We start from the raw sequence: 72,089 nt of genomic DNA on the forward strand, positions 1-72,089 counted from the left end.
TTATTAAAACTTTACTATCAACCCTGTAATATTAATAGGCATAGTGCAACACAGAAGTCGCTTATGAAGTTCAGACCTTGGTCACGTGACGGAGGTACCTATCAATGTTTAATCCTTTTCATTGTTTACTTTTCAATAAAATAACGAATCATTTTTAAAGTAAGACTGGTCACCCTTATGATTCGGAAGATTCTCTTTAAAAGTTTAAAGTTGGTATAATCATGATAAAAACCTGTGATGAGAAAAATATGACTGGAAATATTTGTGTTGAAAACAGATTAATTTACTGTTTCAAAAAGTAGAGAAAGAGTAAAGCTTGTGCGTTTAATGGTTAAATTAAGGTAACCGCAGATCGCTAGTCCATACGCAATGAATCACCAAATTAAAAGTAAAATTACACACGGTTGGGAAATAAATTGTTGGTAACGTTAAAACAATTGAAATATGGAGATAACGAACATTTAAAATTTAAGACTGATTAAATGCTTAGCGTTTTGTACTTAAATCAAATCTAAGATATCAAGATAATTTATTTGAAAGATTCGATTTACTTAAATAAAATATTTTCCCGTAAGTCGTTGTGTTTGTAAATTAGATTTAGAACAACGTTTGATGACTGCGCAATGGTTTACATGCACACGATGGACTGCTTTGACCACAAGCGATCGAAGAAATGATTAATGGTTGCGTAATTGTAAACAAACACAAAACCTGGCTAGACGTTTTGGATTAAGGCTACATGTATCATGATCAAATTTAAAACAAAGATAAACCAACATAATCTCAAATATTCCATATTAATAATTGTCCATTAATTGTCGTGTTTACAAAATAGACTTAATACGCCGATTTTTATTTTGTTTACGACTGTTGGTCAATGGTTCACACTCGGTGGATCGCTTTAGATCTCGGCCGTGCGTGATCAAGGGATGGGTTACGTAACGGTAAACAGAATAGAATCTGGGGTTCAGGTGAATGTAAGAATCACGCAGTTAATGATTGTGAATTATTTGACTCTTAAAAGTTATTATCGCGTTTATATTGTTTGCTTTCATATTTAAACAAAGAAAAGATACTTGTACTTTTTTTCTGTTTCTCTCTCTTTCTCTCTTGGAAGGTTCTTTATTTTAAAACACAATAAAAAGAGAAAGTTGTCACCGAATAATCTGAATAGGAACCAAAGAGCACGTTTAAAACCTAATTTAAAAAAATTAGGATACAGCGTTGAAAGATATATTATTTATTGCAAGTTTATTTCAGTTATACGCATAAAGAGTTCTTCTTCACTAGCCAAATGAAAACGGGTCCTTGTTTACGGGTCTAGCTTTTTTTTCCCCTACTATACACAAGACTCGAACAAAATAATATTATCATGAGACAAAGAAGGTATAAAGGAACAATTTTTTATCGACAGCCATATCGAAATATTTTCTCGTTTTTGAGTTATAAAGCAAAATCTTTCAAGGGCCCTAGATCCCTAATTTAAGGGGCCAGCTCCTTTTTAGTGGTGTCAAATAAAAGGTAATTAAATTGTACACAACTTTTATTCTACATTTCTTAATAAAATATTTCTTATTTAAAAGATACAAAGGAAACCATGTGTCAATTTTTGCTCTTTCATGCGTCCTAAATTTTGACCCCTATCTAGCGACAGTTTGAACGCAGAAATCAAAAAACAAAAACCAACGTTCACAACTTCATTGCTTCTGTTTCTTATATTCAGTAGTATTTACGTTCCAACTTTTGTAGTCTCGGAATATTTGTCTGGAAATTAAAGACCCTAAATTTTCACTTAAAGGGAAATAACTCGAAAGCGGAAGTGGATTTTGGAAAAATATTATATGATTCTGATAGAGTTTTGTAACGTCTATAAACTCTAAAATTTTGATTAAAATCCGTTGAGAAATAAGCAAGATATGAGACATCAAAGTTAACAAGTAGGAAAAAGAAGATAAAAATTTGGGCTGTAGCGGACGTTGATGTTTGGTATGTCGGGTAAAAATGAACATCCAAGTACAAATCTACATATGTTGCTCTATCATCACTGAAAATCTCACGTTCCTGTGTTAAGTGCTTTTCTTGAAAATGCCCGGACAAACTAACCCTCGAAAATCACCAAATCTCGAAAATCTCCGGACCGGAAGTGATGTCATCAAAATAAAAAAATATATGTCTAGATTTTTAAATTCTCTATCAGACCTGAAAGTTTCATGAAAATCGGGCGAGCCGTTTCCGAGAACTCGCGTGCACAAAATCGGTAGGAAAAAAAAACAATAATAAAAATAGTGGAAAAGAAACCTAAGAATAACAGTAAGGTCTTCCGTTGAAGACGGAAGACCTTAATAACTAGACTCTTGTTGCAATGGCAACAAAAAAGTCTTCCGTTCTTCTAAATCTCTAAGAATTTGCCTTTTTTCTGTGTAAAAAACATACATATCATATTTACTGTGAAAGAAAAAAATAACTGGAAAAAAGTCCTTTCAGTACTTAAGGTACTTTGATTTTCATTATCAATCTTGTATAATACATTTGGCACCTATAAGAGATATACGTATATCATTAGCAATTTTAAAAAAAAATTGTTTGCAATCATATCTAAGACAAACAAACAGATGAACGAACACCGTACTATCATAAACTTCACTGTGTGTATGTTTTGGCATAATTGTGTATGGTGTTATAAAAAAATGTAATGAATTAAGTTAGTATCACATTAAACGTAAAGTCACTGAGTTTTGTGAAGTTATAATATCAAGATTTGACAGCATACCTATAAGACAGATTATTCAATTACAGTAATTATTCAGTAATCGATTGATTGATTATACGTATGTTGTTTAACGTCCCTCTCCAGAATTTTTCACTCACATGGAGACGCCACCACTCGCCGGTGGAGACTGCAAATTTTTGTCCTATACTTTGGCACTTATCGCAATTGAGCAGTGGGCAATCTTTTTTATACCAGCACCTTCTGCGACAAGGGACCTCGATTTATACGATCTCATCCAAAGGACCGGTCTCCACGTCCCACAATCGAAGTTCATCATACCGAGATATTTTATTTTTTATTTTATTCTATTTTTTCACAAGTTTGTTGCATCAGATTTACTTAAAGATCATACTTCAAGATCATTTCGAACTCAGGCTACTTAACTGCAGTGCATACAGCGTCGTGATTTTGATTGACAGGTCAACACAGGTGCACTTCGTGTGATACTTTTTAAGCTGAAAAATATACAGGATGTGACCATGACTGACCATGAAATCAGAAAACATTTAATAAAGAATGGGTGTGACCGATATAGAACTAATTTTTGGTCTATGTAAATGAATAGGAGGATCGGGATTAAGAGGGAATCTCCCCCCCCCCCCCCTCTCTCTCTCTCAGACGTAAATTGAACATTTCATAATGACAAATCTACCATTATAGAATATGAAATTCTGTATACATGTAAATGGTAATTATATTCACATGTTCCAGATTTAAATCTAAAACGAATATATAATTCAAATGCCTAGCTGCACGAACGTCTCCAAATATAAATCAAGACGGGGGTGGGGTGGGGATGGGGGGAGGCTTCAAAGGAATTAGATAGTTTTATGTTTTATGAATTATAAGGAAAAGTACGGACGTCAGTTGCATATAGATAATTATATATCATTGCATAAAATTGTGTTCATTCAGGTATACTTATCCCACATATCAACAGACCTGTGCAATTTTTTTTTCATGTTTTTTTTTTCAAAAGAAACATATAGCGTACCATTATTTCACACAGAATCGCGTTTTCACATATTGTTTTTAACTCTGAGTATTTCACAAGAATCCATGCCCAAGAATCGTCTTTTCACATCTTTTATAATTCTTTGGGTATGTAGAGTATACATCATGTGTCATAAATAATTTAACTTTTTATCAAATATACATGTAATAACCAAATCTAATCTATAGATTGATTTTCTTTCTTTTAAGTGGCAGATATCAATTTATTTATAAAGGCTTTAAAACAGTACTGTATTACAATTTTCTATCGCTCAATTCCTTTTTGAGTGTATGTAATATTTTTTTTATATCGAAAATAAAACTCGGAAATCGGGATAATTTCGCATTCAAATCACAGAGAATAATAAATCGTCTGCATTATAGAAGGCTTATAACTATCGTATTCTGAACTTACTATACGAGATAGATAAAACTGCATGCCTGTCCATCACTATAAATGTATATTCAGTGCTTATAATATATTTACTTGAATTAGGTACCTAGCATATATATTAATTTTTTTTTTTTAAGATATATTCATGTGTAAATAAATTAACTGTCAATACAGACTTACACTACACTGGCAACTTTAAACTATACATGCACTGGAAGCGGTAACCAACGTACTCTTACATTTAGAAGAGTGAATATGGAACGTCTAAATATTTTGATATGGAGAGTGTATATGTCTCTGACGTCATCGATACTATTTCCGCCTTTATCTCGAAAGTTCTATTCTCACTTACAAGTCAGAGTTATCTTTCTTTGCCCATTGTTTACACACTAGGTAAATAGGGAAAATGACGGTACCGAAAATCTGCAAAATGTGGAATCTGATTTCAAAACAAATTATATATTTAGTATTTGTAGAATAACCTCTGTTATACATAATAATATCTTGAAAAAATATTAAAAAACAAAAAAGTTGAAAATTGACAAAACACAAGTTCACTTCCGGTTCGGACAGGAAGTACCGGAAACACACGAAAACAACTTCGAAACAAAGAGAATGTCATGATCTAATATTCCTGTAAAATTCACATCTTTACCTCAAACCGTTTCCGAGAAAAATTCCGGACAAAAGTCCATTTAAAAATTGGAAATTCGGCCGTAACTTCGGACCGGAAGTGAATTTTTCAAAAAACGGAATTTTATATAAACTTCATATATCAGCCTACTATCATGTGAAAAATTGTGAAAATCTATCCAACCATCTCTGAATAATCGCGCTCACAAAATTTGGGAGGAATAATAATAATAATAATAATAATAATAAAAAGAAACAATACAATCACTATAAGTCTTCCGTTGTGAACGGAAGACTTAATAATAGGGAAAAAGAAACCGAACGAAAACAATAAGGTCTTCCGTTGGAGACGGAAGACCTTAATAATAATAGGGAAAAAGAAACCGAACGAAAACAATAAGGTCTTCCGTTGGAGACGAAAGACCTTAATAATAAGAAACAGTAGAATCACTATAAGGTCTTCCGTGAAGACGGAAGACCTTAATAAGAAACCGAGTAAAAACAATATGTTCCCAAACTTCGTTTGGGGAACATAATAATAATAAGAAACAGAGTAAAAACAATATGTTCCCAAACTTCGTTTGGGGAACATAATAATTAAGAAATGGTGTCACTTGTTTTTAGTGGTAGTCTGTGATAATGGTAAAAAATTTGTGCAGAAGAATACGTGCAGAAAACAGAATCTTACATCGAATGGTATGAGAAATACGCATATAGCAAAGTGCCCGGAAATAACAATTTTGATTCGATATGAACACAATTCGTTTTATCCGTTCAATTCATAAAACCGTTTAAATACCATGGAGAATACAAATGACATTGCAATAAACGCCCTTGCTATATACGGTGACCGTGGTTTACTGAATTAATGCACAATACACTGTGCATCCATGTACTTCTTAACTAAAAGCCAAGAATTTAGATATGAAAATCATATAGGAATTTAAAGCTTTACATTTATCATTAAAGGCTTCTCCTTATTTTACTACAAATTAATTTGCAAGATTATTTTTACGTTAGATAATAAATTTCATTTGGTTCACATACCTAAACCAAATTGAAGATTTGCAAAATTTCAGTAACAAATCTTTATTGACTATGAAAAAATTTGTACATAACTCGAAAGAAGAATGAAAATAAGAAGAAATAATCAAAAACCAATTTGTTTTAGTGTCATTTCCGAAAAAAAAACTATACGACCCAACGGAAAACAGTTCATCAAATGAACAATGTTAAAATGATTGAACTTTTTTTTTTTTTAGTAAAATGTATACTATATACATGTACAATTGTGAATATATACATGAACCTAGGATAAATTTGTTTTCTTGATATTGCTTTCTCTTTTTTTTTTTTTTTTTTTAAATCTCTATGGTATATGATACGCTTTAGTGTTTTGACACCTTCCAAGTGATCTGAAAAATTAGTTCAATCAATAGCTATAAGATGAAGATTAGCAAGCACTGTTATTAGAAACTTTAGCATCCTTGTTGTATATTTGAAGTTTTATTTTTAGTTCTGATTTGGTCAATATGATTTAAGGTTATAACGTATACACAATTATCATAAGTATTCTGGATTAATAAGAAAAATGAAATTAATTTTTATTGTCTCATTCCCATAAAGAAAAACCAGATTAATATTATTGAATTAAACTCCATTTTTGTTAAATTGAACCAGTTGTTACATTAACAAAGTTTCTCTTGCTAAACAATTTGTTAAGAGAATAGTCATTTGACGTTGTCATGCTTTTTATGTTTGTTGATTTTTTTGTTTTTTGCTTTGATTTGTTTGCTTGATGTTTGACGTGCCTTTGAGAATTTTTCTGTCACATGGAGAAGCCATTACTTGCCGATGGAAAGCTGTAAATGTAGACCTGTTCTCGGCACTTGGGGCCTTTGGGAAGCGAGGGATCTTTTTCGTGGCAGCACCTACTGCGACACGGGACCTTGGTTTATACGGTCTCCTCCGAAGGACAGGTCTTCACTTTCTGTAGTGGGATTCGAACCTGCGACGTAAGGATAAACTCCTAAATCTGCGACTCTAGAACAAACGCTCAAGGAGACGACTTATGCTTTTTTATGAAACTAAATAATAATAAGAATTGATACGCTCAAAAAGTGGGGATAAAAATGCAATTCGGAAACAGATTGTCTGTAGAGATCCAATATATTCTTAACAATTTGATACTGAAACCAACTTAAGTGAAAACTGCTCGACAAAAAGGGTTTAATTGTAAAAATAAAGAGAGAAAAAAACACTCAATTAAAAATAATTTTGAAAAAAAAAAAACATAACATACATCTCTGGTTTTATAGACCCCCTTCCTCCAGTAAATAGGTCATCCTAGAATTGTCATCATTTTAAGAAACTTAAGGTTTTTAACAAATATTTTAATATTTAGTTTTTGTAAAAAAAAATTGCTCTTATTACTGTGCTTCATTATTTGATTTTGTTTACTTCCCTTACGAAAATCTTGCACCTTATAGAGATTTACCATAAACCTGTGAAAAGCATCCTGATCACCAAGTGAACGATTACTTGTTGTCAGTTTCATTAAAAATTTCCAGTAACTTTGATCCGCCAACCGGAAACGCCACCGTACTCACGTTTTTGCTATTTCATTGCTGTTTATAGAAAATAAAAGAAGACTTTTAATTTAATGTACGATACTTACAATGCAAGTGAAATCTAAATATAGTTTACGGACATCATCTTGTATCGTGTGTATTCTTAGAGGAGTAAGTAAGAACTCTGGTGCACCCGTTTCGGAGTTTATTTGCAAAATTTATTAATTTATAAGTATAGATATGTAATTTGTATAACAGATATATACAGTAGATAATTCATGTAGCATGTACAACCGATATAACCAGTTATAAATACATGTAACTGTATAACCAGTATATAAAACAGGTACCAGTATAACCGATTTAAAGGGTCAGAAACTTCCGTATCAAGAATTCAAATTATGCAACTTCTAAACGAAGTACTAGCTGATCGTAGAAATTTCTACTGGAATGATTTAATTCTAGCAACTTCTATATCAGGTAGTTGATTCAATGAAAGCCTTCCATGGCATATAAGCATTTCGTCTGGCGTGAAAAACCTAGCAAAGTGTGAACAAAGATTCATAACTTCGTTAAAACTGCACATATCAGAATAATTCTTGCAACATTAGAAAGAGAAATAATTACGATAAAATAATGTACAACGTAGAAAATCTCTAGATCAAGGATCATAACAATGGTGACTGTAACGGTTATATTATGTATGTTGAGAATACGTATGGAGTACACATAACGGATGAAGTATATATAGTATATATGAATTACATTTATTTTCTTACGAAAATAGTACCAAACTTATATAGTACTTTCCCGCCGACGCCTAGGGGTGTCAGAGGCCGAAAAAGTAGCATTGATTTTTCAGACTATGAACATGTTTTGCCAAACCTGGAATCTCTCTCTCTCATTCTCTCTCTCTCTCTCTCTCTATATATATATATATTATGTGAGAAATTCTATCAATAAAGCAAAAGGGTAAACCCTTATCACACATATACGGGATTAATGTTTTTTTTTTTTTTTGATAATCAAGAGCATCCTAAACGTACATGTACAAAGAATCTCTAAAAGGCGACAAGATATTGACAAACAAGTTTATGAAACAAGAATATGAACAGCTTCGTTTAAAGTAATTATTTCGCAAGTTCTATGGTCGCTACAATGACCTTGTCAGCAAATACAACTATCATTAAGTGAAATGCGGATGGACATTTTTCATACTAATTATTAGACCATTATTTACACACTGAATTGTCCATGGATTTTGCCGGGGTTTTTCCCGATCATGACAAGGAGCACACAATGATTGTGATTGGTCTGCGGGGGATGCTTGCTCATCCATGACACCTGATTGCACATCTGTTATTTTAGAGATCTGTGTTAGCTCAATCCAATTTGTATTGATTGAAAAGATTTAAAGCTTGTATTGTTTTCATCATCTCCATTTTTCATTGTTAAATAATATAAAAACAGTACCGTATGTATATACTCGTGTTTTTAAGTCGGTCCGGCTATAAGACGATTGTATTTTTTGCGGTTATTTTTTAGGGATTTGCCATTTACCCGCTTGTAAGTCGGTATACAACTTTTGCGAGAATAGGTTGACAATTTTATCTCAATGCTCTGATGTTTTACTCTGGTTTCAATCAATATGTTTGAAAGAATGTTGTCGATATTAAATTTTAATTCATTAAAAAATAAGTCACACACACTTAAGATAAAAATAAAACTATTAAAATTTATAAAAACTTGTATTTTATGCAAAATCTTAGAATACATGAATAATATTATATATAACGACAATCGGCTGGATTGTTTATAAAATACTATCTTTCGTCGTCCAGAAAAATACCAATTTTCTCTGACTCGCTTTTAAGTCGGACAAAGAGTTTTGGATTAAAATTTTATCCCCCCCCCCAAAAAAAAACGACAAATAGGTTAGTATATACGGTAAATAATGCTTATGAAAATCACTTAAATCTTCCGTAATATTTCACTCATTTTAGCATCGTAAACAAGATAATAATACTTTTAACACATTAGCAGAGCTGAAGAAGTAAATGAATGGATTTACGGAGTGAACAAAAATCTTAAACACTTTACTTGTATGTTGAAGCATGAAATCTTTATCGAAATTCTTATAAATATATAAAGGATGCGTCATGATTCCATCTGTTTGAGTACTTTGAACGATCGAAAACAACGAGTTGACAGTTCTCAGAACGAGAATTAATAAAACCATTAACACCATCCGTTTTTTCAAATTCTTCGCAGCCAGGGATGATTTTATGGTTTTACAGCGATTGACGACGAAATAGATGTTTACGACGATGACAAAAAGGAGGAGGAGACCATCGTCAGCTATATATAAGAATTGTAAGTTGGGGACATAAAGAGACCATATTACTTTCACAATAAGAACTCCGTACACAATACTAAGAACCAAGCAGATGCCGGATATGATACAAATTTTCCTATTCGTGAGGTAGATACGGCTTTTTAATGGGTGGACAAACAGGGCGTATCTCAATGATAAAAGTACCACTACATTCAAAGACGAAAACATTTTTGTTGCGTATGTTGTAACATGTAGAATACTTTGAAACCTAAAAGATTCACAGATATTTTGAGGATTTTCAAGAAATTCATTGAGAAGAAAATTAACCTGATAAAAGACATCAGCAAGAGCTAGGCTTAAAATACTCAGGTAGAATGGTTTTCTAAGCTTAGCATTTTGCAAAATGACTACAATGGTTGATAAATTACAAAAGATCCCGAAGGCGGAAATAGTCGAGGTTAAGTATTGCACTAAAACGTATTTCTCTGCACTGTTTGAAGCGGTTTCCGTAGAAGCGGAATCCATGGTGTTGGTAGAACCTTCTTGACCAACAGGATCCGCAGATGAGGTCGTAGCGCAAATATTTTGAAGAAGGGAATCTAGTGAGAAATCACCTTTTCTTACTTCAATGTTCAATAAGTGATTGCAATCAAGGAGGTGAGAAGCGTTTTTCAAACATTGATCAAGTGTTTCTGTGAAGTTGAAATCTTTAGGTGTATCTCGGAAAAGTTCTATGAACACGGATTCATTACTTGTATCGCCTTTTGAGAGCAGGGATAAATTGGAGGCAAACACTTCAGTGGCATCATTTGAACTTGTGGTCGCCGTTGTCGATATCTTTGAGGAATCATAAGCTCTCTTGGTTGTTTCTTCAGGATTTGCACAGATTTGTAAGCAGTACACCAGAATGATGAAACACGTACGCAATACTTTATCAGTGCTCTCTGTTAAAAAAAAAGATGAAAAATATTAATTAGAAAAACATATTTCAATGGTTAATCAGACAGCTTTAACTATTATGTTTACATATTTGTTGCCTTAGTTGTGAAGGAAATTCATTTAACTTCTTTTACAGACGATAAAGATAATATATGTCAAGTAGCTTCGCACTCTTGTTTAAACGTAAAATTGTTATGTAATTGAGAGAGAACAATTGAAAAATTTCAAAGTGGGTCACTTTTCAAAGGACGCAAAAGAAATAAATTTAACAAGAGCACCGCTAAGCGGAGCATCCCCTCGCGACAGGAACTTCACTGGTAATGGCAATGTCTCCATACGAGAGAAAAATTCTCAAGAGGGACGTTAATGAAGATACAATCATCTAGTTAGGTTTAAAATAAGGTAAAGAAAATAAAATATGTTGCAGCACTAATTATTTTTTAAACAAAATCATCAGGGGGTTGGGGGGGGGGTGTCATTTTTAAACCGAAGTGCATAGCATCGGGGAGGGGGGAGGGCATAACATGCATACGTAAATGGGTAGTTTCTCTTATTCTTAGCAGAAACATATCACGTATGCTCTAAGTTTCAGTAATCAACCTTCCTAGGTATATCTAAAAGTTGCATGCTATATGCATAAAATCTGAGAATACCCACGGAGACAATATTTTTTCGTAATAAAAATGACAATATACCGGTGTTGAGAGGTCACTGAAACTATAGACCTAAACTTGCAAAATGTCTTTATAGCTTTCAGGAATTACGTGTGCCTCACGAATAAATTCCATATTGTAAACAGACACCTGTGGAAATTTGGTAATGAAACCGCGACGTTCATCAAATTATTTCAATTACTCAGCATCTGAGATGAAACTTAATTCATACAGACTGTCTCAAGATACGCACAATAATATGACAATACGCAAAAATTTAATACAAAGTTGGGTGAACTTACTGAAGCGAGTCTATCGAAGCGACCCGAATTTTCCAAGGTTGATTAAGCGGAAGCGAGTATTGTCAAGTCGTACATAAAATTTCAGGGTTTGAAGGTAGTAAAACCGCAATATTTTGAGAAATATTTCACCGATTAATTTGAAAATGAATAGGGTTCATCCTTTTACAATGCCATATAAGTATGTGGAAGCTGAGAATTGATAATCTAAAGGTTCTCTTTAAATCTTGCCCACAAGCTGTAACGAACACACTAACACACACACATACGCACAGTAGCGATGCTATATCCCCTACGCAACTAGTTGCGCGAGGGGATAACAAGCATACAAATCCCTATATTAAGCATGTACATAAACGAAGGAAGCATGTAAGGTTTTTTCTTCTTTTATTTTGAATATGTTTGCAATATTCTGTAAATTTTCAGTCTCCAAACGAATGTCGGTGATAAAGCGAAATATAATAAAGATTGGCAATTGCAAAGCATTCAGTTAATAATGAAATTTTATTGGAGATGCTCCTTGGCCTTAATGGTCACATGTTTGTTACAAACCAGGATATTGGAGGCGCATTTCTCTTCCATTATCTTTTCCTCTAAAAAGTGTCCCAAGGTGTTTGATTATAATAACCCTTTTGAAAGGCGGTTAATCAGAGAAAACATAGTTGCGCAATGTAAAATCCATTAAAAGCATAATCAAACTATGAACAATTTCTAAAACTAGACAAACTATTCACAAAAAAGTTAATGAAACAGGAATATCAACAGTCTCGTTTTAAGGCAGCAATTAGCAAGTTCTATGGAAGATACAATGACCTTTTCAGCAAACACAATGAATCATTAAGCCGAATGCTGATTGACGTTTTTGATACAAATTGTTAGGTCACACTAAATTGTTTACGGATTTCTCCTTTGCCCGATCATGACAAGGAATACACGGCGGGTTTGACAGGGGTTGCTTACCTCCTCCAAGGCACCTGATCCCATCTCTGATGTTTTAGAGGTCCGTGTTTGCTCTGTTTTCGATTTGTATATTGTTCCTATGGGCTTTTGATCATGATAAATGTTAGTTATCTCCATATTTCTCACTAAGATTTTATGCAGTTTTTTGTGTTTGCATTCTTCTGCCAGTATGTCTTATTTTATATCTAAATTGAACTTATTAAATTAGCTAATATCGACTTCAAATTCAGCCAAAGGATTTGTACTTTATGTGATCTAATTAAGATTGGTGATGAATTGCGTAATGTTTTTGAATGGACACAAAAACAAATTAAAAAGGCTAAGTTAAAATACATCTCAAATTATCTCATATGCAGACCAAATATAGAGAAATTTAAACAACTCTTTTCAACAACAAACTGTTCAATATTGAAAAAATTATGCAAATTTTTGTTGATTGTCAAACAAATCATAGATGAAAATAATTGATTTGAATCTTAAGATGATATTTTGTACTGTTTATTATACATGTATTATATATTACCCATCTATGTGTTATATCTTTTCCTACCTCCTCTCTACAATGTATGTTTGTACATTTATGAGAATAAAATCATTGTCATTGTCATTGCCAGGAATCATTATAAATTAAAGTAAAGACGAATGCATATTTGAAATATTCTGTAATTAGAATTATTCTTTAAATCAGTAATTAGGAAATATTAATCGGATTTCAAGCTTTGCTCTTAATCTCTTGATGCATAAACTTTAAACATTTCATAATGGGTTTTTGATGCTTCTTTCTGAAAAAGAAATGAATTATACATTGTTATTTAAACTAAGAAATGTAATTATGTTTCTTACCCTTAAGTAAAGTCACCATTCTGCTTAAACTCACTAAAATTCTACAGCACAGGTTATTATTTAGAAAACAAATAATAAACTCGGACGACAAAGATAAAATGAATATAATTCTCCTGGACTTAAGAGTTTATAAAGCAAGAAAATGATAGTCATAAAGGAAACCACTATACAAAGGCAAGACTTTAATTTAACGTTGTATGGTTTGTAATTTCTAAACTGGAAGAGAAAGAGATAAATTTCACAGGATATTAAACATGCTATTCCTTGGAACCTTGATCCATGTAAAATGAGTAAGGAAATTAAATGTTCTGTCAAATAACTCGTTTACAAAGGAGACAAATTGATTGTTCATATTTCAAGGAGATAATCTCTCCTTATCTCTGCGACAATTTTTTTCATATCGATTTCCATTCTTTCATGACATTGTTTTTTTTTTTTTTTTTTTTTTTTTTTTTTTTTTTTACATCTTCGACTTACGTTAAGACACTACTGTAAATCACTTTTTATTCGCGAGAAACTGTATTTTCGAGTAATTACTCGAGTCTGCCTATCAACGAAAATTACATTCTCGCGTATATTTATATAAGTAAGTATTACATACAACCAAAAAAAAAAAAACGTACCTGGCGAAATTTTTGTCATGCTTATTAATACTATACAGATATCTTTTGTCATGCTTATTAATACTATACAGATATCTTTTGTCCTGCTTATTAATACTATACAGATATCTTTTGTCCTGCTTATTAATACTATACAGATATCTTTTGTCCTGCTTATTAATACTATACAGATATCTTTTGTCCTGCTTATTAATACTATACAGATATCTCATGAAAACAGGGTGTCTCGAAAATACAGTGATCTGCAGTATCATGTTTAAATTTTGTATTTACTCTCACCCGATGAATTCAATACTTGGATATTCTAAACTTTCGCACGCATTAATCTTAAAGCTATTTATTTAGGTATAATTGGTAATGTTAGTATTATGTACTAGTAAAGACTAAGAACATAAGAGAGAACATTTCTCAAGGCTAAAACTGCTATCATGAAAATTTGGATTTATTCTGGGATTTTTGGTTGAAAAACAGAATACGGGTTGACCTCCAAAAAAGCTTTTGTGTTACGCTTTGTTTTTATTTTAATGATAGGGATATACTTAAAAACCTAAATTACAACGACATATAAATGAATGTCATTTAAGTATGGAACATGGTGACAAAAGGGATATTAACGTTATCAAAAAAAAAAAAAAAAAAAAAAAAAAAAAAAAAAAAGCGGCCAGTATGCAACGAAACTCGCCTGAGTAACATTACATTGATGTGTATTTTTTATGCATGTTATATTCACGTCATGGGTGTGATTAACGATGTTTGTTTTCTTTGTTTTTGAAATATTCTGTTCACATACAATGTAAGCATTTAAATGCCGAATTTTAATTTGTTTGCTTCTTTGTTTTTAACGTCCAGTCGAAATTTTTTCTTTTATGTTGAGCCTCCACAACTTGCTGGTAGAGGGCTGCAATTTGAGATCTGTACTCAGAACTTATGGCTTTGAGCAATGAGGGGTCTTTTTCGTGCCAGCACCTACTGCGACACAGAACCTCAATTTACATGATCTCATTTGAAGGACCGGTCGGTACGTCCCACAGTAGTATTTAAATTAGCGACGTAAGGTACAACTCTTTACTACGCTACTCTAGCACAAACGTTCTTAGCACTGCATAATGCGGGTCAGAGCTACATTACCAACCAGACCCAACCTGACACAAAGCAGTCCCAGAGTAGTCCCGAGGACTGCTTTCTGGGACTGCTAAAGCAGTCCCAGCGGTCCCAGAAAGCAGTCCCAGTGGGCGGGGTTAATTAATTTAATGGACGGAGATTATCAATAAACAATGTAACTATAAAAGACAGTGGAAATGGATGATGCATTTCTTTCTGAGCAGTAACAACAAATATTTACAATTCTTATGTGACAGTCATTTCTGAACTGTCAAACAATCACAGTACGTGTATAGAAACAAATAATAAAATAATATTGAACGAAGAAGACGTTAACATCTACATATAATATGATTGTTTAAACACAGTTATTTTGTATATTAATTTTTCACCAAAATAAATCAATTTCTTTATTTTCTGTGATTGATATTGGTTTCCATATTTATTTATTTTTATAGAATATTAAACTTGAATTATTTTTTTTCTATCAGAATTAGCTTTAAATAGATCTTATAATTATAGAGCAAGGCCGATTTCTATACTATACTCTGAATGCATTTTTCTTACTGGAAAGTACTGGGGCTTTTGAAAAATTCTTTGTAAAATTTTGCCAAGTATTGTATTTCAGTCATGATTATTTTCACTGACTTGCCAATTTGATTATCGTTAGATTCTCTATGTAACAGAAAACAATAACACTCAGTTTTAAGTGTTTTATTAGTATATAAACGTTCGAGTGTACATCTGTAAATCACACAAATGGAACCCTCAGATTATGCTTAAAATTAATTAATCCCGAAAAAAATCTATAAACATTTATTGAAACAAAGATTTTTTGCAGTTCATAAATTGAAAATAGTGTCATTGTTGACCAGCATGTTCAGTGATGTGTAACACTGATACCATTCATTGACTTTCTGCTAATCATGCCCAAAGGCGATTGAAACCTCAAGTGTTGACGCCACACAATTCCCGATATTTTCAAATGTTTATTTTCTAAATAAATGTACTTTTTTAATAACTTGGTTTATAAATTAAAAACTAATTCATAAATAAATCCCCCAATACTTGTTCACATTGTTTATATGACGGCAGAATGGTAGAATAATTCTATTTCATGGTCATTTAATAAACTATTAGGTTTTATTTGAGGGCGGTAAAAAAAAAAAATACATGGAATGCGCTCTTTTAGTATGGTTTTAGCTTTTTCAATTAAAAAAATCCAGTACAATGCGTCCCTCTGAATATCTTACTGTAATAACAAGTTTATTTTTTTAAATAGTACTAACGCAAACTATGAGTACATAATTTGATAGCATTGATTAATTAAATAGACCTAGATAATTTTTTTTTCAAACACCTGTATTAAAGTTTAATTTAAGGGATAAAAATCATCTCCTGACTTCCCTTTTTAACTACTTTCATTATACCCGCACTTTCTATATTGTTGTTACTCATGTCTGTCCGTCCGTCCGTCCGTCCGTCTGTCACACTCTTATTTCTCAAACTCCTCTTACATTTTACACAGCAGCCTAATCATATTTTGGGAGATGGTTAGTGGTGTCCTGTAGATGTGCAGTAAGGTTTCGGAATTTTCATTTTCACCCTGGGGGTCAAAGGGGGGTCGAAAAATGACGTTTTTTATGCAAAAAGCCCCTGGTTCCTTGAACTCCTCCTACATTTTACAAAGAAGCCTAATCATCTTTTAGGAGATGTTTGGTTGTGTCATGTAGATGTGCAGTAAGGTTTCAGAATTTTCATTTTCACCCTGAGGGTCAAATGGGGGTCAAAAAATGACTTTTTTTTTATGCAAAAAGCCCCTGGTTCCCTGAACTCCTCCTACATTTTACACAGTAGCCTAATCATCGTTTGGAAGGTGATTGGTGGTGTCCTGTAGATGTGCAGTAAGGTTTCAGAATTTTCATTTTCACCCTGGGGGTCAAATGGAGGTCAAAAAATGATTCTTTTTTTAATACAAAAAGACCCAGTGGTTCCCAGAACTCCTCCTACATTTTACACAGCAGCCTAATCATCTTTTGAAAGATGATTGGTGGTGTCCTGTAGTTGTGCAATAAGATTTCGTAATTTTCATTCTCGACATTGGGGTCAAATGGGGGTAGAAAAATGATGGCTTTAGATACAACTAGAAATATGTCCATAGGACATGAATGCCCCGACGAAGGTTTATTAGAAATGCAACATGAAAATTGTATTAGTGTATGAAATTTGATGAGAATATCTTGCATAGTTTCTTTAAAATTGAAACTGAAATCTAAAAAGTTGGATATAGATGATAAACTCTCACCAAATTATGTATAAGTGCTCAAGCTTACATAAATATATCTTAACTGGTTTCTTTAAAATTAAGCAAAATGCAAATTCAAAAAAAGTGAGGTCAAGTTCACAGGAAAGTTAAAAGTCGAACATTTTTGATGAAGTTCAATAGTTCTCACAAATACGTATCAGCATATTAAAGTTTGATAAAAAATATTTTGAATGGTTTATTTAAAACTGAGCTAAACACTAATTTAAAATAAATGAAGTAAAGGTCAAAGGAAAGTTCAAGGGCAAAAAATATTGATGCAAATGAATAGCTTACATCAGTATGTATCAGCATATGAATTTTGACACAAATTTAAGAAAAGTGGGGTCAAGGTCAAAGGAAAGGTCAAGGTCAAAAAATGTTGATTCAGTTGAATAGCTAACATCAGTATGCATCAATATATGAAGTTTGATTACATTTCTTGAATGGTATCTTTAAAACTGAGCTTAACACTAATTTAAGAAGAGTGAGGTCAAGGTCAAAGGAAAGGTCAAGGTCAAAAAATATTGTTGCAGTTGAATAGCTCTCATCAGTATGTATCAACATATGAAGTTTGATAAAAATATCTTGAATGATTTCATTAAAACTGAGCTAAACACTAATTTAAGAAAAATGAGGTCAAGGTCAAAGGAAAGGTCAAGGTCAAAAAATGTTGATGCAGTTGAATAGCTTACATCAGTATATATCAACGTAAGAAGTTTAATGACACTATCTTGAATGGTATCTTTAAAACTGAGCTAAACACTAATTTAAGAAAAGCGAGGTCAAGGTCAAAGGAAAGGTCAAGGTCAAAAAATGTTGATGCAGTTACATAGCACTCATCAATATCTATCAACATTTGAAGTTTGATAAAAAGTATCTTTGATAGTTTCTTTGAAACTGAGCTTTGAACAGAGCTAAACGCAAAGCGTGATGGAAAGACAGACGGAAGGATGAAAGGACAGAAGACGGACATGACGAACACTATATGCACTGGCCATCTTCATGGTGGGGCATAAAAACAAGGTAAAAAATTTTGTTTGCATGCACCCTTTCTCCATACCATCTCTCCATGTTCAAAGATTGAAGTTTTAATGTCAAAAGGTTCTTAAGTTATGGTTTGGAGGTGTTTTTCTCATTTTCACCTTGAATGAAGAAAGGAGTCAAGGTCAACATTTTAGTGCAGTGCATCTTTTGTAAATGTCTTTTCTATGTTTCAAATTTGAAATTCTAATGTCAAAGAGTTCTCAGGTTATAGCCTGGACTATATTTTTATGTAAAAATTGACCTTGACCTTATCAAAAGGTCAAGGTAAAAAGAGTTTGGTGGCCTCAACCCTAATTCCATACCACCTCTCCATGTTTCAAGTTTGAAGTCTTAATGTCGAAGGGTTGTCAAGTTAAGGCTCGGACAAAATTTGATTGAATAAGAAAACTGACAAAAACAATATGTAGACTAGTAAAGTCTCCTTGTTGCATTAAACCTGTAGGAGGAGTAGTTTTGATAGAACAATTTTGTTTCTACATTATGTAATGAAACTTTCACATAAGATTCAACTTTTCTTGCCTAGTGGTTCTTGAGAAGGAATTTTTTTCTTATACAGTAAAGCATACTTATAGCGAAACAAGCCTATAATGAATTGACACTTACAGCAAAGCGATTTTCTTTCCCCGGGACTTTAAAATATATTGTAAACTTAATGGATATAAGCAATTACACTTATAACAAAGCAAAATCGTCCGTCCCAGGCACTTTGTTATAAGCGTGTTTTACTGTACATTCCCATGTTTACAAAACTTTGATCCCCTATTGTGGCCGCACCCTACCCCTGAAGGTCATGATTTGGACAAAGTTGAATCTACACTAAGTAATGAAGTTTCACATAATTTTAAACTTTTCTGGCCCAGTGGTTCTTCATCAGAAGATTTTTGAAATAACATTAAATTTTCACTCATTCTTATCTCCCCTTAAAAGGTTTGGCCCTTCATTTGAACAATTGTTTTACACAAGAAAGAATATTTTGCATGAGAAATAAAACTCTTTGTGTTTCTAAATATTTCATCACACCTCTAGTGTGTTTCTTCTTATTTTAACCAAGATAATGATGATTTAATTATGACTTCAATTTTATTCAGGCCTTTGTATGATAATTTTACCCTGAGGGGAATGTTTACCTGTCCTCAACAAGTCAGGTGATTGTTCACAGTGAGTACTTTTCAAGCATAATTGATCAAGTTCATTTCTGCCTACTGAAAATACTGATCTTGAGCAAATTAATAGGAGTTACAAGTGAAATTTGTAACAAACCACGTTAAAAGACTTCTGGCTGTGTCCCTTTGTAATTATAGATATAGATCAAAGACAAGATAGTGAGTAAACTTATTTTTTTTCTGGGAGGGATAACATTCTTGCTGCAGTATGAATTAGTGTAAAATCCTAAAAAGTCATCAATTAAAAAAAATTGATTTATAATTCCACTTTAATTTTGATTCAAGTAGATCTTAGAGAGAGAGAGAGAGAGAGAGAGAGAGAGAGAGAGAGAGAGATTACTCCAGGTATATAGCCCCATGCAAGATATATATATCTGTGATAGCAAATTCTCAGGAGACAGTTTTTGAAATGCAATTTTCCTCCATGCATTGTTTTCAGAAAAAGCTGAAAATTTAAAATTTATACCCATGTCAACATAGTGCAACTTTATCTATATTGATAAAAATGTACATTAAAGAAAAGTATGAATAAATAGCTAAATCAACGTGTTTTGAATAGCAAAACCAAGCTATACAAGTATAGCTAATTCAACTACAGAGCTTAATCAATCAAAAAGAGATTGTGCAAGACCTGTTTTAATTCTTAATCATTCTTAAAATATTTATATCACCATTCCTGATTCAAGGGAGAGCTAGGCATATGACCAAAAAGTCCATGATCTATTGATTTAATAAAGACACATGTATGTTGTGAGAAGATCAGTAAATAATGATGACAAGTGGGAAACGAAAGGGTTAATATTCACAAATTTCAGGAGTTTTCAACATTTAAGACCATGCAGACATAACTCCTTCCCCTTTTCCCCCTTCCCAGCCCCAGGCTCATTTATTTGTACAAATTACTTATAACTTGTTTTTGTATAAAATAAATTGTGAATTATACAAAAATGCATGTATATGTACACAAAGTATAATGGCGGGTCTCTGAATGATTTTCATTTTCTAATTCTAGGAGGGTGGACTGACCCTAGGGGGTCCTGAATAAAATGTCAAGCAGATTATCACTAACACACTTTTGATGCAGGTCATATTGTGATCATTTCCAGTTTCAGGATGAGGATGACTTCAAGGGGTCATAACCTTTATACCATTTAATGCATAATGACTCGAGGGACAATATTATATATGGTTAAGGGGAGAGTTTTCAACCATTTTCAAGATACAATGTATATGATCATTTGTTTCAAGTTTTAGGGGTTGGGAATGACCTCTGGGGGTCATGACCCCATATATCCTATTTAGTGTGTTATAATACAAAGATGACTTAGGGGCTTTTGCTTTAATAAAAGCTATTGTATTGTTTCCGGTTCCAAAGATCGAGTGGAATTGCCAAAGGGACTTGCTTCATTGTATAATTTGTGTAATCGTGGCATTCCAATGATCTTTGACCCCAACTAAAGGCCTCTAACCATTTTCATTTCCGATTATTTTACCCCGTTCTAGTCGCCCGTGTGGCGCAGTGATTAGAAAGTCTGCTCTAGAGTCGTGGAGTAAGGAGCTGATCCTTAAGTCGGGGGTTCGAATCCACTGCAGGACGTGGAGATCTGTGTCGACCATAGGTTAAAATTTGCAGCCCACACCGGCAAGTGGTGGCGTCTCCATATGAGTGAAAAATTCTCGAGAAGGACGTTAAACAACAAACAAGCCCCGTTCTATACTAAACGTTTAAAATAATATATTCATAATATAGTACTTACCGCCTGTTATAGCTACTGTTAACTTGATAGAATAATAAATCCATTTAAAACACACACTAAATATTAATAATCCCAGTGGTAATAATGATGTACATACACCATGTGCAAAACAATAATGATAACGGTAAAAGTAATGCTCGCAGTGTGACGTAATTCCACGCACGAGTCTAGAAATTTTCGAAAAAAAGGTGTAGTCTACATTTGTAAAATTTACATTATAATTACATACATTTTTTTCATAAGTTTGTGTTATCTATTCTAAATATGACAGGAAAACGGGTGAATCGTGGGTGGGGTTGATTTTTGACAAAGTTGATTGGGTCAAGATTTGGAAAGGGGTTCTCCGAGTCCTACCCAAATACTGATAAAAATTTGCACAAGTTGGCATCTATTTTTTTTAAGGTCATCAAAAAAGCTATGCACTAAAATAATAATAATATTTGTTGTTTTGACAATAAAATCAACAAGTTCCAATTATGGGTAGAAAATTACCCCCCCTTTTTTTTCACACAAATCTTTCAAAAATTCTCTCTTTATCAGAATTTACATAATTAGGTAATATCAGACTGGTAATGAAATATTTACATGCGCGGATCTAGAGGGGGGAGGGGGTCCGGAAGCTATACACGAAATCTATATACAAAAGCAACTAAAAGTGACCTTGGACCTCCCCCCCCTTTAGAAAACACGGACCCCTGTTAAGTTGAAAAGTTATACTTATGAAGCTTAAAAAATGAGCGGCCAACCCCCCTCCCCTCCCCCCCCCCCACCACCACCAGCACCATGAAATAGAATTTTTTTTGCTTGTCAAGAAATTTCTGGGTTAGATCCCCCTGGAAAAAATTCCTGGATCCACACCTGATTTACATAAGAGGCCCATATGGGCTGCATGTTCACCTGAGCATTTTATGCTCGAATTAAATATGTGCTTCTTCCCTGGTTACCAAAATTTGAAGGAGAGCAGTCAGAACACATTTCAGGGACGTAGCAACGTTTTTGAAAGTGGAGGGGGAGGGGGGGGGGTAGCCAGAGAAAAAATTTTCAACTTACCTGAAAAATTTGACAAGCCAGAAAATTTGTTTTCAAAACTGAAAAATCCTATTTCGGAGGGGGGGGGGTAGATTCCAACTTCTTTCAGTACTCCAATTTTATATATACACTACTACATTACCTTTATTTGACTATAATGCAACAAAAGGGGGGGGATGCAACCACCCGTTCATGAACATTTTCAATAGTAAATAGTTATGTTTCAAAAAAAGTGGGGTGGGGGGGGGGGCAGGCGCCCCCTATGCCCCCCCCCCCCCCCGATGCTATGTGCCTGCATTTAGAGGCAAACACATTAGTGCGGGTATTACTGTCTCATGACAGCATATAGTTTTTTTTAAATCAATTCTAGACTACAACTGTGTAAATTTAGAGCCCCTGAAGACATAGAGTAATTACATGTACACGTGTATCTATCCCTACTTGTTAAAATTTTGTAAGAAATTCTTGTTTTTTTTTTTATTATTTTTTATCTTAAACACCTCTATGCTGAAAGTAAACAAAACAACAACAGGGAGCCTGCAAATTCAGAATACACAAGGGGCGGAGCTATCATGTCACTCAGAACCTTTTTCATGAGTGAACAAAGCAGTCTCAGAAAGCAGTCCCGGGGACTGCTGGGACTGCTGGGTATGCTTTCTAGAGCAGTCCCACAGCAGTACCAGAGCGGTCCCAAAGCAGTCCCGGGGACTGCTTTATTGGACTGCTTAGGTGTCAGGTTGGGTCTTGTTGGTACCTGACATTATTAATTTAACCAGTATGTGTGACTTTGTAAAACATATGAACTTATCAGCATGAGATACACAATTGTTTGAAAAAAGATATACTGAAAAGTATGTACCGGTAAACATTTTAGATTAAAGTAGCTACGTATACATTGGCCGAAGAAGTAAAGATTTTGTTTCTTGTTTGCTGCAGTTCACTTTCTTACCCTATGGTTTTTACAAGGTAGAGAACTTGCTTTAACTTTTTTCAAAAAGAAATTATGTTTTACTTTTGCTATGAAATTTAATTATCTAAAGTTATGAGCAATCAAAATATTGAATTAATTTGATTCAAGGCGTTAGTAAAAAGAAATTATCAATTTATACTCTTTAAGCAACTTGACAACTTAAAGATTTAAGAAAAATTAAGCAATACTTTTCTTTGGTTGAAACATTTCAAGTTGAATTATCTTGGTAACAACCAAAGAAATTAAATAAAACCACTGTAGTAGATTAAAACTTAAGAAGTTTTCTTAAAATTTGGATAGAATCAAAGTACGTGTTCTGTATTAATGGAAGATAACATTATGTTGTTTTTTTTTTATATCTTATGATTTATTTAAAATAAATATGATAAGGAGTTGATGAAAGTTACAATCAAATCAATTGTCGTGCTTCTCATAGGTTAGACAGCAATTAAAATTTTCTTCAATTTTTAATTAAAGTAAACACAATACTTTAAACTTGAATTGAAATTATAAAAGATTGATTGTATGTTGTTTTACGTCCCGTTCGAGAATTTTTCACTCATATAGAGAAGAAACCATATACTGGTAAAGGTCTTCAAATTTAGACCTTTACTCGGAACTCACGCCCATTGAGCAGTGAAGGTTCCTTATCGTGCCAATGCCTATCGTGACACGGGGCCTAAGTTTCAAGGTCTCCTCCGAAGGACCCGCAACATTCACTTCAAAGTGCCGAGCGCTTGGCGAAGAAACAGTTGCTACCTATTTTTTTTATCGACGGTCAGTCGCGGCCGTGAATCGAACACAAGACCTTCCGATCACGGAGTGAACGCTTTGCTGAGCTACCGTGACGGCGTATTTATAAAAGTGAAATATTAGTATGACTGAAAACTATCTCTTGTGAAAGATTTTAATTATCTTTTCCTAATGATATATGAATATTGCCAAATAATGACGTTTAAATGCGCATATATCAAATTATAATCAAATAAAAATCGCATGAATTTCACATGAAAATTGTGTAGTGACATTTATGTGAAATTCACATTTCGGACTTTTCACAGGATAAATAACATATATTCCTCTTTGGCCTAATATTGATCTGAACTTGAGATAAAGTTTAGCCCGTATTGATCAATCGGCTGGTTATACCGAGCTGATTGTATCTGTATGCCAATGTAAGTTAACCGTTTAAAATATAATATTGTCAACAATCTCAGTGTACTGTTCATATCCGAAAGAGAATGCGTAAACTACTATTGTTTCGAATAACTATGGAATGATTAACTCGAATAACTATGGAATGATTAACTCGAATAACCATGGAATGATTAACTCGAATAACCATGGAATGATTAAATCGAATAACCATGGAATGATTAACACTTATTAAATTCTGCTTTGTATATTGATTCTTTAATTGACTAGTTCATTCGCGATATCCTACTTTGATTTAAGATTCCGAGAATCTGAGAAATGGACAGTTACTTTTGCTGAGATTACCTGTCCAGAGATGACTTTGGGTTACCGAAAGTTTTGAAATAATTTTCAAATTTATAAAAGTTTAATGAAAAGACAATTCATGTTTAAGGGAACACTAGAAACATGTATCCAAGCTCTCAATGACCCGATGATTTTAACAAATTCCCAAGAAAATTAAGTCAAGCATTTATCACCTTCCTAATTATTACTGATATAATATTGTAACTGTTAGATACTAAAGAGTCTTTTACATAATAAAGAAACAAAGGAAAAACTGTGTATTTTGTAAATTGTATGAACGATGTCCATGACTTCGCTTACGTCTTTGAGTTTTGTTTAAAAATTCAATCACATTCATATTGGTACAATATTTCAACATTAATGATCTAGTCATTGCAACCACACCACAATGAAATACAGTCCAACGATTCCCGATTCGGCTTTCTTCTCGATACGTACAGAATGGAATACTTGTGCAAAGGTAAATTTTCTTAAGTTTTGACACTCATGGAAAGGTCAAAATGGTTGAGGTAGAGGCTTTGTTGGGCAATATCCATGATCACAACATTAGTATGTATTCTCTTGTTTTTAACAGTAGACTTTCTTTAGCTCCTTTAGAATAACACATTCCTAACTTTCAAGGGCACAGAGTAAAGTTTAATGCAAATGTGATGTTTTCCTAACTTTCAATTGACGAAAGGTACATGTAATAGAGAGCCAAAGGAAACATCGTGTATTTGACTTATTGTATGAATGAAATATGTCAAGATAACGAACAGTATTCGAGCTCAAAAGTCCACTAAACAATACAAAATAGGAGCAGAGGAAACACAGACCTTTAAGACATCAGAGGTGGTATCAGGTGCCATGGAGGAGTGAGTATCCCCTTCCGACCGTCACACCCGCCGTGCGCTCCTTGTCATGATCGGGAAATTACGGAAAAGTCCGTCGACAATTCAGGTGCAAAGAATGGCCTAACAATTAGTGTGAAAAAAGTCATCAGTCAGCATTTGACCTAATGATATATTTTATAATGGCCTAACAATAAGTACGAAAAACGTCAATCAGCATATGACTTAATGAAAGGTTGTATTTGCTGACAAGGTCATTGTATCGACCATAGAACTTACGAAATGATGACTTTAAACGAGATTGCTGATATTCTTGTTTCATCAACTTGTTTGTCAATAACTTACCTCGTTTAAGAAATTGTTCATACGTAGAGCATGCTCTGGCGTAACGAATCAAATGAGAGATGTAAACCCCGTATGCAGCTGATAAGGGTATATTGCTGCATAACTAAGGGAAGTTGACGATTGAAAAGTCATCATGTTTATCACAAGATTATACTGCTAAAGTGGACCCTTGATAAGGCGGACCTAAGGGCAAGTACCAGTGATAAAATCGCTGAAAAGCCCTGTAATACAGTGTATATAACATTAATATGAATCATCTAATAAAATAGGGAAAATTCGCAAAGTCAGATATACATTTAGCTAATGTTTACTACAGTTAAATTTTGTTAGGGTGTATATTATGTATTGTGCATGAATCCCATGCTATCGTGTATAAAGTCAAGAGTAAGGTTGCGGATAATGTACCTTCAAACTTGAGGTAAAGGCTGTTAGATATATGGGTTGGGGAAAACAGGTAGCAGCGAATGAAATTATATTAATCTTGTAATACTAAGCTTCTAGGATTGACTTAACTTTTAAGAGTAAAATCCTATTAATGTAGGTACAGCACAGGGTTATAATTTGTAGTCATGAGTATTAATAGATATGTATTATGTAGTTTTTAAATCGCTGTGTAAGATTTAAAAGTGCTTCTCTTTATCTTTTTCATCTAATCAAAAGTACTTCAACATCAGTACATTGCCACATTGACATAAATAAGGTGCATATTTTAATGGTATACTTTAGGTAAAATGAATCACATTTAAGATTTTAACACATTACTATCTAATATCTGTCTCCGTTTGCATTATTGAAAAAACAAATGTACTCTTCTAAAAATGATCATAGTATGATTACAATGTGTGTCGAAAAATATGTATTAGATTAGATAAAAATAAGTACATGTTACACAAGATGTTCATAAGTGTTAAATAAATTTACCCTCACTGAAGTTATTGATCGAAGGGACGGAAAAATTAAAATGTTGATTTAACCCTGACTGTGCAGAAAATAAAATAAAATCATAAGTACAAAAACATAATCACCTTTTAAATATTCTTTCGAAATTTTTTACAATCAATTATTATTTTTTCCAAGTGAACGCATGAATTTTAGGTTTTTATCAATAAAACTAATCAATATTAAAATTTTGTTGATAATTTATAGATTGAAATCCTACTATCAAAAATTATTTTAGCTTGCTTGGCTTACAGAAAGGACTGCAAAAAATAGAATTGTATCTCCAGTTCCAATAAATCTAGTTTTCATATTTTTAAAATATTTTGCTTAATTATTTACAAAAATGTTCATATGTATTACAAAGATGTGATAATTGTTTTACTGTTATTATAATAAACTATGGAAATATTTTTAAAGGATATCTCTTCCCATGTAGCAAATACAACACAACAAAATCACAGACATCACAAACGGTTATCTAGAAACAATACTTCTAAAACTTCTCTTGAGATTTTGTTCTTTCTGTACAGGATACTGTGAAAGGAACATTTTATATCTTCTTGACTTCACTTGACAACAGGAAATGTACAGAGTAAATCAGAAAGATTAAGTTTGACATAGGCCAATCATACGGATTAATCATTTGGTCCCATATCTTCTCTTCGTGAATATACTAAAAATGGTATTTAAAATCTGGTAATTTTAATGGACAAAACTTTATACCCTCTTATCAAAATCGGCAATAATTAGGAAAAATTAATCAAATGGCTTTGTAGTAAGAATAATAAATTAGTTGTAAATGATATCCATTCATAATTTTTTTTTTAAAAAAGTTATTAAAATTTTGAATCATGTATGTGTTACCTGTACGACGCAAGTAAAGCTAGTGAGCATACATGTACATTGTTCCTTCTTTTTCCAAGTACCAAAAAAATTATAGTTTGAAATAGTATCAAAGTTTTTACTATAGTAAATCAAAGTATTTTACTATGGATTTCAGATTATTATATTTAATGTTCTTATATTAAAACATGCACATTTTTTTATATTCAATTGAAATACTAATGGTATATTCACATTTTATCACCCAATTTTACATCACTGTTATCGAATTGAAGAAGTTCTAAGCTTTGGAATCTCAAAAAAGTTCAAGAGTAAAGTTTCATAGTAATTCAGACGGGGATACCAGTGTTTAAACCACCAAAGCAATCTTTACGATATTATGAATTATGTATCAAACAAGAAAAAAATAATGCAGCAAAGTCAATTATAGAGTAAACTATAGTTAGGTATAGTATATTTTTGTGACGGTTTTTCTAGAAAATTAAATTATAAACTGGTTGTCATTTTTAATAAAAATTGTCAATCACAAAAAGTATAGCCAATCATAACATTTGTCAATATCTTTATTCTAATCATTACTCTTTAAATAGAGAGTTGTCACTCACCTAAAACAGACTGTTCCAGCAACCACCATGCAAGCTTCAAAGGTAGGTGAATTAGTGTTATATATAGAGTTAATTATAATTTTTTTTTTACTTAAATGTAGAAAATTCGGAAATTTCTTATAACAGTCTGAGTATTGTAGAAAAACAAGTGTTACTTGAATATCATGACTTTGATGAAAGAAAAAATGAAATGAAAATTTGCGGTAAGGACTTTTATGTAGTTTAGGATTCCAGAATAAGGTATGATAGTTCAAATTCAATTTACTTGTTGAAAATTGAAACATTAAAATTAATACTGAAACGGATTTGATAAATGCCTTTGTTAGAAAGGAATTGATGAGTTCAATTTGGGTTTCAACTTGAAGAATTATATAAATCTACGTTTCCCGAATATACAAATAAAATAATTAGCCTAACAACCAATGAATAAGTTGTTCCTTTTTTGTGAGATAGGACTATTGCATATTGATCGTGTAATCTAGCTAATTCTTTTAATCTCGTCTGTATGATTAAAGACAGAAGGATAGTTCATTATTTTTTTTGCCCTTCAACCCTTTCTAAAAGAATTTCAACGCCCCTCTGATACATAAACATCTTATACGGTACCAATTTTGATGCACCAAATGTGTATTTCGACAAATTAGGTCTCTTCAGGGATGCTCATGCCGACACGTTGGAAATCCAAATATTTAAATGAAAAAAAAATTGAAGAGCTGAAAAAGGTGGTACCAAAGATTGGAGCCACATACTTCGAAGTAGCCAAATACATGTGCATCTAATATTTTCAATTCATTCTGACAAAGAATTGGAAATCTTTTTCATGTTGTATAATATTTCACAGGATTCATAATTCATCTTATATTCTGTTGAATGATCGGGGTTTCCTTAACTTATACATATGCATTTTAATGTTTTATAAATTTGAAATCTATGCAAATATAGAATTCGATAATTTTGTACATTTCTTTTCTAAATTATATAAAAGAAGAAGATTTTTGTGCTAATAATTGTACCATAGGACTGGCGGTAAATTTAGATTTTGCTTTGATGTTGCTGTGGTGTATTTGCCAGAAGAATCACAGTTTTTTAAGTCACGCCTACCTTTTGGCATCAAGCCATACTGTGACAAGACCTTGACTGATGAATGAATGATGTCAATTTCCAGACCTGGCTGATGAATGAATTAAGTCAAAATTTTTAATTTGAAAAATACTAACATTTGCTTGTCGATGTCCGCTTCATAAATGTTTCTGTATGTTTTCTCCGCGTATCTTTAATCAGTAAATGATACGTCCTATCTCGAGTTCTCGTCATTGTCTTTCCCGTCTCCAAATACAAATAGCAATTTCACATCAGAAGTCCCCGCGTTTTTTTTTACTTCCAATACCATTTCAAACTTTCATTAAAATGTCAGAAATCATTTCATTTTTTCTGTACGCCGATTGCCATATAGAAATGGCGATGTTTCCCATACCCATCCCCCCTTTTTCAAAAAAAAAAAAAAAAAAAAAAAAATCTAGAAAGATAAATTTTCTTTCAGAGTTCACGGCTTGAATATAAAAGCCTACAATCGCTACCCCTGTACCTGACAAAAGTCATGTTTTCTGCGTCTTCAACATTCCAAAGGTACAATATCTTCACACGTACCAATTCCGAATTTTTTTATCAACAATTTGCAGTACAGTGACGCAGCTAAGTAAGATCCTTGCAGATGGAGACAGCTATTTATACAGACTCCGGACCGTGGCTTGATACCTCGTAGTAGGCGGTGCTAATTATCAACTTGCTTTTCTCTCATTGGTCCTCTGGTACAAGTAACTTACACAATAGATATTAATTGGTTAGCGGTAAATACACTCACAGTTTTTATTCACTCGGGGCTCCGCCCCTCGTGAATGAAAAACTGTTAGTGTATTTACCACTAACCAATTAATATCTATAGTGTAACTATAACTAGTTCCACTGTGTATTTACAAACATTTTACAAGAATTCCGAAAACCTGTCGTGCATCAAATATCTAGTTGTGTTACTTGGTTTTTAGGTAATAAAATATCAATGTGTTTGACTAACATTTATTTTTAGCACTGAAAGGGAAAGTAGCAACAGGTGTGTGCGGATTCAATTTTATGCATTAATATAAATAAATGTTTATAAATATGTAACCCAATAGTTTAGACTTTTTCTGCTTTTAGACATTGGGGAAATTGCACCTTTTCAAAGCACGCTAATTTTTTAAATTTTCAAAATTCCCTAAAAGGACTGATTAATGTAGTATTCAATAGTGCTTATCTGCACAAAAAAATCTAAGAGTGTTCAATTAATGGTCAACTCAAAAAAATATACGCGTATTCAACAGTAATCAGTTTGACAGAAAATATAGGACTATTTAACAATAGTTAACTTCATGCAAATTAATTAAAAATTTCTCATTTGATTGGGAAATATTTAACTAATGGTTAATTGACAGTCAATTGATTGTCAACGAACCGCCAATTGAGTACTCTGTTAAAATTTTCAAGTCCTTTACGTAAGGGAAAAGCTGATTCAAATATATTAGCACGTGATATATCAGGCACATCCCCTTAGGAAACATTTTGCTTAAAAAAAATAACACTTTGAAGCACTTGTTAACTACAAATTTGAAATTCCTGGTTTTCATTCGACACCCACCACAATCCCCAAATATCTAACCTAACGTTCGTAAATGCAGATGAACAATACCTTCTATATTGGATAATCATGAATCAATCAATTTTATATGTATAAAAATTTAAATATTTTTTAAAGTTGATTATCACGATCTGGTAATATAAGGGTGAAAGACGATGTATGTTCCTGAAGATTTTCGTTAAAAAAATTCTTTCGTTTAAAAAAAAAATTCTAGAACCTTTCCATAGTGTACAGCACTTAGTGCCCTAAAACCGGACATTTGATTTTCATTTTGAATGCAATTGCTATCCATCAATATTTTTCAGAAAAAAAGCAAACAGATACTTTAATATACACAGATATCGAACAGTAATTGATCTAAAAAAATCTGTAAAGAGGGCATAAAACAAGGACCCATGGGAATTTCAGAGGTGGGTTCAGGTACCTAGTTAAAGAAAGCGTTCCCCGTTGACACGTCACATCCGCCGTGGGCCCTCTGTATTGACTAGGTAGACGGAGATTTCGTAGTCCGATTCAGTATTAAATCAAAAGCCTTACATTTGGTATGAGACAAGTCAGCCTAAATATGACCCAAATGATGGGTTGTATTTTCTATATCCGAATAAAATTGTTACAAACACCGGAATTTGACAGGTTTACACATGGAGTCATATGTTTAAAAAAATCCAAACGAAGCCTATACGATTTCACACCTTACTTGCAAGAATGTAGCAAGTTTCCCACTTACATTGAAGCTTATAGGAAACGATTTACACGTAACGATACACAGAACGTTACCAAAAGCGCGCGAAAATCACACGCTTTTTGAAAAGTAGCACGTTTAAAGATCTGTATTGTTACTGAAATGCCGTTCTTAATTTTTCAGATTGTTTTTGCTTTCTTAGCCGTGTATGCTGCAAGTCTACTTCCTGTGACATTGACAGAACGAACAAACAAACGTTGTAAGTCGAGTTCTGATTGGTTGTATATTGATTTAATTTCTGGTCATACAGAAGTCGGCTTATATTGTGATGTTAAAAACACCCGAAAAGTTCCATTGCAAAGTATTACTTAACTGATTTGACATATTAACCATTGAAGATAAACATGTCCCCACTTTCAAATTCCTGCAATGATAAAGAAGAAAATGACTTTTATTCTGCTTAAACAGAAAATTATGATATTTACAGGACACGAACAAGAAACGTTGAAGGATTGCTATTAATGTACTGGTTGAAAAAAGAACGTTATAAACGATAACCATTTTGATTATAATGTTTCAGGCGCTAAATGCAGTCATAATCCATGCCTAAATGGCGGGATTTATGAGGAATACAAGTCACAGACAGGAACATCCAAATTACACTGGGGGAAATTCAAGTTACAAAAAGGACCTCAGTACATATGTATTTGCCCTGAAGAGTTTACAGGGGAAATATGTCAAAGTAAGCATCTTCTGTTTATGACATTTTAAAAAGGCATGTTTTCACTCTCACTTTGATCTGAAAACTCGACGATGCTCAGTGAAAACATATTTAGCTGCATTCTTCAAAATATCTGATCTTCATGAAGTATAAAATAAACAAAATGATAAAAAATGATAAATTACAAAAAAGCATACCATTGAGAGAGTCAGCAAAAGTACAGTTCTCATTGTGCAAGCCCTCAGTGATATACACTAAATGTTTTAAAATAAAGATCCAATAAATTGAATAGTTGAATGGTGATGCATATCTATTTCATACGTAGTGGAAATATTTTGGGCGCAATGGAAAATCGGTTGTGTATATATAATAAATTTAGTCAGTAAACATCTCATAATGTTTACCATTCATCAATTTGAAATATTATTGTCACTTCAATATCTCAAAAATTGTCTTCAATTTCTATTTTTTTCTATTATAGTCAAGGTATGTGACGAACATGATTGTCGGAATGGAATCTGTGTGGCAGACCATTGCAAAAAACGAGGATACAAGTGCAACTGTATTCCTGGTTATATTGGGGATAATTGCGAAGGTAAATTGTCAAGTTCGCACTGTGTAACAACCTAAACAAATGCAATAGTTAACTATAGTTTACTTCAGTATCAAAGTGTGTACTATATTATATAAAAGTATGTTTATTATGGCTATACTTTAGTGAAACTATGGTTAACGATATATTTTTTTTTGCTGGAAAAATTTCTAAAAATCCAAATATTTGCAAATCAGTTATGAATGTTTGAAGCAGGCTTATCTTGCCATTGCGTTGTAGACCGTACGGATTTTTAATGTGTGTGTTGTAAAAAAAATATCAGTTATCCTAGGCATCTGATCCCAAGAGGGCTCCGCGTATATGCTACCTTCACAGGTGGGTATTGTTTATAGATTTTTTAGGTCAATCACTGTTTGTTATATTACCCTTTTACATTCGTTACTGTAGTCCATGTATGTGACAGACATGATTGTAAAAATGGAATCTGTGAGGAAGACAAGGCCAGTACAAGAGGTTACAGGTGCACCTGTACCATGGGTTATGTTGGAAATAATTGTGAAGGTAAACTTACTACCTACAATATATTGTATATTTGAATTCTTTTTTCCAAGTTAGTCTGAATATAATTAAACGTTATTTCAATACAATAAAAAAAATTCCAAGTCTGCACTAGTTAGTGAAAAAGCAAGCATCTATTTCATGACATTTTATATGCCTACCTAATGTTGAATCATATCTTCGAATGATTACACTTGCATAACAAACTTCGACGCATAGTAATTACAATATATTCCTTTTTATTAATATTCCTTCATAGAGTGCTAAAATGGAAATACGAAGAATTTTTTTTTGTTCGTTTTGATTGATAAAGAAAGATATGAAAGCGGAAGTTTTATTTTTTCTGATTACCCATTGTCCAGTTTTAGCAATAAAGTCATTAAATGTAGTCGTCCATGTGGCACAATACTTACTCAAAAAGTTGTCGTCTATGTGGCACAATGCTTATGCTCTGGAGTCGTGAAGTAAGGAGTTGATCCTTACGTCCCGGGTTCGAATCACTGTGGCGCGAAGACCAGTCCTTCGGATTAGATCGTAAAAACCGAAGTCCTGTGTTGAACTAGGTTCCAACACAAGAAAAATCCTTAACTGTTCTAAGGCCTGTTATTTCTGTATACAGTTCTAAATATACAGTCCCCCGTGAACAAGTGATGGTGTCTCAATATGAATGAAAATTTCTCTTAGGGACATAAAATAAGCAAACAAACAAATCAATAAAAGTTCTAGTGTTTAACACTATCTTAAAAATATATTTTAACAAATATATAATAAACAACAATGTTACTTTTTAAGGAAAATTTGTTAAGGAATGACTTTAATAGCTACCCAAGTTATACTGGTATAACCTGGGTTGGGGCAGTTTACGCTTTATAAACCACGAAGTGGTTTATAAAGCGTAAACTGCCCCAACCCAGGTTATACCAGTATAAGTTGGGTAGCTATTAAAGTCATTCCTTATAACTTAATTTCCCATCATTAAGTGTAAAAAATAAAACAATTTCTCCTTCAAAAATGCCTTTAAATTGTACATATTTTAAATGTAACGTCAAGCAGATTGATACGTTTTTGACGTAAGTCATTGTGACGTAGGCAACCCAGGTTATATGCTATATTCTTATATTTTTATCCAATCAAATGTCGCTTTACAACCAAAATTAAATTATTAGCATATAACACAGTTTAACATTTTGAGCAATTTTAAAATATCAGTTTGTTCTTAATTTGAGGTTAAAGAAAAAAATATCCCAAGAGAGACCTTAGAATAAATAAAAACAATCTCGATATCGTTCTCCTTATTTGGTAATGGATTGGAGACACAGGAATCTGAACAGGCTTGTGAATTGATATTTTTATTAACATATAATAATAAGCATAAGTTTTGTCAGTGTTGTAAAGTTACTATTACCCAATTTAAAAATATGATGTTGTGGTCCTTAAAAAATACCTTTAAAATAAATCTCTCTTTTTTTTCAATTGGGCATTAAAAACTATTACAAAAATATTTACAATATTCAGAGGGAATGCTTACTCCTCTAATCCACCCAATAATCCGTGTTTGGCTCTGTTGATGATTAATTTCGTTTAGTTAATTTGTGAGATCGATCACTGTTCGTTATCTTCATCTTTAAATATAGATAAATGCTAATATTACAATGTTAATTATTCGCAATACAGAATCCAACCAAAGTAATAAACGTTATTTACCTTGCAAAGGTATTTCATACATTTCACCTGTATGTAGATCTGCACGGATCGTTATCTTGTTTATTTAAATATCATTTATGAAATATGAAGAAAGCAAAAAGTAATAAAGCTCAAAAGACTTTTGGACTGATGGAAATTGTTAGCAGAGCAAACAAGTATCGCTAAAAACATATTAGGAGAAAGTCCCCTGTCGATCGGATACACCTGCCGTATCCTTCTTGTCATGGTCAATGTGTTTCAACATACAATCTCTTCATTCATTTCTTTGTTTTATCTCAGTTCTTCCAAGGGATTGTAAGGACGTTAAAGAAGCTGGTCAAAATAGTTCTGGTGTTTACGAAATTTTCCCTCATGGGAATATTTCCAGTCCAGTCAGAGTTGAATGTGACATGGAAACATTGGACAGTGCTTGGACGGTATGTAATATATATATATATATATATATATATATATATATATATATATATATATATATATATATATATATATATATATATATATATATATAATATATATATATATATATATATATATATATATATATATATATATATATATATATATATATATATATATGTTCAAAGTCTCTTATTTGTAATACAATAAAAACACTTCAAAACACTTTTTGAAATATTTCAACCGTGTTACCGCCTTCATCAGTCGTGTTTATTTAAATGTATAGCAACTAACGTTGAACAACGTATTATGACGTCACAAAGTATATACAATAGAAAGACAATGTCATGAATCAAAATTGCGCGAAAAACATCTGAAAAGATTGCGAGAGTTGCAAAAGTAATCAAATGATTAATCATTTACATATAAACTCAAAACACGTATTGTGTACATTGGAATGTCTTCTTTTGTATTTCAAAAGATTAATTCGATTCAGTTTACATTTTACACTTATCATTCTAACACATATCCTAAGAATAATAATGATGAAAAATGATTATCATTATGCCCCCGTTATCAAAGATTCAGGGGCATGTTGTTTTTGCCCTGTCCGTCCGTCTGTCTGTCTGTCTGTTTGTCCGCAAAGACTTTAACCTTGCTCATAACTTTTGATTGATTGAAGCTATGGCTTTCATATTTCACATGTGTATTGCTTGTGACAAGACCTTTCTTTGGGTGCCATCATATTTGACCTTTTGACCTCGACCTTGGAGTTTGGCCCACTTTGCACAATTTTATGAGACTTTAACCTTGGCCATAACTTTTAAACACTAGGACTACGGCCTTAAAACTTCACAAGTGTATTTCTTGTGAGAAGGCCTTCCTTTTATATCAACTTCTTTGATCTTTTGACCTTAACCTTGAATTTTGACCTACTGTTGAAAGAACTTTCACCTTGGCTATAACTTCTAAGCAGTTTAAGCTAGGTCTTTCATACATATTACTCATTGTGACAAGACCTTTCTTTCCAGAACGAAAACTTTGACCCTTTGACCTTGGAGTTTGACCTACTTTTGAAAAACTTTATCCTTGGCCATAACTTTTAAACAGTTGGTGTTAGGGCTTTCATACTTCAAATATGTATTCCTTTTGACTACCCTTTCTTTAAATACCAACAATTTTGACCCTTTGACCTTGAAGTTTGACCTACTTATGAAAAACTTTAACCTTAGCCAATCTTTTGAACAGTTGGTGTTAAAGCTTTCATACCTCACATGTATATTCTTTTTGACAAGACCTTCCTTTGGATAGCAAAAATTTTGGCATTGATCTTGACCTTGGAGTTTAACCTACGCAATAATTTTTCAACGGTTTGCACTAGGGCCTTCATATTTCACATGTATATTTCTTGAGACGAGACTTTTCTTTGGGTAACAACATTTTTTATTTCTTGACCTGGAGTTTGACCTGCATTTAAGAAACTTTAACCTTCGCCATAAGCTGCTATACGGGGGCATCAGTGTTTCAAAAACACATCTTGTTTTTATTATCATTTTAAATATTTTAAAGGTAATCCAGAAAAGAGTAAATGGTTCCTTGAGCTTTTACAGAGCATGGGATGAATATAAGAATGGTTTTGGTGCCCCAGAACAGGATATCTGGATCGGTAAATATAAAATGATTAAAATCAGAACTTTGATTCATATCAAGAGGCCTGGGTAGGTAATTATATAACTTAATATCCAGTCATTCATTCGCTCTTTAGATTGAAAAATGACGTTTTAAGGGATAATGTAAGTTTTGTATCGAAGCAAAGATTTGATTTTTAGACATATGAAATATTTATAACAATTACTATTTGTCACTTGATTAATTAGAAGATAAAGGATGACTGCACTTAATCATAAGTAAATGCGAACTTTGACTTTTTTTTAAATTCGAGGAATAATGTGTAAAAGCAGCTTTATTTTATTACATGGAACTCGTAAATATACTAACCTTGTCATTGGTCATTTGCAAAATTATTTTGTTAAAAAACATTCTGATTGTACACACAAGTATTCTGAAGTTGACATTAAAAAGATGCTTGAGTTTCTGATAGACAATATCTATGTGGTTTTAGGAGACCAGGTCTTCCAATAATCTATTGGAATTCCCATGGGTACCAATTGCGCCCGTTATTAGCAGACCTTTTCTGTATTCATATGAACCAGAATTTGTCCAAGATCTTATACGTGAAAAGAAGAAAACACTTGCTGTGGCCTTCAACTCGACATTTAGATATATCGACAACGTATTGTCAGTTAACAATGGTTATTTCCATTCTTATGTCGATACGATATATCCTGGTGAGCTTGAGATAAAAGATACTACAGAGTCTGACACATCTGTTTCATCTTTGGGTATTTTACTTGAAAAAGACGTTAAAAAATGGTAATCTAACAACCAAGTTTTATGATAAACGTGATGACTTTAACTTTTCAATCGTCAACTTCCCTTACTTATGCAGCAATATACATCACCTGCATACGGGGTATATATCTCTCAGTTGATTCGATACGCCAGAGCATGCTCTACGTATGTACAATTTCTAAAACGAGGTAAATTATTGACAAACAAGTTGATGAAACAAGAATATCAGCTGTTTCGTTTAAAGTCATCATTACGTAAGTTCGATGGTCGATACAATGACCTTGTCAGCAAATACAATTTATCATTGAGTCAAATACTGACTGACGTTTTTCTTACTAATTGTTAGGCCATTATTTACACACTGAATTGTCGACGGATTTTTCCGTTATTTCCCGATCATGACAAGGAGCACGCGGCGGGTGTGACCGGTCGGCAGGGGATGCTCACTCCTCCATGGCACCTGATCCCACCTCTGATGTTTGGAGGTCCGTGTTTGCTCTGCTCCTATTTTGTATTGTTTAATGGACTTTTGAGCTTGAATACTGTTCGTTATCTCCATATATTTCATTCATAAAATTGCATTTACATAGTATGGGTCCGCTTTCATACTTGAAGTTCAATTCCATTTCTGGAATCACTATAAAATTATGGGATTGGATTTTTTTGGTATAATTTTATCGTCAACTTCCCTATTTATGCAGCAATCTACCTTCATCACCTGCATACGGGGTATATATCTCTCAGTTGATTCGATACGCAAGAGCATTCTCTACGTATGTACAATTTCTAAAACGAGGTAAATTATTGACAAACAAGTTGATGAAACAAGAATATCAGCTGTCTCGTTTAAAGTAATCTTTTCGTAAGTTCGATTGTCGATACAATGACCTTGTCAGCAAATACAATTTATCATTGAATCAAATGCTGACTGACGTTTTTCATACAAATTGCTAGGCCATTATTTACACACTGAATTGTCGACGGATTTTCCCGTTATTTCCCGATCGTGACAAGGAGCACACGGCGGGTGTGACCGGTCGGCAGGGGATGCTCACTCCTCCATGGCACCTGATCCCACCTCTGATGTTTGGAGGTCCGTGTTTGCTCTGCTCCTATTTTGTATTGTTTGATGGACTTTTGAGCCTGAATACTGTTCGTTATCTTCATATATTTCATATACAAGTTTATGTTAAAAAAAATTATGTTGTTAAAACACTATTCGTCTTGCAGGTGTTTTTTTTTTCGGAGCAGGTGATTTTGACTACGTTGTAACCTGTTGCATGATTTCTCTTTTTTTGTGTGTGTGAATACTAAAATTTCTCACATTTCTTGTATTGAAAAAAATCTGTTTAGCGTGCTTATTATCCAGAGAATTGGATTAGCTGGTAGAACCTGAACTGTATTACTATTATTGACTGTTTGGAGTGTATGATAAATACCTCGAAAGTCTTAGTTAAGTGAATTAGTTTCAGTGCGCCTCAATTCTCTACATTTTTGATTTTGTGTATTATTAACTGGACTACGAGGAAATTGTGTTTTAACCAGTATATTCAGTTTGACTACCAATCAGAAGACTTTGCCCGTGGGTGTCCTTATTCTGCATCTCACTTTTAGACCTTAGTAAATACTCTGTCCTTTAAGATGAGAGAAAGAGCTATATGACATTGATATGTTAGTCTTATTTTAGACCTAATTTTCAATATTAGCTTCAATAATGCATATGAATCTTCATCTACATCTTTAATCAAAGTTAAGTACATTCTCGAAATAAACCTAGGTGAAAATTAAAAAAATCACCCAATTATCTTCATGTATTAAATTATAAAGTAAGAAGTTGGACAAACAAGGCGAGCAATATTCTTCTTGTTTAACAAAAAAGAAAGTGAAAAATTAAATCAAAATTGTGACGTGACGACGCTTTCTTTGATATTTTGTTTAACACGAAACTAAGCTTTATGTACAATTTCCAGAACTGATACAATCTAACAATGATTGAACGTATTCGTCTTTGAATTAGCAAATACACATCAAAGAGGGCAAATTCGATCGTTTTCAACACTATATGACAATGTTTTTCAGTGGGTCTTGGAAAGATTTTACTCAAGTTATGCGTAAAACTATTTATATTTCGATTAACAAAATTAAGAGAGAGACCAATTTTACCGTAAAATTACACTTTTAAAACACAACATTCGTATCTTTACGAGAAATATTGGAAGTCAAAGGTTGCTTAACAAAAGTGATTTCAATTTTTCCCCTCTCCTGATTCAGGATGAATAAATAATGGGTCGGTAGGTTGGTGGGATTTTTTTTTCAAGAACAATGCAACATCATTGCTGAATTTTAAACATCTGTTTACCGGAATGCATTAAAAACAGTTGATTCCTGGACGTTAGAAAAGTTTTGAGTCTAGTCATTTCAGCCAGTCGGTCGGAAGAGGGCAACCAAACATTTTTTTTAAAGATGGCCTGAAATGAATGTTATATATATATATATATATATATATATATATATATATATATATATATATATATATATATATATATAAGTACAGTAGGTAGCTTTAATATGTAACGTGTTTCTTTTCGAAGTTAAGTTATACTTATAAAAAAAAATAACATGTATATTGTAATTCACATCTTAACTGATTGGTTATTATACTTTGAAACAGGAAATGACGTGATCCACCAATTAACAAAGGGGAATGACTCTTCTCTCTATGTTTCCATAACTCTAGTAAATGACACAACGCTGTATGAGTTGTATAATCGGTTCTCTGTTTCTGATGAAGAAGAAAATTATCAACTCTTTCTGGGTGGACCGGCCACAGGAACCCTCGGTATGTAAGGTTTAAATCCTTATAACTAATGACCTGCCTTGTTTGTTTTGAAAATCTGGAAATTTAAAGAGTAAGATTATTTTTTTCTAATATGTTGTAGGTGATAGAATGTTTAATACTGGTGATCCCAATTATTATGATTTGTCGGGGATGTCCTTTACAACCTGGGATAGAGACAATGACAGGTCAGTTGTTAACTGTGCTTCTAACTCTGGTAAAGGCGGCTGGTGGTTCAACAGTTGCTACTATGGCTTTCTCAATGGACCCTGGAATTCTACAGACTGGATAAGGCCATGGTATCCCCCAGTGGAGTATGGGACCGAGGTGAGGGGAACACTGATGATGGTCACACGAGTTTAGGGACATTACGTATTTTGTACATAAATTAGGACTGATGATTATGATTAAACGTGTCTAGTGACTAAAATTACTTCGGATGTAAATGGGACAGGGACAGGACGATGCATCAATTTTTATAACAAGTCAAATTGATAAAAAGAGGGATGAAAGAAGAAAGTATCTTATTACCTTTGTACTCTGTTTATTGTGAAAATTATTTAGGCACTTGAATAAATCGGTATTACTTTGAATACTTTGAAGAAGCTTATTGTTTTTATTTACTTTCAAGAGTTTTATTGAGAATATTCTATAATGAATGATTTCTAAATTCTGAAATCAAACTTCTACGAGGGGTGATCAAAACGTTCGCGAACTATCTCTATACTTACAAAATCACAATTCAGATCAGAATGAAATTTGGCACACATACAGTCATACAAATGTTCTATAAATAGCAGATGTTATATAATGTTTTTCTTCGTGTTTGTGACGTCACAATCTGAAAAAGACTTCAATATGTAGGTGACTTGTGACAAAAAATGGTAGACTCAGCCCTACTCGAGCAACAAACAGCTTTAAAGTTAAACGTATATCTCGGAAATTCCCTTGCAGTAGAATATGATAGTTTGTACAAGGTTTATGAAAACAAAAGACTTAGCAGAAGTTCAATCATTAATTGGATTGATTGTTTTAGTGAAGACAGGGAGATGGTTAAATATGACATTTGTTCTGCTGCCTAGCGAAAGCAATCCGGTAAAAAAGATTTATCCTTAGTTGAGCAATTTGTTTTGAGAGATCGCCAAGTTACAATTAGAAAAATAGTTGAGTATTTGGACAATGATATAATTATTAAATCCCTAAAAAATCGTTTACTTTAGACTTTATACATATGAGATATGAAAAAAAAAAGAGAAGGCGCCCATACTTTTTCCACATTGGATAAACGACGCTCCCGAGACAGAGGACTCGGGTTGTGATGGTCACCATGCTTTTTTTTGGAAGGGATTATTAGTTACATAGTTTTTTAGTGACAGGGTACGGGATGATACCTGGTTAGTAAATTTCATACCTGGCGAGGCGAAGCCGAGCCAGGTATGGAATTTACTAACCAGGTATCATCCCGTACCCTGTCACTAAAAAACTATGTAACGAATTTACCCCACCGATAAAATATTTATGCATTGTCTATGGTTTGTAAAATTGTTTTTTTTCAATATATATATGTTTCATCACTCATACAATGCCTATTATGACGTCACGTTGTGTGACGTAATGTTGTTTTGCGAGTGTTTCGTGCTGTAATAACGTACTGACAGTTTTGAAGACTTTCAGTAAAGGGAGAAAAGGGTTCCATCTTCGTTACTTACATTAGTTAACTGTAACATTGTCAACAGACACTCGGCAAATCGCGTGAACTCGAGTTGTTCGAACGTTACAAAAGAACGATAACTCCGATCGACCATGTATTGATTTTCAAGCGACTAGGTATAAGTAATACACCCCCTTCACGTGACAGACTTCAACCAATCGTAAGCCAAGATTTCATCGAAAAATCAACAGAGGTGGGAAATCCTTATCCATCCATCCTTTTGCCGAGATTTGGCCATTTCTGGCAGATTGACTTTTCTTGTTATAAAAAATAACTTGCATGGTAAGAAATATGACTCCGAGAAATGTTTTATCTTCTTATGGGCAGAACAAAGGCAGATGTTCATTAAAATTGGAGAAGACTACTTTTAAAAAAAATGAGCATTGAAACCTTATTTTATTTCTTTTAACGGAGTTATTCAATTAGTTCGCGAACTTTTTTATCATCCCTCGTAACTTCAAATAAGGTGTACCTATTTCAAGATATTACCATTCTATTTTGCATATAAAATGTGTTTAAAGCTTCGGATGAAGAGGACAAAAGGTTATAAGTTACGATTTTTTTTATTTTGACGTCACAAATTATAAACGCCTTGTTAGTGCACTTATATACATGCATTACATATACAATGGGAAACAGATGTAAAAGGACAATGTTAATTATAAAACATTTGTAGTGGCGATAATTACGTTGGATACAAACTGTGTCAAATGTGACTAGAGCAATAAACATGGTTGAACGAGCAATGCAAACACATCCAATACATACAATCAGAAGAAAGAGTAATAAAAAAATCAACTCTGAAAAAAAAAAAATCTGAGTTATTGCTTGACGCCATGAGCTACAGGCAGTATAAGGATCAGTTTTCCATGATCCGAAACTAATAGATCATACTTAGTGAGCTAGATATTGTGCAAGCGGAATGTGTTACCTGCATTTTTACAATCACAGTTTGCAGAAAAAAGAATCATATAACTGAAGCAAAATAGTGATGTATTTACTTCCTTCAGTTTTCTTGCATGCACCTGTTTATTCTTCGCGATTCTTTGTACGGACATGTCCGTGTAACATTTTTTCTGCATTTCTAAACTACTGGATCTGTCCATTTGTCTTCAACGAAATGGTGACAGAATCACTTCGCGCCAAATTTCACAAGTAAATTATCTTCGCGCCTTTTTCTTGGATTGTTCTATTGAATGGATATGATAACTTCTATGGAAAAGAAACTCCCTCTACCTGGTACTGGGACATCCCTTCTTTTAATATCACAAAATAATGTACATTTACGTAACAAGATGAGCTTTTATAAAGCTTAGAAAGTCAGCCAGTGGTATATTATTTCATGCATTGTGATAAACAAGGGTTTGCTTTTAATGCAGCGACAAGAGTGTAGCCTAGTACCCGTAGAGGAATGGGTTTCACTCCCGTAAGGTTCTAAGTAAAATGAAGAAAACATCATGATCTGTACTGGTTTTCATTTTTTAAAAAACACGTTATTATAGAAGAAATGAGAAAGCCCTGAAATCGATTGAAAAGTAAAACCGAAATGATTTCAAAACTGTACGTAAAGTTTTATTTAAAACTCATTCATAATACATGGTAAGACTAACATGATCATCGCAAGAGAGAGAGAGAGAGAGAGAGAGAGAGAAATCATCAGTATCTTGTTTTGCTCTAGCTATAAAGTGTACCGGCCATTTACTGCGTCCTAGAGCAGAATTGAAGCATTTCTGTCTCAAACACTTATAAGACAACTTTCGTAATTAAAACTGTTCAAAATTTACCTCGTCGTCGAGAACGACTCTATAAATAGAGGCCGTCTCATCAACCTGTCTCTGACCAGAGTGTATGCATGGAGAAGCGTGTCCTCTGGTAAGAGAGTTATATGAATTTCTTTAAAACGACTCGTCTAACTATTATCCCCTGAATTCCAATCTACGCAAGCGCACTTGCAGTTTTATCTCTACACAATTAGTCAGCCCGTGGGTTAAACGCTCACCTGAATAACTTTGGCCCTCCTGTTCTTCACCAGACGATCTTTTTTTAATACCTATTGTGGCCCCGCCCTACCCAGGGGGGTCATGATTTTAACAATTTAAAATCTACACTACCCCAGGATGTTTCCATATAAGTTTCAGCCTTACTGGCCAAGAGGTTTTTGAGGAGAAAATTTCTCAAGATTTTTCCTATATATTTCAATGTAAAACTTGGATTCCCTATTGTAGCCCCGCCCTACCCCCAGGGGACAAGATTTGAATAGTTTAGAATTTACGCTGCCCCAGGATGCTTCTACAAAAGTCTTAGCTTTTCTCAAGTGGTTCTTGAGAAGAAGATTTTTTTCTATATATTTCAATATAAAAATTGGATTCCCTATTGTGGCCGCGCCCTGCCCCCAGGGGGTTATGATTTTAACAATTTAGAATCTACACTACCCAAGGATGCTTCCACATAAGTTTCAGTTTTTCTGGCCCAATGGTTCTTAAGAAAAAGATTTTTAAAGATTTTTTCTATATATTTCAGTGTAAAACTTGGATTCCCTATTGTGGCCCCACCCTTCCCCAGGGGATCATGAATTTAACAATTTTGAATCTTCACTACCCCAGGATGCTTCCACATAAGTTTCAGCTTTTCTGGCTCAATGGTTCTTGAGAAGAAGATTTTTAAAGATTTTTTTCTATGTATTTCAATGTAAAACTTGGATTCCCTTTTGTGGCCCCAACCTTCCCACTTGGGTCATGATTTTAACAATTTAGAATCTACACTACCCCAGCATGCTTCCACATTAGTTTCAGCTTTTCTGGCCCAGTGGTTCTTGAGAAGAAGATTTTTAAAGTTTTTTTCTATATATTTCAATGTAAAACTTGGATTCCCTATTGTGGCCCCGCCTTTCCCCCTTGGGTCATGATTTTAACAATTTAGAATCTACACTACCCCAGAATGCATCCACATAAGTTTCAGCTTTTCTGGCCAGTGGTTCCCTAGAAGAAGATTTTTAATGACCCCACCCTATTTTTGTCTTTTCTTGAAAATCTCCCCTTGTAAAGGGTTTGGCCCTTTATTTTAACAATTTAAACTCCCCTTTACTTAAGGATGCTTTGTATCAAATTTGGTTAAAATTGGCCCAGTGGTTCTTGAGAAGAAGTTGAAAATGTGAAAAGTTTACAGACGGACGGACGGACAGACGGACGGACAACGGACAACGGGTGATCAGAAAAGCTCACTTGAGCTTTCAGCTCAGGTGAGCTAATAAATGACCAAAAAGTGGCATGTCTTAGATATTCGTTAATCTGTAATATTTGGTTATGGCATTTGAGAATTGTACATGTTATGTAATGAAGTATCGCAATTATCTCAGCCGGTCAGGGTAGCCTGGTGGAAGGGTGCTCGTTTCGTGATCGGGAGGCCCGGGTACGATTCTCTTTCACCGCACCGCGGCTAAGATGTAAACAGTGCAAGGACTGTTCCTTCCCTAAGCGCCCGGCACTACACGTGAGAGTCACGGGTCTTTTGGATGAGACCTTAAAACCCGAGGCCCCGTATCACGGTAGGCGTTGGTACGATAAAGAACCCTCACTGTTCAATGACCCTGATTGCCGAGTAGAGATCAAAATTTGAACTCTTCACCGGCATACGGTGACTTCTCTATTTCTCTGTTTAATAATGTATCCATACTATGTTACATTATGATATGACACACTAATAAAAAGAAGATTTGAATGTGTAGCAAGGAGAGAGATAGAGAGAGGAAATTTCCAGTGTCCCTTTTTGCCTAATGAAAAACAAACCATTTTTGAAAATCTTCAACTTGCAGAAAGCAAGTCTTTGTGCACACTTGATAAAAGAAAACGATGAAGCTAACAGCTGACATGTAGATGTTATCTTATCCGAAGAAAAAGGTTAAAGATTACATCCTTTATTTTTTTTACTGACAATATCAGGGTACTGTTTATGGTGCAAGTAATACTTGTTTCCATTCCTTGTTCTTTTTTCTTTTTTGTTTGGACAAAAATTCTTGACCTATCTTTGCTAATTGGATTTGTTTATTAGTAAATAATCCATTGGATTGGTTTAAACATTCTGATTAAAGAATCAGAGACTTGACATGTTTCTAAAGGCAGGAGAGAGAGAGAGAGAGAGAGAGAGAGAGACTTCGTAAACACAAATATGATAATTATATTTTCTGTTCTCAAACCTGTCCTATTAAAATCATTATACATATATATTCAAAATTTGATATCTTAATTTAGTTTTATTTCCGGAGGCAATGTTTATTGTCACAGCTTTCACTTTCTCTTAAACTTTCTTTTAGCTCTGCAGGCTATGATTTGGAAGAACTATTTCAATAGTCTTAATGATGACTTAACGAATTTAACAATTAGCTGCATGATTAATAAGTGATCAATTTATCTTACTTTTTTTAAAATGAAAATAACTAGAAGAATAAAAGGAATTTTTTTTTGATTTATATATTCCGATTATTTTGTATTAATATAACGTGACGTCACCATGTTTGTTCCCGAATCAAGTAGTTACTGGAGTCCTTGACCTAACTGTGTGCGTTTCTTTCTGATAGCGTACGAATCTTAAACGTTGTAGAAGGGACACTATATCCATATTGTTCGAGAAGCAAAAATTACACCATTCGTAGAAAAGGTGCAAGCCTACCTTACCAGTAGTAATTATTGTAACATTTCACGCCATGTGCCCACAGGCACTTGGGGTATGGACCCCCCCCCCTTTTCCATTTTTTTTTTAATTTAAATCTGGGATCAAATCACTTTCTTCCTATTTTTCTTTTCTAATATGCACTATATGTTATCGATAATGTAACCCTTTTGTCTCTATAAGCTGTTTTTAAATATATCGTTTTCGACTGATGCATAAAACGAGAGTTGTATCAGCCGAAAACAATATATCTAAAAACACCTTATAGAGACAAAAGGGTTACAATATCGATAACATATAGTGCATATTAGAACACAGAAATAGGGAGAAGGTGACTAGATCCCAGATTTAAAAAGATAAAAATGGAAAAAACGGGGGGGGGGGGGGTTCGTACCTAAAGTGCCTGTGCATGTACCATGTCTATACACCTCATTTCCTCTATAGACATCATTTTCACTTTCACTATAAACCTAAATTATATGTTAACCGATTTTTAAAACCACGCTGAAACTTTTCACACTATACAGTATATTCAGTTAGATGTACTATGTTTAAAAATTAAATATGAAAACGCCAATGTTGGAACGAATTTTTGAACATAGACTGTAAATGAGTCTCGCTACTACCGCGCATGTGACGGTACATATTGTCGTTTTGTACATATTGTCGTCGGCGACCATATGTACAGTCAAGGTCAGCATATATTGTCGTCGATATATTGTTTCGAGTTATATATAATTGAGAAAGGAAAGAGAAATTGACAAATTCACACACACACACATGGAGGGAGACAGACAACATTACTTGCAATGTTGTTGGGAGAAAACTTTTGGTCAGAAAATTGTGTCCAGGATTAATGTACATCACTTTTAAATGTGAAGATACCGTAATTTTTTAGATAGCTGATAAATCAGCCTATTCTTTTTTCTTGTAATATATACTATTACTTTTTTTTTTATTGTTCGGTAGTAATGATTATTTGGAAATTATTTCTTTGCGTCATTCTTACATACAATCATGTGCCGATATAATTGGTGTTGGGATTAACATATTAGATCACCAAAACTGGAAGATCAAGTGAGCTTTTCTGATCACATTTTGTCTGACCTACCCTCTGTCTGTAAACTTTTCACAATTTCAGCTTCTTCTCGAGAACTACAGGGTCAATTTCTAGCAAACTTGCAAGAAAGCATCCTCGGATGAAAAGGATTCAAGTTTGGACCATGCCCTCTTTCAAGAGAAGTAGTTAAACCATGATTAAGATTTATTGACATCTTTTAAAAATCTTCTCAAGAACCACTGTGTCAGAAAAGTTCAAACTTACGTGAAAGCTTCATTATGAAGTGAAGATCTAGTTCTATTCAGATCACGGCCCCCGGGAGAAGGGTGTGGCTACAATAGGTGATCAAAATTTTTCATAGAATATTTAGAAAAAAAGTCTTTCAATTTTTTTTCAGGTACCGGGTCAGAAGAGATGATACTTATGTGAAAACTTTACATACAAATGACTTTTTAATTTTTTTTGTGCTTGTCAAAAAAGAAATTCTGTGCCGCCCCCATCCCCCCTATTCCGTTCTGAAAATTCTGGATCCACCACTGAGAAAAGCAGTAGGCCCATGAGTAGTGATATCTATATGGAAGCATCCTCAGGTAGCGCAGATTCAAGCATCTTCAAATCAAACCGGGTTTGGGGGGAGGGGGGGTTCGACAATTGGCGATCAAAGTATTACAACAGAATATATAGGAAAATTCTATAAAAATTACCTTCTCAAAAACAGCAAAGCAATGATTAGTCACATTTATCTGGATTGATTTATTATTATTGTTTAACGCCGAGTCGGCAATATTTCAGCCATATCAATTTAATTGTATATGACCATTGTTGAAGTTCTTGGTTTCTTTGGCTATATTTATATGGAGCATTGCCGTGCATTGTCACGCGACATGTTCTGATGGACGACCATATGCGATGTGAGGGTAGGTACACATTGTCGCCGACGACAAAATGAACAGGACGACAAAATGTACCGTCACATTACGCTGCATGAAATAGCATACGCGACACGTCAGTATGATTCACACACCAATTACATTCACAAAACTACCAAAATACAACAAAAGAAATCTTTAAGCAACAATATCTGTGGGGCGACAATATGTGCAGTGAGGGTAAGGCACATAATGTCGCCAGCGACATTATGTACATGTGTTACTTTTCAGCCGGCGACAATATGTACCGATCGACGAACAATATGTGCCGTGAGGGTATGTACATATTGTCGCCGACGACAATATGTACAAAACGACAATATGTACCGTCACAGACCTTCTGGTCTAGTATTAAATAATTCAGAAGTGTATTTCAACTATTTATTAATAAAATATACAGATTTTTCGTGTGGATTTTACATTTGATCCACTCTCCTCTTGCTGCATGTCCCTTTTCATCCGGTATTTCAGAAGTTGAAAAACTTTGTCTTGTAATAGAAAATTATAAATAGCAAAAACAGATTTATGTGCTGTATTAAATATAAATAATTTGGTAAATAAACTACATTGTACTCGGAAAAAAAAGAAGATGGAAATACTTATTCATATCTGAAAATGTTTAAACAACTTCAAACTTGTGTTTTTGTAACTTTAAAATTTGTAAAATCATTCTCATGTTTTCATTCAAAAATGTAAGGTTGGTTTTATATCAGTGAAAGGTTATAAGTGTCTGTAAGAGAGGGAGTGTGTCACTGTGTTTGCTTATCTTAATTGGCTAATTAATTGACTGAGACCTCCCTGACATGCAGATAATGAGGTGTAAACTATGAACTACCTAGTGTTTAACTTTCATTCCATTGAAGACAAACAATATTATTAAAACAATTAATAGCTCTCAAAAAACTTATTTCAATACAGAATTAAATTGTGCTATTAGTTTAATTACTTAAAGACACATTTACTTTACATGTTTATTACTAAGAGTTAAGAGAAATCAAGAGCTTAAAAACTTACGACTTGTCTACTTTATACAAAACCATTCCCCACGATAAATTAAATTCCACGCTTTTTGATATAATTGGCAGCTGCTTTTTCAATAAAAATGGAACTCGTAAATATACTTACCTTGTCATTGGTCATTTGCAAAATTATTTTTTAAAAAAATATTCTGATTGTACACACAAGTACTCTGAAGTTGACATTAAAAACATGCTTGAGTTTCTGATTGACAATATCTATGTGGTTTTTGGAGACCAGGTCTTCCAACAATCTATTGGAATTGCCATGAGTACCAATTGCGCCCCCTTATTAGCAGACCTTTTTTGTATCAGAATTTGTCCAAAATCTTGTACGTGAAAAGAAGAAAACACTTGCTGTGGCCTTCAACTCGACATTTAGATATATCGACGATGTATTGTCAATTAACAATGGCTATTTCCAATCTTATGTCGATACGATATATCCTGGTGAGCTTGAGATAAAAGATACCACAGAGTCTGACACATCTGTTTCATATTTGGATATTTTACTTGAAAAAGACGTTAATGGTAATCTAACAACCAAGCTTTATGATAAACGTGATGACTTTAACTTTTCAATCGTCAACTTCCTTTACTTATGCAGCAATATACCTTCATCACCTGCATACGGGGTATATATCTCTCAGTTGATTCGATACACAAGAGCATGCTCTACGTATGTACAATTTCTAAAACGAGATTATTTATTGACAAACAAGTTGATGAAACAAGAATATCAGTTGTCTCGTTTAAAGTCATCATTTCGTAAGTTCTATGGTCGATACAATGACCTTGTCAGCAAATACAATTTATCATTGAGTCAAATGCTGACTGACGTTTTTCATACTAATTGTTAGGCCATTATTTACACACTGAATTGTCGAAGGATTTTTCCGTTATTTCCCGATCATGACAAGGAGCACACGGCGGGTGTGATCGGTCGGCAGGGGATGCTCACTCCTCCATGGCACCTGATCCCACCTCTGATGTTTAGAGGTCCGTGTTTGCTCTGCTCCTATAGTATTGTTTAATGGACTTTTGAGCTTGAATACTGTTGTTCGTTATCTCCATATATTTCAGTTATAATTTACTTATTTTTTTGAAAAAGACACGTACAGGAATGTCTATGTGTTCTGTCAACATACGGGCAGCACAAATACTTCTAATGAAGTAATTCACAATAAAATATTAAATATTTTTTTGCAACAAGTCAATGAATATGGGGGTTCAGATCCAAGGTTGAAAGAAATTATTAATTCCTTGGCATATCTTATTGTAGGAATCATGTCTCCACCATGGTGGAGAATCCCTCATATGGGCATTTACTAGTGAGAATGTTAGTCAGAATAAAATCTTACAAGGATCTGCACTGAAACTGCAGGAATACATTCAAACTTCAGTGGATAACATCAACATTTATCATTTAAATATTTCTTTGATATTTGAAGGGATAAAAACTTGGAAGTAATCGATTATTAATCGATTATATCTTCCAAAGTTATCGATTACAATTGATTACAGGACAGAAATGAGTGTAATCGATTAATAATCGATTACACAAAATTCCTCTAAGCAATCGATTATTAATCGATTACATTTTTCAGTAATCGTGCCCATCTCTGTATTATAGGCAGGGCATTCTAAGAAAAAATGATAGTTATCCTCGTTCAGATATCCGCACTTAGTACAAGATGCCATTTCACTTAAATACTGATTATACAGGTGAGCATTTGTATTACTAGATTCATTACGTAGTTGACAATGTATAATGTTTCCCTTGCGATTACCATAATTAACGATCTTGACATCCTTAAGCTTTATTCTATCTATAGTAGGTTTCTTTAAGATATTCTTGAAACTTGAATAAGATTAAATACATTTTGTTTCTAATGGTAAATTGTTCTATAATTGTATAGTAGAAAGCAGACAATTGTTGAAATATGACACTGTCCTTGTTTGAGGTATGACAAAATTAAAATTACCAATATTCCTAAGATTGTAACCATGATTTGGTGGCATAAAAGGTATTCCTAAATTATTCAGTTGTTCTCTGATGAAAGCCCCCGTTAACTGCTTATTGTGGTCATGATATTTTTATATCAATACATCAAAAATGCATATTTTTACAAAAAAATTAATAATTCCCAATACTTATATAAATATTTAGTCGGAAAATGTACATATACACGACATGATTGTCGGGGCTACTTTTCATCCCTGATATTTATTATTATTTTGATTTCTGCAGGTGAATGAATTTTTTAAAAAAAATGCTGATTTTTGAAATTCATACATGGAGAGATGGATATAAGTTTTCATTCATTTTTTAGGCCACTTTTAAAAATCTTTACCCCCATACTGCATATCATAAAATCCAATTGAATCAAAACTCACAGCCAACCTATATCATGTGATAGAACATGCTGCATTCGATCATAAATTACATCTTAAGGTATAAAAAAGATTTTAAAAAAAATTCTAAGTCGGAGAATTACATTGATCTAAAATACCTATTAAATCTTATTTACATGTACACTGTAGTTTCAAAAATATTTATTTCTGATTTTTTTTTCAGTTTTCCAAAGTCGATGGATTGCACCAGTAAATATTTTTAGTTTGAAATATCTATTAATTAAGTTTTTTCTTAAAAATAAAATATCCACTCCTAAATATTTTTAACTATTTTGTGTAAAACGTGATCGTTCGTGTATGTTGACAACAATCAAGTTGCAGCCATTGTACATGCACATGTATCGATCGCCACAAAAATAACAATGATCGATTTCACTGCTGTATTTGGAATAAACAAGGGGCGGAGCTTACTGGCGGTAAGATTAAAGTGGGGTCCGCTTCATGCATGAATGCGTAAAGCGAACCCAGAAAGCGAACGCCGGACTCGCTATAGCAGACCCAGAGCTGACCCCGAGCGAACCCGAAGCGAACCTAGAGCGCACCCAAAATTTCTGAAAGCGGACCCGTAGCGGACCCCGAGCGAACACAGAAAGCCAACCCGGGGTGCGCTTTGGGTTCGCTCTGGTGTTGGGTTGTGTCTGGTCGGTACTGTAAAAGGGAGTTTTATGCTTAGAAGGTATTCATGGTCTCCAATATATTAGAACTTTTCATCGGTTTCCTGACATTTTCCTTCATACGCTTCTTCATAGTTCTTTTACCGTTCACGGTAGCTCAGTCGGTAGAGCGCTCGCTCCGTGATCGGGAGGTCGTGAGTTCGAATCTCGGCCGAGACTGACCTAAGTCGATAAAAAATGGGTAGCAACTGTTCCTTCGCCATGCGCTCGGCACTTTGAAGTGAAAGTTGCGGGTCCTTCGGATGAGACCTTAAAAACCGAGGCCCCGTGTCACGGCAGGCATTGGCACGATAAAGATCCCTCACTGCTCAATGACCCTGAGTGCCGAGTAAAGGTCAAAATTTGAAGCCCTTCACCGGTATAAGGTGACGTCTCTATATGAGTGAAAAATTCTCGAATGGGACGTAAAACAACATACAATCAATCAATCAATCATAGTTCTTTCTATTGACCAATGAACTCCAACATGGCACAGTCCTTCATTGAAGGTACTGTATATATCCATAATACTGATGTTTACGGGCTCATTCCTCACTGCACCACACAGAAGTTTGGCCCTAAGCTTTTTTACAGATTCGCTTTATCTTTTCGAGTTTAATTTCTCATTCTTCAAGAATCTGAATAGTATGTTAAAATATGATTTTTTTTTCTTGCTATGGTATGCATGCATATATATTCTCATTACTTTGAGCACACGGCGGGTGTGACCGGTCGGCAGGGGATGCTCACTCCTCCATGGGACCTGATCCCACCTCTGAAGTTTTAGAGGTCCGTGTTTGCTCCGGTCTTATTTTGTACATGTAATGTTTAATGGACTTTTGAGCTCGAATAGTGTTCGTTATCTCCACATATTTCATTTCATCATTCAAATAATGATAAATGTTTTAGGTTTCGAAGCTGGAAATGAACAGTCAAGTGATTTTTTGGATTCTCCTTCCACTGATAATATTTGCATGGAAAGTAAAAAACATTGGAGTAAACTCATGCAGTATATCAGATGTAGATGTATTTTAGATATCTCCTCAGCCTTAGTTGTTCCATTCAGGAAGATCACCATAATTATATTCGTTACAAAAATGCTTAGCGAAAAGCTATCGAAAAACGAGGTATGCGATGATATGTCAAACTTTATATACTAAAAATCATTATAATCTCACAATGAAAAGTTGCCCGAGATTGAGATGTTATGTATATTTGACCCGAAGTATTTGTTCTCATCTTTCAGATCTCAAAAAATCTTTCAATCTGAACATAACTTTTCACTGCCGATATGTGGCTGAAACATTACCGACTCGGCGTTAAACAATCAATCAATCATCTTTCAGGTATTCCATCGACGAATTTCCATTTGAGAAGGGTAATCCAAGTATCCTGTGAGTATTTGAAATTCATCAATCATATAACAAAGACCATATATATTATACTCACGAATGAGTACTTTGTTTGTATTGTGTAAGGGAACGACCATTTGATTCTGATGTGTGTGTGTGTGTGGGGGGGGGGGGGGCACTTTTCTATGGATATTTGAATATACATATCTCTTTCACTGGCAAGAAAAATGATAATATTCCGAATCATATGCCACTCCACCCTCGAAAAAGATTTTTGAATTACATTTAGCTATCCTGATTTTATTCTTGTAAAGAAATGTTTTTCATAAAATATTCATTTTCGAAACAGAAGAAAAAATAATTGTTAGCCTATATACAACTACATGGAGACCTTTTGCGTTAATTTTGCTTTGGCGGTTTACGTATATTAATGAATACGTATTTCATTTTTTTTTTCAGTAACTATCCGTACTCACTCAAATTTTATAATAAATCCAAGTTTTTCTTGTCTGTTGAAAGTAAAGAAAACTGAGAATTCAGAATACACAAAGCAGTTCTGAAAATCATCCGAGGGACTGCTAGAAATGCAAGGTTTGCTTTCTTGAGCAGTCTCACATCAGTCCAAGCGCAGTCCCTCAGCAGAACTAAAGCAGTCCCACAGAGGTCACACAGCATTCTCAAATTTGGAAAAAAGCAGTCACAGAGTACTCACAGGGACCGCACTATGGAATTGCTCTTGTGTCAAGTTGGGTCTGGTTGGTGCAGTATGCTCTTAATACTCAGTTAGAATATTACCAAGAATATGTGAAAAAATGCAATTAAAAAAGAGCTGAAATATTAAATGAAAAATAGACGAAATATTGAAAAACGTAAGCAGAGGTAAAAGGGATTTTTATGCTTAGAAGGTATTCATGGTCTCCCTTATAATAGACCTTTTTATTTGTTGCATGACCATTTCATTCATACTCTTAAGCTTGTTCATATTTCTTTTTATTGACCAATGAACTCCATCGTGGCACAGTCCTTCAGTGAAGGTATATACCCATAATGCTGATGTTTACGGGCTTATTCCTCACTGCACCACAACAGAAGTTTGGCCCTAAGCTTTTTATACAGATTCACTTTATCTTTTCGAGTTTTTATTCCTATTCTTAAGAATGTATTTAATATGTTGAAATATGATATTTTATTAGGGATGTCAAAATAGTTATTTTCCTTAGTCGATTATGCGATTGCATTACGATAGTCGAATATTCGGGACATTTTCTGAAAATAAAAATTTATTTCAAACTTCACTGGTACTTGACATGTCTATAACTCAAAAACCCTTAATCTGTTTAAAATGTAACATAAAAATTAATGCAGCGTAACGTTGAATAGCAAGAATATATGAAATAAATTTAGAAATCTAATTTTCCTAAATTCATAATTCCCCCATCAATCGAATTCATAAATTTGTCTGTACATGAAGTTAGTTTTTATTTTAGTGAGCATTCAAAATTTGCTAGCCGATATTTTTTAAAGCTTATTATGAAATAAATTGGGGGGAGGGGTTAATCTCAAACTATCCAAACGCCAGGTGGCTGTTAAATTGTTAAACAGTTAGTTACTGCTTATTCATTTATTGATTGTTCTGGCTATCAAAATGTCCTTAATTATAAACAATTCAAAAAGCAAGCGAATTGTTTTAATAATTATCGAAGCGTCAAAACATGTCACATGTTCCATGCTTTTGAGCAATTTGAAAATAAAAGATAATTGGTACATCGTAGAAAATCAAGTCCAATTAATTATTTTACAAACAAAGTCCAGTATATATATTGATGGTTGATTTATTACAAAAACAACACAATCAATAACTGGTAGATAATTCTCGCGGTAGAGAAGCATTTAAAATTACTGTACTTTCTATACGCACATGAAAAATAATTTTTTTTTGTAGAGGAAAATTATCTTATCAACTGTCTCCGAGGAAAGACGGTTTCTCAATTTTGAAATGAGAATTCTACGGAAGCCCCGGAGGGACTTACTTGTTATGACTTATTTGTTATATCTCATTTGTTGTGACTTATTTGTTATGATTTATTTGTTGCTGGTTTTAACCAAGTGTAACGTAGCTATGAAGAACGTATAGCTTGACTTGAATTTATAATCAAAATGTGTGTTTTGTTTAGTCCTAGTTGATTGATGAATTGTAGTTTAACGTCCAGTACAGTTGTGATTACTTAATTCTTATCGTTTACATCTTGCAACTTAGTTATAATAACTAAATTATTTGTTCATTCTTATTTATTATTTGTGGTTACTTAAGAGTTATTACTTAATTCTTATTTGTAACTTCCAGTGTGCGTAATGATTGAACACATGAACATAACTACTATTTTATCTTGTCATTAGTAATTAAATCAAATGCAAAATATTTCTTTCTTTTTTCTGAAACTACGCGTGATGTCCGTGTTATACGCCACGTTTTTGGGTTAAGTAAATTGTATTAACAGATGTAATATAGGAAGAATTAACAATTAATAGCCATTCTCTGTAACCACTTAAACTTTTGTGGCACGCATAGTCACAGATATTTTTCAAATTTAGCTAGAATTTACCACCTCATAAACTACTCCAAAAAATATTGTTAGATCATATGAATGTTGAGTAGTTACCATGGAAACGGTGTCTAAAGTTGATTTTTTCTGAAAAAATGCAATTTTCGGGAATGCTATTCAATGAAATGCGGCTACTTCAATTCACGTTACTCACAGAAATAAAAAAGTATGACATCTGATTTTAATAGTCATTTAAAAACATTGTTGGTATTCAGTCTATAAATATGAGAAATCTATGATTAAAATAGCAGACATTCATTTAAAAATTGAATTATCTCCCTTTGATAATTGTGAGCTCTTTAGTGTGAGAGATAAAAAAATCATTGGACAAAACTGACTGGAAGTTGTTTACATTGTCAACATATATCCTGGATTTCAAGTAAAATCAAGTGTTTTTTTCTGTTTATTTAATGTGCATACAAATTTTAACCTCTTTGTTTATTTTCTGGATGCAAAAGAGTAATATTTATGTGTGAACAATGGGGAATGTACAAGTCCTAGACCACATGGTACAAGAAATCAGCTCTGTGCACATTCATGATATTGAAGCCTAAGCCTCAAGGTCTTAGGAGTTTCAAAATGGGGATAAAAGGATAAACTTAAAAAATCAGAATTATATTGAATTGGTTGTAAGAAGAGGTACAGTGTCTCAGTCAGAGTACGTGATATATTACAATGAATAACAGCCAGGAAAGCCAGTGTTTCTTTTTAAAAACGAATGTGGAAAAAAAACTGAATTATAATGTTAGAAAAGTAGGCTTTTGATTTTACCTAAATAATTAAAATCTAGCTATATTTACATGATTGTACAAAACTGGAAGTTGAAAGTCAGATAAAAAATAGGCATGGCAACAACAAAGTACAGGTGTATCAAGTTTATATTGAATGATGTGATGTAAGTTGATAATGTTGCTGAAGCAAGAATTTTCTTTAAGGGAAAGGTCTTTACCCAATAAAAAAAAAATGTTAAGGCCAATAATAAAAATGTTTTGTTTGATTCCTATCGATCAGTCAAAATTATACTTTTGTGTGTGTGTGTTTGCGGGGGGGGGGGGGGGGCATAGAAATACAAATTGTCTGAATCATATTTAAAGTTATCGGTTTATCATATCTCTAGACTAAGATACATTTACATTGAACCTTATAGCAGTAAAATTAATATTAAATCAGTCTAGCTGTATTTTATTAACAATGAAAACATAAATAAATTTCTGACACCCCCCCCCTTTCTACCAAAAGAAAAAATCTAAAATTAAACCAAAAATAAATCTATTCCTAGGAAATAGGGGCGGGAAGGGGTTAATCACTTATGAATAAATCACTTCCTTTAATATTTATAAATAACGCTTCTTAACGTTTTACAAGGTATCCATGTTTTTCGTTTTTTTTTTTTTTTTTTGTTTTTTTTTTTTTTTTTTTTTTTTTTTACAAATGCCTCTCACCAATTGATGTGAGTAAGTGCTTTTACATGGTTCCTGGAAGGGGTGGAATAAGTCCTGGTCATTGGTTACTTTACTATATTCATTTTAAAAAAAAAATAAAAATTGTAGGAAGAAAGCAGTGACAGATTATTTATTTTAAACATTTTCAATGACTAAACTTTAGAAATTATGTTTACATTACACACCATAAGGTGTACGATTCCATCAAGCTTACCAACCAACTCAAATTTAGCAACCAACATAAATTCAAAAAAGCACAAAAACAGATTATCCGAACAGGTCCAGCAGATTTTTTCAACAGATAATTATTGATTAAATTTTGGGAAATAGCAGATCTATTATGTATAAACCAATGAATATTTGGGTTGAAATATTTATCATCAATGTCTCTAAATTTTCAAGTTTTTAAGAATAATATTGCAAAGTAAAATGGATTTAGGCTTTTTCTGTCAACTATTCTGAAAAAAGTCACAGGAAAACATAATTTGACTGTCACTGGAAAAGTGCGGGCTGTTGAATAGAGTCAAAAATGTACATTTTAGAACGAGGACTTAGTCTACAAAAACAACAAAAGAGTGTTTTTACATGCATGTAGCACAATTCTCTACATACAAGTCACTCAATATGGTAAGTGTATAGGCTTTCAATATTTTGACTTGGCTACATTTTTATCAATAAATGACCTTAAAAAAACATTCTCATAGCATTTTCACATTATGCATCAAGCTAAAGATGAGAATGTAATTTATTTACCATACAGTTTCAGTAAAATAAATTGTATCAAAAACAGGATACGCTTTCACAATATCCAAGTATAAATGCTTTATTAACAAGCTAATTCAGGGAATCTGTGTCCCCTGCTTAAAGAAAAAAGAAGAGCATGTACGGATCTAGAGGGGTGGTGGTCGGAGGGTTATGGGGGTGCGGGGACGGGACACTTTAAGAGGAGCGGGTGGGACCATAGGGAGTTATGATATAAAATTTCATTGCAAAAGATTAAAATCTTTTTGAGATATCACTCGGAAATGAAAATTTTACACACAAACAGAATGTATAAAATTTTGACATTGACCTTTGACCTTTTGACCTCGAAATCAATAGGGGTCTTTTTTAGTTCATAGGAAGTTGTGCTTTAAAATTGCAAAAGCTTGAAGGCTTCTTGAGATATCGCACAGAAATAAAGTGTTTAAACAGAATTTATGTATTCATGACCTTGACCTTTGACCTTAAAATCAATGGGAGTCTTCCCTAGGCCACAGGGATTTTTTATGCAAAATTTCATTGCAAAGGCTTCTCGAGACATCGGGCCGAAGCAAAAGTGTTACAGAAAGTCAGACTGATGGACGGTCAGACAGACCCAAATCAATATCCCCCATTTTCAGTGAAAGCGGGGCACAAAAGGCAATTTTCATACACCATTGTGACCTTGAACTTTGACCTTCTGTCCGTATTTATCAATTCATGTGATGCCACATGTAGTTATTGTCCACCAGAAATGTAATTTTGTTTATTCATGCTGTTAAAAACAAAAGTATTAGTTAGGACACAGAAAAAAAAGTGCTTAGTTTCCTTAAATTTCCATCTAAATCGAGCTATTTTGACCTTGACCTTTGACCTTTTGTCATGAAAATTGATTTTTCTCTTTGTTTTTGTTATTGTGTACCACATAACTATATTTGGTTTTAATCCATTTTAAAATACTCAGGTATTTATATGGAAACTGATTGTAGGTAACTATTGCCCTTGTCTGGAATTCTTTAAAAAAGCTTAAGTTTGTAACCATGGTAACATGAAAACAAAATATGAATACCAAGTGTTTCTCTGCAGTTTATATTAGAACTATATATGGACTTTCAAACCAATGTATTTATTTTTTCTCAAATGTCCGCAAAATTTTATACCAGGCTTTTCAAAAGAGCCTAAAATCTACATTTTTTCTCAGAAAAATCCTGCCTAAAAACGGGCGATATTTTTTCTATTAGGTTAAGTTACTCAAATACTAGAAATTATCTAAAGAATTACAAAAATGATGTATTTTGGCAAAAAGATGATGTCATGTAAATATCTTGTTGTATTAAAGACTTTTAATTTGTCAAAAATGGTCATTTTCATCAAAATTTAGCATTTTTTAGGCCATGAAAAATGTATGTTGGTCGCCATGGTAACCATTGACCATAGCAACCATTTTATTATGAATTTTAGTTTCATACATCAGTATAGGAATGTGTGCCAAGTTTCATAAAAATCTAAGACATAGCGTGCCACACTCCCTATATAAGAGTTTAAATGCTTACAGAGAATCGCTATTAAGTCATAAGAACTAAGTGAAAACAAATAAGAAGTAAGTCAGTGTCCCTCCAGGGCTTCCGTAGAATTCCATATCGTTATCACTCTGTTATTGTTTTTTTAAATTATAATATTCCTATGTCGTTTTATTATTCGATCGTCGGTCCATTCGACTGACAGTCGAATAGTCGACTATTCGTTGACATCCCTATATTTTATCTTTCTATGGTATGCATGCATATATATCTTCATCATATTTAATTCATTCCTTCATTTAAATAATAATAAATATTTTAGATCTCGAACCTGGAAGTGAATAGTCACGTGATGTTTTGGATTTTCCTTCCACTGATAATATTTGCATGGAAAACAGAAAACATTGGAGTGATCTCATGCAGTATATCAGATGCTGATGTTGAAAAACACCAGCAAAAGTTCAAAAACCTCTCATCAATGGGAAAAGAAATGCAGCTTATTTATGTGAATATCAGCTCTCCATCATTCAAAAACATTACTCTAAATAGGACGACGTGGAATAGAGTTATTGATTGGATATGGATAACACATGAGTATAGACATTATCTTTCATACCCTGTGGACATTGATATATTTACCTTGGGTTTGATGAAACAAAATGTTCGTATTTTAAATCTAAATGTAAGTATAAATAATATATCAGACTGTCAAAATGACACGTTATGGAATCAAATTCACAGCTACTTATTTAAAATCCATAACTCTTCAAATGGGTATTTTTGTCACCGTTATTTTGAAAATCAGGAATGGAAAGAACTTTTGTTTTTCATCGCTCATGTATCTATTGGTTATGAATTCGATTGTTTTAATGGACCTGACACATCGTCTCCTTTTACAGTTAAAAAATCCTCCATTATATACATTACTATTGCAATCATTTTGATTATTATTTCTTACTATCCAATGTTATTGTCACGGTCTATGCACGAGAGAAAAGTGCGTAGAGAATTAGGGGTATACACTAAAGCTGACTACCCGTACACACCTCGTCGGTTCTTTCTCCGTGTCATGTTTCAAACAGGACACTTGAAACCTGATAATTTATCTGAACAAGAAAAGATAACCATAAACTGTTACAGTGCCACTCGTTTTTCGATACTGATAACGTTTGTCACGGTGACAGCTTTTATAATAAAGACTAATTTGATAGATAACTGCGAAATTTGCCTTCATCCAAATGCCCACTTCTTTCAGGAGATATATATTACCCATGGAGTTTCTGACCAAATTCTCATTGTACTTTATACCATACTATGTTTTTGCGCCCTAACAACATTGAACATTAGTATTTTAGTCACTTTAAAATTATTCGATGATCGAATATTATTATTCAATTTTTTTTCGTGCAATTTTTGCCGATTTATTCCTGTAAGGCATTTTTTGAAATACAAAGAAACACAGAAAACTATATCCAAACAAGTGGTAAATCGATTATTCTTATTGTTTTCTTTTAAATTCTGGTATAAAGTTTATTTGATTCCTCTGAAAAATAAACCAATTTGGTTTGTACTTGTTATAAAGGTTATTTTGTTTTTTATCAATTTTTCGCTAAATGTACCTGTTATATTTGTATTTTTTTATTTTTCCAATTTTCAATCACGTATTCTGTTTATATTTCGATGCATCGACTTTTGTTCTGAAAGCAATACCTATGCTCAAAGGTTTCGTAGATAATAAATATTTTTCTTCTCTTTTAAGTTTTGTATGTTTTCTTTTAGTTTTCGTCACTGTAGGTATATCAGTATACTTTAAATTAAATGTAATATTCATGGGAGTGAGTTGTTTGGTGCAGTTTTTTATCTATTTTATTCTTGTATCTATCCCACATTTGTACTCAACACAGCTTCACATTTTTCTCATTGTTACAGCAATTTTTACTTACATGAGCAAATTTTTTCTACAATTTTTTCAACTTTACCGACTATTACTGCAAAAAATTATACAACTAAAAGATACAAATGATATTCTTATTGAAGATTATGATTATATTGTGAGGCGTTGTTGTCCTATAAAAATGGAGACATTTTTTCTCTTTGCAAAAATATTAATGACTTCATTTTTACTTGTTATTATGTATCAAACTCTTATTGATGTTCATTTCCTTGATGGGGAAAAGTCGTTTGATTTGAATATTTTCCTGACTTATGTTTTCATTTTACTCACTCCTGGTGTTATCGAGGTTTTATTTTTTGAGAGCAATGCTGACAAGGTTGAAAAAATGCACTACGACTTAGACGAACTTATTAGACAGTTAACAAATGTACATCGCCTTGATAGCACAGGGGAAATAACATGTGAGGACAAATTCAATGAAAAGGAGAAAAGGACAAATATATGGAATTTTAATTGTACTAGACCTGCTGGCCTTGTCTCGTGTTTCAAATTATTCTGCAAGATTGTTTTTCATGCTTTCTGTGGATGTTTCTTGGGTTGCTGTGGTGACATTAATTGTGATTGTTCAATGACTTCGAAAAATGAGGATGCATGTACACAAGAAAATAGTATAGAAATGCAAAACCTTGAAATTATGAATGAAAATGAACCTAGGCTAGAAAATAATGCAAAAACCCAAAGCACAGTAGTAGATATGAATGAAATTGAACTTACGCAAGTAAAATGTACAGAACCCAAAACATCGGGGAAAATATAGATGAAATAACCAGTGTTTAAAGGTAAAATCATTTTTGTCTTAAATCTGTAAATGTGACTTTTTTCCAGTTTAAGGTGCATAATATCTATATTTTTTTTATGTATTTTGTAGATAGATGTATAAAATGTATTTTTCTACAAACATATTTGCATTTCAGCTTAAACCAAGTGTATGTTGTCTTTAATTATGTATTTTTCCTCGCACAAAGCATTATTTTTTTTTAGCATTTTCTTGGAATATGATCAGATTTAAGCTAAAGTATTTATTGGATATGCACTGAAGGTTTATCATGATCTTAATTAAAACAATAATATAATAGACAAGGTTTTCATGAAATAATCCTTTCAGCACTTTTGTACAAATATACAAATGAAATTATTTTTAGATAAAAATAAATAGTTGGATTCAATTATTGTACATTAGTTATATAGCTTATATCTATGATAATTTATTATGTATCACATGTATACAATAAATATTGTATGATTGAACGTGCTTGAATTTTATTTCATTTAAGATAGGATTACCTTTTTAATCTAAACAGCGATATACTGATGTAAAACGAGAAAATATTGCGCACTGCATATTTTAGCGCCTTTGGCGCAAGTGACATTGAACGCTTAAATTTATTGTGCGCTAACGGATTTTAATTATCAAACTTTTTTCAGAATTCAACAGCTGTTCAAAGCAATCTTTCACGTACACGTAAACCGTAACGCGTGATTACGAATGCCGTAGGGTCATACTCGCACTGGTAAACTGTGGGATCGATCGAAGTAGTTCGGACAAAGTATGAATTAATTAAACTATTGTTAATTGTTACCCGGTACTTATCATTAACACCTTCAAAGTTTGGCTTCTCGTCGTGTCAATTATCTATAAACTCGAGGTGAACAATGCGAATAAGCATGGCGATCGACCTTGCAGGCAATAATTTTAATACAATGAAAATGTATGAACACCCCACAATCATTGAAGAACATTAACGTTTCCTTTTATTAAAAACAAGAGGTGTTTGTGAAACACAGATGCCCCTGTATGGCAGCTTATGGTGAAGGTTAAAGTTTCTCAAATGCAAGTGAACCTTCAGGTCAAGACATAAAAAATGTTGGTACCCAAAGATAGGTCTTGTCTCGAGAAATATACCTATGAAATTTTAAATTCCTAGCACCAACTGTTCTTAAGTTATGGTGAAGGTTGAAGTTTTTTAAAAGTAAGTAAAACGTCAAGGTCATGGACAAATGGGGCCCCAAGGGAAGGTCTTGTCACAAGTGATACACATGTCCGTGAAATTTGAAAGCCCTAGAATCAAACGTTCACATGTTATTACCAAGGTTAAAGTTTTTTAAAAGTAGTTCAATCTCCAAGGTCAGGGTCAATGCCAAAATTGTTGGTATCCAAAGGAAAGTCTTGTCACAAGGTATGTAGAATGAAAGCCCTAGCACCAAATGTTTAAAAGTAATGGCCAAGGTTAAAGTTTTTCAAAAGTAGGTCAAACTCTAAGGTCAAGGTCAAAGGGTCAAAGTTGTTGGTATCCAAAGGAAGGTCTTGGCAAAAGGATTACATATGTCTAGTATGAAAGCCCTAACACAAACCATTCAAAAGTTATGACCAAGGTTTTTTTTCAAAAGTAGGTAAAACTCCTAGGTCAAGGTCAAAGGGTCAGAGTGGGTAGTGTCATAAGAAAGGTCTTTTTAGAAGAAATATACATGTTAAATATGAACGACCTAGTAACAACCTTTCAAAAGTTATGACCAAGGTTAAAGTTTTTCAAAAATTGGTCAAACTCCTAGGTCAAGGTCAGAGAGTCAAAGTTGTTGGTGACCAAAGGAAGGTCTTGTCACAAGAAATAAACATGTGAAGTTTGAAATCCCAAGCTCCAACTGTTCAAAAATTATGGCCAAGGTTAAAGTCTCATAAAATTTTGCAAAAGTTGTTCAAACACCCAGGTCAAAAGGTCATATATGATGATACGCAAAGTAAGGTCTTGTCACAAGGAATACACATGTGAAATATAAAAGTCATAGTTACAACCAATCAAAAGTTATGGGCAAGGTTAAAGTTTTTGCGAACAAACAGACAGACAGACGGACGGACAGGGAAAAAACTATATACCCCCGAATCTTCGATAAGGGGGCATAAAAAATTAAAATCGACATTGTGCCTCGTCCATGTGCTTGCAACTCCACGGAAAAGTGAACGAATGTTTACCTGTGTATGTGAGTCAGAAATTAATGCTATTGTGTTTGCGTAGTGACCACCAAATCAAATACGGGAGTGGATCAAAGGGAAAAAACATATTTATATATTTTAATGATAGGCGCAAGCGCTAAAGCTAAAATTTTGTGTCAATGCATTCCTACATGCATTTGCGCTTAAATACGTATGTGTCATTTTTCTGTCTTTTTTTTCACAGTATTTGTTACTTTTTCCCGAAAAAATGCCAATATCTTTATTCATAAAGATATAAATTTGAAGGATAGTTTATCTACATATCGACGCAGTACATCCCAGTGAACTCAAACTAAGAGAAATAGAAGATAGTCAATTTTCTGTATTTGGATGTAAAATTTATTTCACGAGTGGGACAGGATTTTTGATATTTTCACGAGTGAAAATATCAAAAAAAAAAAAAAAAAAAAAAAAAAAAAAAAAAATCCTATCTCACGAGTGAAATAAATTTCATATCCAACTACAAAACATTGAATTTTTGTTTATTGCATTTTCTTTGATTTTCCGTTTTATTAAAACAATGTCATAGGATGTGACGTCATAGTTGAGCGGTTGATACGTCTTAGCTAGCAATTGTAAGGTTGAAAACATTGTAACATGGATTTTAGCAACAAATTTGGAAAGAAGGTGGCAGTTTTAGTTTCTATTAAAACGGTTTATTTACTATCTTATGACAGGCCAGAAATTAGTTTTACTTACTTTGAAATGCTTTCACACTGTGAGAGAATATCACTTTTGTAACCTTTCACACTGCGAGTGCATATTGCTTTTATTAAATATTTAAATCACAGTATTTCACTGTTGAAAATGTAATAAATACAGAATCTGCTGCATCTGTTTCATATTTCGTTGTTTAACTTAGACTGACTATAGACGATAATGGCCATATTACATCCATGGAAAAATGGGGTGACTAGAAGTTTTTCCTCTGGCAACTTTCCTTCTTTATGTAGTATTTTACTATCATTTGCATATGTTGTTTATACTACCAACTGATTCAAGACACAGAAGCATAATATGAATACGATTTAATTTTAAACGAGGGCGGACTACTTAAGAATAATTTGACATTCAAGGTTTTCAACAATCTCGTTTACAGTCAGCAATTTACAAATTCTACGGTGGTTAAAATGGACTTCTTTGCAAATACAACATATCGTTTGGTCGAGGTCAATTTTTGTCCAACGTCTTTTATTCTAATTATTTACTCATTGCTTTTGTTTTAAAATTTACCACGGGTTACTCAATTTACCTGATCAATACATAGGGCCCACGACGGATATGACTTGTCGACGGGAGATGTTTACATTTCCTGTGCAACTGATTCCACCTCTGGTGTTTCCGGGGTACGTGTTTTTCCCCTTCACGATTAGTAATCTTTACTGGGTTAATAAAATGTTTCTTCACCTTTTCATTTTTAAGTACCAGAAATATGTTTTATGTGAGTTTTTGTTTGTTTGTTTGTATGTTGTTTAACGTCCCTTTCGAGAATTTTTCACTCATATGGAGAGGCCACCACTTGCCGGTGGAGAGCTGCAAATTTTGTCCTATACTCGGCACTTACGGCTTTTGAGCAATGAGAGATCTTTTTCGTGCCAGCACCTACTGCGACACGGGACCTCGGTTTATACAGTCTCATCCGAAGGACCGGTCTCCATGTCCCACAGTGGGATTCGAACCCGCGACGTAAGGATCAACTCCTTACTTCGAGACTCTAGAGCAGACGCTCTAACCACTGCGCCACGCGGGCGACTATGTGAGTTTTTAAAATAACATTTAAAGTTGATTTAAAAAAATCCCTCATAAATGAACTCGAGTATGGCTCAAATTTAAATCTGATCTTGAAGATATTGTTTAGTACCTCTGCATATAACGGTGTACTAGTCTATAACTGTGAACATACATGCATTCTGTAGTCTTGTGGCCGGGTACTCTTGTAGGGATGGCGTGGCTACACTTAAGAAAAATCCGATATCGAATCCATAGGTAATGGTATTACAACGGGTTAAGGTTGATGCTACTTTTGTTTTTTTTTTTAAATATTTTTTATAGTCAAGGTAAAAGAGAGTTTAGGTTTTGTTGAGAAGTTCATTTTCACGCCCACTCTCCCTGGTGACATGTTGTTTTGAAAGTGCGACCGAATAGCTGAGATAAACTTCCAGGATTTTGGGGTTTTAATCAGAGTGATATTAGCTATGCGGGGTAACCGTACACGAGTAGATATCATATATTGTCACAATTGATGCACTTTCTTTGAAAATTCCAGCTTCAGCATTCGGTCACAAAATTTAATTTTAGCAATGAAATAAAAGGAAGTATATAGGATTTCCTCACTTTTCACACACCACTATGAGTGTTCAAATTAATCATAAACTTCATGTTATAGAATCATGTTATTAGATTATCACTTTGCTTTGCCATTGCAAGTTGAAATTGCAAAATTGAAATTCATAGATGACCTCAATACCACAGGACTAGTATACATGTATGTGCTAAGATCACATTTCTGGTAAGTTTCTGACAAGTTCAGTAAGAAAAGCTAATTGCTTTCAATATGTAAATTATAACAATGATTACATTTGTCCGATATCAGTGCAGGACTAAAAAGAAATTCTGTCATGATTAAGAATGTATTTTTCATTACAAAACATTGCCTATATTTTCATGACCACCTTAGCTGTACTCCAAAACTGAAATTTTTATCATCCATAGAAGAGAACCAGTTACATGTCAATGAATTTATAACCACAAAATGGAAGTACTTGCCAAAAGCGAAAAATTTTAACCAGAAGGAATATTAATGAAATAACAGTATGTATCTGTCTTACAGCTTGAAACAAATATTTGAAATTCAAAATCATTTGCTTTTGTTCTCCATTTATTGCATCGACATTGAATTGAAAGGAAATTTCAGTGAGCGGACAGCAGATGGAAATTAGACAACCTTTTGTTGAGAAATGAATAAAATAAGGTCTGAAATATATATGCTTATCTACAAAAAAGAGTTAAGCTTATTAAATTTAACAAATCTTGGAGATTATTTTTACATTCACTTTTTTTCTTGTATGCATAAGGCTCAAAAACAATATCAAACAAGAGACCCATTGGCCACAACGCTCAAGTAAGTCACATTGACGCTGCATATTTTGAGAACACGAAAAAGTTTTTTGTCTTCTCTATTTTCCTGCAAAAATTTGACCCTACATTGTGGCCCATCCCTTCCCACTCAGGCCAAAATTCCAACAAACTTAAATTCTGCACTTTGTGAGGATTCTTGTCTATTATTATGATTAAATCATTATTTACCCCAGTGGTTCTTGACATAGAAAAAATGTATTTTTCGTTTATTTTCCAAACTGAACTTTTTAACCCTTTCGAGGACCGCATTCAAATATCTTGATCTGCACTTCCTGAGGTTTCACATTAATATGACCAATAAGATCCTCTCTGAATATGAAAGGAGGATTCTAATACATTTTTCTTTCATATTCCTCTAAAAAGACTTTAATACTTAAATTTGTTATTTGTGGTATCAATCCAGCCCCTCAGGTCATGATTTGAATAAACTTGAATCTGTTCTGTACGTCATAATTAAGACTTTATCATAGGTGCAAATTAACTTTGACACATGCTATGTGATCTTCGTCATATTTTTTTTTTTTTTTTTTTTTTTTTTGCCGGGGGGGGGGGGGGTTATAGTTCGAAAATAGCATACAGAATCTTCATAAGAAATTTAATCGCTAACACATTTTCTTGGAAAATAAATTGCACCAACTACACACCGATATACCGGTAAATGTAATTACTGTTTAATTGCACTTTCAGCCATCTAAGAATGTAACCAATGTTTTTTTTTTATCTGTGTGTAAGTATGTTGTGACCCTTAAATCCATTTTTAAATTAACGCTTACAGTCAAATGTTACATTCGTACAACGACTCTGGAGTCTAAGTTTGAACTCCTCGGATTTTTTGAGAGAAGGAAACAGAGTGAAATAAAACAGTGGCCTAAATCTATAATTCTTTGGAAACCTATATACATCCAAAAACAACATTACTAAATTACAGGGCAATGCATTCAATGGTTTTCCAATTTTACAGCACCTATGAGCATTTTTTGAGCTACACTGTAGCAACTGTATCAGACAGGTAAAGTAGTTATTATTCTTATAAATCAGCGGGTGAAATTGATTTTTGTTTGTTTGGTATTTAAGGTCCCTTCGAGTATTTTTCACTAATATTGAGTCGCCACATTCTCCCGGTTGAAAAATGTAAATTCAGATCTGTTCTGAGCACTTAAGGTTTTTGAGCAGTGAGGATTTTTTTTTTTCTGTCAGCTACCTACTGTGACACAGGACCTCGGTTTATATATACTGAAACGCAACATCCTTTTTAGGGGAAAATATTATATATAGGTTAAATTTTGTATCTAAAAAGTAAGGACATCTTCAACTTTGAATGATTTTCATACCATTACCGGAAGTTAAGACTGAGTCCGCTAAACAGAAATCAAAAATTGCATGTTTAACAAAATATTTGGCAATAATATGGGGTTTTAAGAGTTTGTATCTGTTCATCATAAGTAATAAAGCAATGCTACGAAAAATAAATTCTCCTTTCTTTTCCGTAAGCGATGCCAAGGCTTCCTAAAAATGACTTATGTACGCATTTCCATTGCTCTAGCTGGAAAATATCAAAATAAAGGTGATGGAGAGTTGCAGATGTAAATATGCAACACATCACGTCTCAACAGGCTCTTACGTATCATTAGCATGAATGACAGTCCTTGGACCGGAAGTTCAAGGGTTACTACACTGCGCTTGGCTAGAGAAAATTCGACCTCATCATCTGAAAAAACAGGCATTTAAAAATGGCAAATAATATTTCTTTCGCTCAGATCTCGAGATTGATGAACCTACTGCATCGTAGAAATCAAGCTGCAACTGTTGTACATGGCAGTCTTGCAGGCTGTAATTGAATGGCCGGAGTGGGGTGGGGGTGGGGTGTTTTAACATTCATGTGTTACTTTCTAAAGTTAAAAGATTATAATTTAACATTTTTATCAAATCTCTGATGTTTATAAATCGAGTTTTACCTTACTGTATTCATTTTTGAAAATCATTAGATAAAAAATTCAAATATTTGTAGATTACTTGTTGCGTTTCTTTTGCGTTTCAGTATAGTTTCATTCGAAGAACTGGTTTTCACGTCCCACAGTGTAACTGTGTATGTAAAATTAATAATATACAGAACACTTCTTTAACCCCCCCAAAAAATTCTCTTGAACCAAGATTTTTTTTTTAAAAGCCACAAAAAAAAATGACCTCACAAATTTACGTGATTTTACAGTATATTTCAAATTTTTAGTTATATTATATTAATCATTATGAGGATGACATGAGTTTTTTGGTTTCTTCATACTACAAAAACAACAAAATTAAACCCCGCCAAAAATAGTGATTTCAAAATAGTCAGCTGTATCAACCAATATTTTTACAGTCTTCACTGTCGTAAAAACATGTCTAGTTCACGAATGACATCACCGGTTAAGAGGTTGATGAAGACTGTAGTGTTTTTTTTTTAATTTTTTTTTTTTATTTGGGGTGTATTTCTCTCTTTCCGAATATACAATGATCTTTTTTTTTTTACTTCACCTTGACGTTTGGTCTACTTTTCTATAATTTTAAGGTTGGTTATAATTTTTGAATAAAAAAAAACATAGGATTTTTTTTATTGTACTGCTGAGATAAAATCTTTTCAAATGAATGAAGATTTTTGACGGACGGTTGCTTTTGGACAGACAAGACAGTGTATAATTGCACCCCTACAGCCCTAGCAATACGACCATGCAGGCTGTGGTCAAAATTTCCTTAACTAGCATGTTTCATATCCTTTTTCCGTGGTAGATATGAACATTTTTGGAATCTCAGACACCCGACAGTTGACTTCAGACAGCGGACTTTTCACGTAAGGGAACATGTCAAAAAGTGAATAATATAAATAAATTTTGTTATCTTGCTTAATTGTACCCGATAATCACATTTCATTCTTATGTATAATAACAC

The 72,089-nt window shown here is 33.3% G+C and overlaps 1 protein-coding gene across 1 annotated transcript; it reads left to right on the forward strand.

Moving 5' to 3' along the window:
- The first annotated feature begins 19,548 nt into the window (after positions 1 to 19,548).
- On the forward strand, positions 19,549 to 41,569 carry LOC133198628 (techylectin-5B-like). Its single transcript, XM_061334674.1, has 10 exons — positions 19,549 to 19,620; positions 28,429 to 28,485; positions 31,980 to 32,055; positions 32,377 to 32,538; positions 32,999 to 33,112; positions 33,518 to 33,631; positions 35,612 to 35,748; positions 37,298 to 37,394; positions 40,812 to 40,979; positions 41,080 to 41,569. The coding sequence occupies exons 2-10, from the start codon at positions 28,471 to 28,473 to the stop codon at positions 41,337 to 41,339; spliced, it is 1,143 nt and encodes a 380-aa protein (XP_061190658.1). The 5' UTR covers positions 19,549 to 19,620; positions 28,429 to 28,470; the 3' UTR covers positions 41,340 to 41,569.
- The last annotated feature ends 30,520 nt before the right edge of the window (positions 41,570 to 72,089 follow it).

The sequence above is a fragment of the Saccostrea echinata genome, unplaced genomic scaffold (genome assembly GCF_033153115.1).
Source record: "Saccostrea echinata isolate AGI-Se365-2 ecotype Australia unplaced genomic scaffold, CSIRO_AGI_Sech_v1 ptg000033l, whole genome shotgun sequence".
NCBI classification, from domain to species: Eukaryota; Metazoa; Mollusca; class Bivalvia; order Ostreida; family Ostreidae; genus Saccostrea; species Saccostrea echinata.

Excerpts from the sequence above, each read along its gene's own strand:
- LOC133198628 (XM_061334674.1), top strand. Across the intron at positions 33,113-33,517 it reads TATTGGGGATAATTGCGAAG|TCCATGTATGTGACAGACAT; the intron begins GTAAATTGTCAA and ends TCGTTACTGTAG. Across the intron at positions 33,632-35,611 it reads TGTTGGAAATAATTGTGAAG|TTCTTCCAAGGGATTGTAAG; the intron begins GTAAACTTACTA and ends GTTTTATCTCAG.